This window comes from Mus caroli, unplaced genomic scaffold, assembly GCF_978045245.1.
Source record: "Mus caroli unplaced genomic scaffold, Mus_caroli_1 scaffold_8, whole genome shotgun sequence".
Lineage (NCBI taxonomy): Eukaryota > Metazoa > Chordata > Mammalia > Rodentia > Muridae > Mus > Mus caroli.
Genome location: NW_028227263.1, coordinates 38008792 through 38080880, shown reverse-complemented (window position 1 = coordinate 38080880; position 72089 = coordinate 38008792). Strand labels below are relative to the sequence as shown.

Below are 72089 nucleotides of genomic sequence, written 5' to 3'. Positions count from 1 at the left end.
TTGGAGACAGGCATAGCTTTCCTACTTTCAAGCCCTCAGAGTCAGTTCTCCTGGCTTCTGCAGGTGGCAGTAGGGGAGGGAATCTCCTTTGTACTCATATCATCTCACTGCAGAGGACTGGTGGGGACAGCTTGTCCTTATTTTTGCCCTTGGGGCCAGCTCACCCATTGGCCCTTGACTAGGGCCATTACTGTGCTGCCTAGGTGAGGTTCAAGGCCTGCTCTCCCTAGTACTGCAGATCGTGAGGAGCTGGGACAACTCACCTTACCCAGTCTCATGACCCAAGGGCCAGCTCTTCCAGCTACCTCCAGTGGTGAAAGAAGAGGTGGGTAGATGGCATCTCCCCTTCCCCCCAAGCCAAAGCCACCTTATGGCAGAGGAGTGGCAAACCAGTGTTCCTTTCCTCACATCCTTGGGGCCAGAACACCAGCACCCTTACCACCAGGATAAGCTCTATTGTGCTTCTCAGGAAAGGTGAAGGGCCCACTCTCTGGAGTGCAATACTGGTAAATTTTGGGGCCAGATTTCCAGAGCTCTGAAGCCAGTGAGGAATGGGGCCAGTTCTGCACATCCAATTGACATCCATGAGGCCCCTGGCAGCTGCCCAGACCAGAGATGTCTCATAATTTCTTATGGTAAAATAAGCCATGTATATCAACATTGACACCTGTCCTTGTGTAGCAATAGACCCAGATATGGCCCTCAGTGGCAGCTCAGACTGAGATTTCACCATGACACCTGATGGCATGGCTAGCCACTCATAACAGGCTATTCCTCTATACCCTGTATTTATTCCCAACTCTCTTTACAGTGCTCAAATTGTTCCACTTCTTTTTCTCTTACATCTGTCCACCACATACTTCAACACTGTGATGGCTCCCACCACAGGCTGGCCATATGGCTGGTGGGCTCCTGGGTAGCATCCTGTGACAAGTGGGTATTTATGGCCCACCTGTGACAAGCACTGGAAGGCAGGTCTGTGGGTGGCATGGTGATCTGTAGGTCTCTGTGTGGCTTCCTCCTTTCACAGTGTGCTGCCAGGATTTGATTTGATTTGATTTGATTTTTATGTGTCCTAGGCATAAAACTACTTTGGCCACCAAGCCAGGCATTAGGCTAGGATGAACAAAAAACTGCCATCTGCTCTGCCCTTGTGACTAATATAAGAACATTACCAACAAGGTGTCTCTGCCCATTGCCAGGGAACTCCTATGAGAAGACTTCTTTTCTAAAGTTTTATTTTCATTGGATATTTTATTTATTTGCATTTTAAATGTTATCCCATTTACCAGTTTCCCCTCTAGAAAGCATCTATCCCATCATCCTTCCCATTATCTCACCCATTCACTCCCACCTCACATCCTTGGCATTCCCTTACACTGGGGCATCAAGCCTTCACAGGACCAAGGGCCTCTCCTCCCATTGATGTCCAACAAGGCCATCCTTTGCTACATATGCAGCTGGAGCCATGGGTCCCTCCATGTGTATTCTTTGATTGGTGGTTTAGTCACTGAGAGCTCTGAGGGGTCTGGCTAGTTGATATTATTTCTCTCCCTATGGGTTTCAACCCCCTCCAGCTCCTTCAGTCCTTTCTCTAAGTTCTCCATTGGTGACCCCCTGTTCAGTCCAATAGTTGGCTGTGAGAATCTGCCTCTGTATTTGTCAGGCTCTGGAAGAACTGATGCCAAGAAGTTTTTTCTGACAGGAGCCTATGAGAAGTTGTAATGAGCCACCTGGTTCAATATGTCCTTTATGTACAATAACAAACAAACTTTTATCTCAAAGGGACAAATAACAATAGCCTCTGAGGATCTGTCATATTAAGAGGTACTGTTTTTTTTCCCTCTCCCATCATAAGACAAAGTCTTGCTATCATTCTCATCAGGTGTGTATAACTGTTCTTTATTCAAGTGTTGTAGTCAGTGGTCCTAATGTCGAGTTTTCAACTATAAAAACAAATAAGATGGATCAACTTTATAGAGTCTTCTTTGAAATTCTGCCTTCAGAAGGTAAGTGTGACATTCATGGATCTTAAGATGGGTATTTATTAGTTCAAAAGGATTTGAAAGGAGCAGAACTGGTTAAGTGGTTTTAGTTTCTCACTCTATGGAAAGCTTATCTCCATAACAGTCATTGGGCAATGGTCAGGCTGGCTTATCTGGTCCATTCTTCTCATGGTACCTAGGAAATGGTCTGTGGCAAAACCAGTGCATCAGAAAAGTTTATGAAAATGAAATCAGAGAAAAAAACCCTAATAATTGGATTGAGCTCACATTTCTGTTTTCCTTGTTTACAGAGGTGGCTGATGGAGCTAGGGGAAATATACTGACCCGAGTTAAACAAGTGTGTGGGTGAGAGGTCTAGACTTTGAATTCCCAATGGAGAGGAATAGAGAACAAAACCCAATAGGTGTTAGTGCATACATATGGCTTAGTCAAGAACAGAGATTTAAGAGTCTGTGCCTTGTGATTTTCTCATATTTGTTGTGAAAATCTTCTGAAACATTGAATGAAAAAATACTTCTCATCAACATACTGAATGATTAAAATCCACAGATATTTTATCCTCGTTTAAATTTGAAAGTTACTTAATTCTGATGCTAGACCAAAGGCCTCTGGAAATTTTATACATAGTATTTCTTTTAATTAAAAATAAAACATTTCTTAATTTCACAACAGAACTGTGTTGGATGATAAATAATCTCACTGTACAAGTAGAATAAGTAAGAGCCCAAGCAAAAGAGTGTGTCTTGTCCAGCATCGACCTTGTCTAAGTTCAGTCTCTGATGCTGTGGTTGGTCAGAACTACTGGGTTCTTGGGGAATCTGAATGGAAGTAGGACTTCTTCCACTGAATATTGATGAGGCATAGGCTAAAATCATTTATCAATACCCAGCTTTGATCAGGGTTTGACAAAGGAAATTTTGAAAATCTGGAATGCACAATACAAGATGAACTGTGGATGCTTAATTTAAGAAAGGGAAGAAACCAGAGATATGATGACTGCACTCAAATATTTAAGGGCTTTTTATGGAAAATACATGTTTTATACCATTAAAATCATGACATACAATTGGTAGGACTTTAAACAGATATAAAACAGTAGAGCTACCATCAATTACAGTAGGCTACCTGTAACCAGAGTAGCTTGAATATATGTAAAGAAGAGTTATCAATAAAGATATAGAATATATTCTTGAATGGGTTTCAGTTGTTGATTCACTGCATTTCACAAATCCATAGCTAAAGACTGCTGTCTAGCCATCAAAGGAGCTAAATTATTATGCAATATAAAGGAAATATTTAAAAAGGTAAAGAAATTTATAAATATATCCTCATGCTACTTTGCAACTATGCTTACCATTTCTGGTACATGCTTTAAGAAAATTTAAAAACTGTGTTAATACTGTTAGAACAGAACTCTGTCTTTATGAGTGCTGTAACTAAGGGCCATAGATAAAAACCCAACATTATAGTAAAACAACTCTTTATTTTCCTTAATTTATTTATTTTTTTATTCATATTACACCCCAATCACAGCTACCTTTCTTTCTACTTCTCCAAGTCAAACCCTTACAAATCTCTCCCTCATTATCTCCTCCCCCTTCTTCTCAGTGAGGGAAAGCCATGCTTTAGTTCTATACCACTTGGGGACATCTAGTCCCAGCATAACTAAGCAACTCCCCTCATACTGAAGCCCATCTAGGCAGTCCAGAAAGGGGAAGGGGATACAATTACAGTCACAAAATCAGAGAACTTCCTACTCCAATTGTTTGGAACCCATATGAAGACCAAGCTGTACATTTGCTAAAAATGTTTGGTCAGCCTAGTTCCAGCCCATGCATGCTCTTGGTTGGTGGTTAGATCTCTGTCAGCTCCATGGACCCAGGTTAGTTGACTCTGTAGTTATTCTTGTGGTGGTGTCCTTGATCCCTTCAGTTCACTCAATTCTATCCCTCACTCATCCATAAGACTCTCTAAGCTTCACCTGATGTTTGGCTATGGGTCTTTGTATCAATTTCCACCCAAAGCTGGATGAAGAAGATCAGGAGACAGTTATGATAGGTTCCTCTATGAAAGTATAGCAGAGTATCGTTAACAGTGTCAAGGATTTTTTTCTCTTTCATGGAATGGTTCTCAAATTGTCATAGTCATCAGTTAGCTATTTCCTCAGTTTCTGTTAAATCTTTTGCCCTGTGTGTCTTATAGGCAGATACATTTTGGTTTGAAGATTTTGTAGGTGGCTTGGTGTCTCCCACCTTCCACTGGAAGTCCTGCCTTGCTACAGGAGGTGGCCACTTCAGACCCTTTATCTACTGCTGATAAGAACTTCAGCTATGGTTACCCCCATAGATTCCCTGTAACCTCCCCCATTCCAGATCTCTAGCTAATCTCTGAGATATCTCCCCTTGATTTACATTTACACTACCAGCCCTCTCCAACCTCCTCTCCCCCACAAATGATTGGCAAACCCGTACCCCTCATTACCCCCTCTCCCATCCAGTTTCTTCTCTATCTACCTCTGATGACTATTTTATTTCTCTTCTGGGAGAGATTCACACATCCTCCCTTGGGCTCTCCTTTTACCCAGTTTCTTTGGGTGTGTGGATTGTAGCATGGTTACCATGCACTTTATGGCTAATGTCCAATTATAAGTGAATATACACCATACATGTCTTTCTGGGTCTGCTTTACCTCACTCAGGATGATATTCTCAATTCATTTGCCAACAAATTTAATGATTTCCTTGCTTTTAATAGCTGGATAGTAGTCGGGAACTGTCTAGAACTCATCGGCACAGGAGCCAGTTCCTGAACAGAAGAACAATGGCTCAGGCTCTAAGATCAACAATAAATGAATGGGACCTCATGAAACTATAAAGCTGTGGTCTTCCAGAGGAGCCCAACCTGGACTAGCGAGCATTCCACAGCTACCCCAATGCCTGGACTGCAACTGGTGGAAAGCAGAGGGGAACAGACAGCTCTGGCAAGCTTTGGAGAGAGACATTTGTTTTACTTCATTTTGGAAAGCTGGGGCAAGTTACAAGATTTATTTCCAGTGGAAAAAAAAGACAGCATTTTCAACAAAAGGTGCTGGCTTAACTGGCAGCTATCATGTAGAAGAATGTGAATTGATCCATTCTTATCTCCTTGTACAAAGCTCAAGTCTAAGTGGATCAAAGATCTCCACATAAAACCAGAGACACTGAAATTTATAGAGGAGAAAGTGGGGAAAAGCCTCAAAGATATGGGTATAGGGGAAAAATTCCTGAATAGGACAGGAATGGCTTGTGCTATAAGTTAAAGATTTGACAAATGGGACCTCATAAAATTGCAAACCTTCTGTAAGGCAAAAGATACAGTCAATAATACAAAAAGGCCACCAGCAGATTGGGAAAGGGTTTTTACCAATCCCAAATCTGATAGGGGACTAATATCCAATATAAACAAAGAGTGCAAGAAGCTGGACTCCAGAAATTCAAATAACCCCATTGAAAATGGGGTACAGAGCTAAACAAAGAATTCTCAACTGAGGAATACCAAATGGCTGAGAAGCACCTGAAAAATGTTTAACATCTTTAATCATCAGGGAAATGCAAATCAAAACAACCCTGAGATTCCATCTCACACCAATCAGAATGGCTAAGATAAAAAATTCAGGTGACAGCAGATGCTGGTGAAGATGTGGAGAAAGAGGAACACTCCTCCATTGTTGGTGGGATTGCAAGTTTGTACAACCACTCTGGAAATCAGTCTGGCGGTTCCTCAGAAAATTGGACGTAGTACTACCAGAAGATCCAGCAATACCTCTCCTGGGCATATACCCAGAAGATGTTCCAACAGGTAATAAGGATACATGCTCTACTATGTTCATATCAGCCTTATTTATAATAGCCAGAAGCTGGAAAGAACCCAGATGCACCTCAACAGAGGAATGGATACAGAAAATGTGGTACATTTACATAATGGAGTACTACTCAGGTATTAAAAACAATGAATTTATGAAATTCTTGGGCAAATGGATGTATCTGGAGGATCTCACCCTGAGTGAGGTAACCCAATCACAAAAGAATTCTTTTGATATACACTCATTGCTAAATGGATATTAGCCCAGAAACTTAGAATACCCAAGATACAATTTGCAAAACACATGAAAATCAAGAAGAAGGAAGACCAATGTGTGGATATTTCATTCCTCCTCAGAATGGGGAACAAAATACCCATGGAAGGAGTTACAGAGACAAAGTTTTGGAGCTAAGACAAAAGGATGGACCATCCAGAGACTACCCCACCCAGGGATCCATTCCATAATCAGACACCAAATGCATACACTATTGCACATGCCAGCAAGATTTTGCTGAAAGGACCCTGATATAGCTGTCTCCTGTGAGGCTATGCAAGTGCCTGGCAAATACAGAAGTGGATGCTCATAGTCATCTATTGGATGGAACACAGGACCCCCAATGGAGGAGCTAGAGAAAGTACCCAAGCAGCTGAAGGGATCTGCAACCCTATAAGGTGGGACAACAATATGAACTAAGCAGTATCCCCAGAGCTCGTGTCTCTAGCTGCATATGTAGCAGAAGATTGCCTAGTTGGCCATCATTGGGAAGAGAGTCCCCTTGGTCTTGTAAACTTTATATGCCCCAGTACAGGGGAATGCCAGGGTCAAGAAGTGGGAGTGGGTGGGTAGGGGAGCAGGGTGGGGGAAGGGTATAGGGGACTTAAAGGATAGCATTTGAAATGTAAATAAATAAAATATCTAATAAAAAATTGAAAAAGAAGATTTAATTCTTACAATTGTGTGTTGCATCAGTGAATAAAAAGAATATATGTTGAAAAACCATGCCATCCTCTCTTTCAAGGTAGAACAGCATACAAACTTTCTCGTGGATTGGCAAGCCATCACCAAATCGCAAACAGCTCCACCAGAATACAAGGACATTTGTATGAAAATCAATGATTGTTCTGAGATTCACACCAAGGTTGGACAGTTTGTATTGATTCAAGGGGAAGATAATAAAAAGCCCTATGTTGCTAAACTAATTAGATGATTTAAAATGGATCTGAATTTCCTCCCAAGAAATGTGCAATGGTTTGTTTGATTCTTTGAGATTTCTATCTCTAAAAGGCACTTGTTAGGCCAGAGTCCTCCTGCACAGGAGATATTCTGGTATGACTGTTCTGACTGTGAGAACCTTTCTATGGAGACCATCATTGGCCCCGTTCAGGTGGCATTAGCCCCAGAAGAACTGATCCCTGTGAATCAGAAAAGTGAGGAAACATTGTTTGTGGAGCTATCATGAAATAAAAAGGACTTTGCATCATTGCCACCAGAAGTGCTTGGAGCATTAAGGAAACTAGAAGATATTCCCAAGTGCCAAAGACCTTTAAAAGCCAAGATTAAAAACGTAAAACACCCTGCCTGGAACAAAACAAAACAAGTGGTCAAAGGGATTGAATCAAGTCATTCCAGTTCCAAATCTCACCAGACTCCTGCTAATATTGTCACCCCCAGTGTAAAGAAGTCACTGGAACTCGATGGCTTAGGTTTTATCAGGAAGCCTAACATTAGGCGGTCACAGAAGAGCTCTAGTGACTCCTGGGATTATCAATAAACACCTAAAAGAATAGCAGCCTTCTATGAGACCACCTTACCTCCTAAAAAGTCTAAACCTTGTGAAATAAAGCCCTCTTCAGCTTTGGAAACTCTAGAAAAAAATGGACAGGCTCAACCTTTTTGTGCCAAAGGTAGTGTGATTCTGAGAGCCTAGGACTCAGCTATGATGATCACAAATCTTGGTATGGAGAACGCACTTAGCCCTATCAGGATTGGGTTGAGATCTTCAGTGGTGCCTTCTGAGGGTCTGACAGACAGGGTACATTGGGATAAATGCAAAAGAACAAGAAACTCACAAAGAACCCACCCATACTTCTTGTGTCCATAGAAGGAATTCTCTCTTGACTTTGAAGCAAATTAGGCAACAGCTTTGGCTTCTAGATAGTGATAAAATCGACCAAGAAGAGGAAGAGTCTGTATCCTCAGCAGAAGTGTCAGACTCTGATAGTGAGGAGGAAGATGAGTTTGTTCCCTCCCTTCCTACAAGAAATTCCCTGGGGCAGTCCAGGACCCAGAGCATGGCCTCTAAGCCATCATTGCAGAACCCCTCCAAGTCACCAAAGAAAACTCCTAAACCTAGAATACCTCATCCTGGCACTCCTCAGATCAGAGACAGAAACTCGGCTGTCCAGGAGCCAGCTAGTGTGCTGGAAGAGGCAAGGCTGAGGTTACATGTTTCTGCTGTGCCTGACTCTCTTCCCTGTCCAGAGCAGAAATTCCAAGACATCTACAGCTTTGTGGAAAGTAAACTTCTTGATGGGACTGAGGGGAGTATGTACATTTCCGGGGTTCCTGGGACAGGGAAGGCAGCCACTGTGCATGAGGTCATATGCTGTCTGCAGCAGTCAGCACAAACAAATGATGTTCCTCCCTTTCAATACGTTGAGGTTAATGGGATGAAGCTGACCGAACTCCACCAAGTCTATGTGCAGATTTTACAGAAACTGACAGGCCCAAAGGCAACAGCCAATCATGCAGCAGAACTGTTGGCGAAGCAATTCTGCAGCCAAGGGTCCCAGAAGGAAACCACTGCACTGTTTGTGGATGAGCTTGACCTTCTTTGGACTCACAAACAAGATGTAATGTACAACCTCTTTGATTGGCCTACTCATAAAGGAGCCCAGTTGATAGTGTTGACCATTGCCAACACCATGGACCTTCCAGAGAAGATCATGATGAACTGTGTGTCTAGTCAACTGGGCCTCACCAGGATGTCTTTCCAGTCCTATTCTCACAGCCACCCGAAACAGATCTTAGTTTCTCGACTGAGGAATTTAAAGACGTTTGAGGACGATGTCATTCAGCTGATAATCAGGAAGGTACCAGCCCTCTCCGGAGATGCCCGGCACTGCCTAGACATCTGCAGGTGTGCCACAGAGATCTGTGAGCTTTCCCATCTACATGATAACTCTCAGAACCTGGTAACTGTGGCCCACTTAATGGAAGCTATAGATGAAATGTTCTCCTCATCTTATATTACTGCCATCAAAAACTCTTCTGTCCTGGAACAGAGCTTCCTGAGAGCCATTATTTCAGAATTCCATCGGTCAGGACTAGAGGAAGCAACCTTTCAACAGATATACAGCCAGAATGTGGCTCTGTGCAGAATGGAGGGACTACCATATCCAACCATGTCAGAGAGCATGATTGTGTGCTCATCAAGATGGGAGCACGGTAGTGTCCCTGAAGTCATGGTACTGGAGGAGCTGAGAGTTCTACATCTTCATCTGAAGGCTTCTAGGAGAATACTTGTTTCCAGGCAGCTAGGATGAGGGTATGAAAGCTCAGGCCTATAGTGACACACCTTCCCCAACAAGGCCACACCTCCAAATAGTGACACTCCCTGGGCCAAGCATAACAAACCATCGCACTAGTAAATGAAACTATTCATATTTCGCTATCAGGTAGAATCATGATATGCTCTTCAATGAAAGGTGCTAAGCAAGGGTGAAAAGAAAGCAAAGTAAGTTAAATAAAGAAAAGTATGAGGTGCTGTATAGGCATGTTATATATTTTTTAATTTCTCATACTTTAATGCCTTAATTAAAGTAGATAGACCTTGAAAATTAAGAAGAAAAAGCCACCAAGATGACTGAACTGAGCAAAATTGCTTGTCACTAAGTTTGATGACCTGAACACTCTCTCTCTCTCTCTCTCTCTCTCTCTCACACACACACACACACACATACACACACTCCACATACAGACCATTACAAAATTAAAGTGTGAAAACATAAATATAAAGAAAATAATTAAAATAGGGGAAGAATTAACACATATTATCACTCAAATCTCACATCTGCCTCAACAATCAAAGAAGAAATGTCTTAGTTTCTCCTTTGATTAATGACATGAAATCCCTCTATTCAGCTATGGACAGTACAGGTATAGTGATATCAAATCTCTTTAACCCAGGAAAAAAAGGCTCTCTATTCTCCAGGAAAGCACTTTGCACATGACTATGGCACAAGTTTCTTATGGTGTTATTAGAAACAATTAAATTGAGCACTGCCATTTATCCAGCATTTATTAAGTAACAGGTATTGTGTGCCTACCAAAACACCTAAATTACCATCTGACTCCAAATGATTACAACCTTGTACAAACCCATGTGTTTCCCTTTCTAGAGGTATTTTGGTGCTTAAGTTTAAATTGGGGAAGTGAAACAAAAAGCTGTAGACTCAAGGAGACTCAATCTCAACCTTGATTGTAGAATAGCACTTTTCAAAAAATAGAGAACACACACAAAATCTTATAACTAGATCAAAGCAGGATTATGTCGGAGACTCAATCTCAACCTTGATTGTAGAATAGCACTTTTAAAAAAATAGAGAACACACACAAAATCTTATAATATAACTAGATCAAAGCAGGATTATGTCAATGGAAGAGTGAGAAGGTGTGAACATTAAGATTAGTTAATTGGAAGAGCTGGGTTTGTGGTGAGTGTCATTTGTGAAGCATTAGAATGTAATAAAAGTGACTAATGGGGAGAGATTTTCTCAATATATTATATGCATGAGATTGTCAAAATGGGAACTGTTCTGTGATATCTACTAGCTAATGAAAAATATGTAAAGAGAGAATTGGCTAAGAAATGGAAGTTCTAAAATATGGTGTCCAGTGGAATGTTTAGATAATTTTAACATCTATCATTCCAGGAGACTTACTAGGAAGCAAATATTAGGTGTCCTGAAGACAGAGTCCATGTAATCTGTTATGTAGAGAAGTAAAAGATAAAGAAACTACAGATTGAAAATTATAAGGATACAGAACTTTCTGAATGTTAGATCGGGATCAGTCAGAGAGGACGGGGTGGCATGACTCCCACAGTCCAGATGTAGTGAATCCACACTATTCTCTTGTTGAGGTTCCCATGTAAAGTAGAAAAACAAAGGCTAGTGTGCATGAGAGTAAAATCTGTTATTACTTCTATTGCTGTCATAGGAACAGACACTATCAATTCAAGACTGGGTACAGGAGAGAAATTACTTGAATTCCAATAGACCAGCTCTCTACAATATCCTCAATAAATCTTCTAAAAATATTTATTTCTTTTTACTTTTATGTGTATGAGTGTGTTGCATTTAAGGATGTATACCATATGTAAACCAAGTCCCTTTAGAATATAGAAGAGTGTGCTGAATCCCTAGAATTGATAGGTGGTGGTAATGAAGGTCCTGAGGGCTGAAACCAGATCCTTCGCAAGAGTACAATGTGGTCTTAAACACTAAGCCATTGTTTTAGTATATTCAATCTCCTCTTATTTCCATCCTATATTCCCTTGTTATGTATCTCTAGTCTGCCTGGCCTGGTTTTATTTTTTGGTGTGTGTGTGTGTGTGTGTGTGTGTGTGTGTGTGTGTGTGTGTGTGTGTGTGTGTGTATGTTTGTATGTATGTGAGAGTTGGTTCTTTCCTCAACCATGCAGGTTTCTGGGATCAAAGCCAGATTATTAGGGATAGTGATATTGACTTTTCCCAGTAAACCTAAGCTTCTTCATATTATTAACTCTCATGTTGGGAACTTTATGCCTACCTCTTCTGAAAGCTTAGTCTGTAACAGTTGAAGAACTATCAGACAAACTGACAAAACCAAATTATCTGGTAAAATTTTAAGGAGCTTCTGACTACGTGAGACTTTGGAATTTTAGTTATGTAAACTCCAAATTTCTAAACAAAAATATTAACCTCAGTATGAGTCAGCAGAATTGTTCAGAATCAGCTGGAATACCATGAGAAGTTCTTTGGTGTATTTCTCTCTATGAAGTCAAGACCTGCAAAGACCTGTGATGACCAATAATGTATTACATGGCATAGCAATGCAAGAACCTCCTCTCACTGTTTCTGGGGTTCCATTTATGTACCCTCTCAAGTAACTGTTTTCAGAAAAAACATTATGTGCCCTCTCAAAAAGACAGCTTCAAGAAAAACATCATGTGCCCTCTCAAAAGACAGCTTCCAGAAAAATATTCCATGACACAACTGAGTATTTAAAGGAACCAGAAACTTCCACTTCACCTAGAGAAGAACCCACCATCTTGATTGCCCTAAATGGACATGGTAACAAACCTGTTTGCAATAAACTTTCATCAGAACCCATAGATTAGTACATTTCCCAACCATCATCTGCAGGCTTCTTTTTGTAATAGATGATGATTAACATTAACTTATCAGTATGCAGATACTTTGGGAATATGACAATTACTATGCATGCATTAACATCTATATCACACCTCTTTCTTTACAAGCTCAGGAAGCATCATGATAACGTGAGAAGAAAGATTATAAGAGAGAGCTGGTAGATGACCACAAATAAAAAAATGTTTTCAGAACAAAAGAGTATCATCGCAAATATGATATTATGTTAGTTGTGTTGGCATGGACAACCTGAAAACAGACAAAATCCAAGTGTGCAGTGGAAACATAGGCCTGAAGTCCACTGGTAGTTGTGGAGTTATTGGTAATTAATGTATTCTAGAAGTAAAGTCAGTTTCTATAAGGGCACGGACCCTGTCAGGTTAACCATGATTCAATCAAAGCCCAATATCTAAGTATATACAGATAGCACAAGATGGGTTTGACATAAAAATAGTTGGGTGAGTAAGAGAGGGAGTTATAATGAGAAGAGTTGGGATAGAGGGTGAACACACACACACACACACACACACACACACACACACACACACTTCATTGTATATTCTCCAAACACATTAAAATACAAAAGTGAAATGCAATAAAATACAAAAGCTATATATACTGGGAGAAAAGGAAGATAAGGAAAAATGGACTAACAAGAAAGTGAATGACCAAATCTGAGATTGTGTTCCCATTAGTCTTGGGTAATTGCCATTATTATGTTAGGTTTTATAAAACAACAGATTATGCTAAGAAAATATTTTCTTACCAAGCAGTCTTTTCAAAGCACCCTTAATCTCATTATTTCTAAGGCTATAGATAAGGGGGTTCAACATGGGGATAACCACCGTGTAGAACACAGAGACCACTTTCTTCTGATCAGTGGAGTAGTTGGACTTGGGGATCACATAGATGAATGTGACAGTGCCATAGAAGAGAGTGACTGCAGTGAGGTGGGAGGTGCAGGTGGAGAAGGCCCTGTGACTGCCCTCAGTGGAGCGCATCTTCAGGATGGTGATAAGGATGTAGATATAGGAGATGGCTATGACAAACTCTGTGATCACAGTGACTAAACCCAAAAAAAAAAGAGCTAACAAGTACAGAGACACTGACATCAGAACAGGAGAGTTCCACCAAAGGAGCAAAATCACAGAAAAAATGATTGATCCTATTTGGTCCACAGAAGATAAATGAAAAGAAGGAAAGGATGAAGGATAAAGCAGTAAGAAAGCCACCTATATAAGATCCTAAAACCAACTGGATACAGGCTTCTGTAGACATTTTTGTGGAATAAAGCAGTGGGTTGCAGATTGCTACAAAGCGATCATAAGCCATGACAGCCAGAAGAAAGCATTCAACTGTCCCAAAGAAAGCAGCTAAGCCAAACTGAATAGAACATCCAATGTAGGAGATGGTATTTTGCTTTACCAGGAAGTTGGCAAGCATATTGGGTGTGACAGAAGATGAGTAGGCTATGTCTATAGAAGCTAAGTTGCTGAGAAAAAAGTACATGGGGTGATGGAGCTGGGAAGAGACTCTGATGAGAAGGATGGTGCTGAGTTTCCCAGACACAGTCACCAGGTAGATGCACAGGATGATGCTGAAGAGGACGACTCTAAGGACTGGGTCATCTGTTAGTCCCAATAAAATGAACTCTGTCACTGCAGTGTGGTTCACATTCTCCAGGAAAGCCATGGGACAGTGTAGCTGCTACCAGATCAAGACTGTGATGAAGAAAGTACAGAAAGAGATTTATAAGTAGGTCTCTTCCTTTCATTTAATACTAACAACAGGAACATTACTAATATATTATTTGAAATCGCATCAATAATGGATGCTTTACTGAGATTGTCATTGTTTGTACATTTATGTGCGATAATTCCTTCAAAGTTATTTAAGCAGAAATGCTAGAAATGTGCTACAAATAAAAAATGTTTATTTACATTTATTTATAGTAATACATACCCAATTGTCATTAAGGATAAAGTTTAAAATTATGATGGTTGGCCTGGTGAGATGAATTGGCAAGTAAAGATTCTTGTTCGCAAGCCTGACAGCTTACAGCTCCAGTTTGATTCTTGACTCACAATATGGGAAGAAGAACAAACTCCTGAATGGTTTTGTTTTTGTTTTTGTTTTCTGTCCTCAGATATGCTATGTTACCAATACCACCCCCTCACACAAACATATAGAGAAGTAAATAAATATAAAATAATGTGGATCTTAAAAAGCAACAATGTATTTATTATAAGTATAACAAAAGAACAAATTATAAAAGCACAGAATTATGTATTAAAGACTTAAGTAAATGCTATATTTTATTAAATGTTTACATAACCTTTTATATACATTAAAAATGAACTTGTGTGTTTTCCTATTTTAATTTCCATGAAATAACATTGTCCTTTCTATTGTTTTCATTCTGTAGCAGAAAAAGATTTTAAGTGAGACACCCCTCACCCCTACCCCCTCACCCCCCCACACTATATATATGTATATATATACATATACATGTATACATATATATGTATATATATATATATATACATATATATAAAGTAATTAATTTAAAATGGTTATGACACAGACATGCTTTGTTGCTAACACTGACCACAAAGTGTAATGTTTCTCTATCTACAGTTATTCCTTGATCAACTTTTAAAAAGACGATAATTATTTTTGGTTAGAACTTAGAAGAAACAGAAGAGGGATCACTCTAAAATTCCAAATGCAACCTCATATTTTAAGCTCATTAAATATTTTAATACTTCTAAATGGATCATCACTCTTCAAAATTATTTCAGGTTGGTGAACATTAGAAGACATTTAACCAAGCAGTTAAGTCGTTTATCAAGGTTCATCCATCATTGCACAAAGTGATTCTTATCCCTTACTTTTGATATTTATACCCTCATTTATCCACACTGGTGCCTGTGATATTCGAACTTTTAGTCCATAAACAAAGCATGAAAATGCACATGCTATGACCTGACAGTAAGCCACCAAAGCACTTCAAATCTAGTGAACTTGTAAGCCTTTTGGTGAATACTATGTGTGTGTACCTTTGAAGTTCATGTTGGTTTCTGATCCTGCCAATGGATAGATAAATTTAAAAATCTATGAAAACTTAGTTTTATGCTTGATAACTCTGGATAATTTACTAATGAAACACAAGGTGAAAATTTGGTTCGTGGCTTCCCCCTTATGTTTAATAACTCTATGATTCCACCTGACTTGTTCCTCCACTATGGTTCATAAATACAATACATTGCAAACAGTCAAGTATCTCCATTTACCAACAAAGTCAAAATCTTACCTCTTGACATAAGAATTCATTTCACAGTAAGAAGTTCAAAGTTACTATGCTTTTGTAGCTATAATGCTGTCTCCACTGTCACTGTTTGTCATTGAGGATGAGTCTCTTTAGACGCTCTGTATTCCAGTGTTAATTCAAATCATCAGGGACCTTTACTTCATTCCTAGTGCATAATGAGCAGCTCATTTTACACAAACACAATTAATTTTCAAAGGGTCTGTCAATCCCAAGCAATTTCTTGTTTTCTTATTTATGTGAGTATTGGAGCATTTTACTTGGAAATTATGGGATATACATGATGAAAATTAACCTTAGGTAAAAATTTTGCAAGTTAATATTGATAGCATGTTAGTGAATGTTTGAAGACATTAATTGAACTAATGAAAAATGAACTATTTTTGTTCCATTCATGTTAACCAATTTTTCTTTCATTATTTTAGTGGTTCATGTAATATATTCTACTGCACACTCTGGTGAATATAGAGAAGTATGAGATGCAAAGATAAATAATTATTTTAGGCACACACAATTTTTATATGCTAGAGTATATAATGCCATGATTACTTAGAAAACAGTGCATAGAAAGAGGTGTGTATGAATTCCAGAGAATTAACATTCTAACCATGACATCTGGTCTCAGCTTACATGCTATAATGGTGGACAGAAGCCAAAATGATCCTCCCTCTGAAGATTCAGCTCAACTCTCTCCCAACGCTATTTTTGATTAAGGTCTACACTGAATCTTTGATAGCACCCCTATAAAAGAATTTGAACACGGATAATCAGTCATCTTTCATTCAAAGTGTCTCCTGTCCCTGCTGGCAGAGGAAAGGCAGAGGAGACAGGATGATCATTGCAAACTACTTGGTCTACTAGCCTAGAGTTTGGAGCAGTAAATGACAGAAAAGACCCTGTATCAAAAATGGTGACAGATCAGGACTGATAGTGACATTGTCTTCTGACCTTTATATGCATACTATGGCATGTGTGAACCTGGACTAGAATACATGCATATTTCATGCAGGTGCACATCACACACCAATATACATATATAGCAGCCAAGACTCCCTTTTTTCAGCTTGATGTAAATTATAAGATGGTATCATGTAATCTAGGTGAACCTTGAATTTGCTAGACAGCTAAGAAAGACCTTGAACTTCTGTTTTTCCTGTTTTCATCTCCCAAATATATAATTTGCAAATATTTAACACTCAGAATACATGGTATTTGAGATCTAGCATAGGACTATATGCAAGACAGTCAAGGATTCTACCAATTTGGCTACATTCACACACACACAACACACACACACACACACACACACACACACACACACACACACACACAAACACTACAATCTTCTGTTTTACAGATGAGAGTGAGCAGAGGTTGAGCTTAAACTAGTTTTCTAAATGTAAATTATTGGGTCATGTCATAATTTAGGATTATATCTCAAGTTACATTATATGCTAAAATGTATAGTTTGATTGACTATCACCAATGAGGCTTCAGAACCAGATATGAGAAAATCATTCATTAATCCATTCCTTTCAAAAATATTTATTTGTTCTCTAGAAACTAGATGAATACTGTAGATAGGTTAAGGAAAGTAGATATTTTAGGAAATTTACATTTTATTAGATAAATCACTAAAGAAGAAATTAACACATTAAATACCTTGACACTTTATTCAGTTGACTGGGATACCATGCCACCCCAGCACCAAGACTGACAGTTCCATTATGTTATTAAAATCAAGGAATATATACACAGTTTCACCCCTAACCAAAAAACTACTTGCAAATTATTTAATTAGCAAAATGGAGAACAGTTTTCTTCAAGAGAGTGACACTGAGTTTGTTAACCATACTTCAGGGCAGGTTCCATGACCAAAAGTATTTAGCCAACACAAAACAGACTCTCTAATTTTTGTGTGTTGTTGTTGTTATTGTTGTTGATGATTTTTGGTTTCAGAGTGAGGGAGGAAGGCAGGGAGGGAGGGAGGAAGAGAAGGAGGGAGGTTGGAAGAGAGAGAGCATGAAATTCAGTAGTTAGGGATGTGGGTACGATCTGGGGAAAGAACATAATAAAAATATCTTGGATGATTTTTTTATTAATAGTAAGAAACAGATACAGTAAAATATTATTAAAATATAATAGAAGACAAAAATAAAAAGTGAAGATAAAAGTATAAAACAGAGAAGAGGAAAATATTACCAATTTAAATATATGTAAACAAGCTTTTTTTGGAAGTATAAAGGAAGTAAGTAGAATAGGGAAAAAAAGAAAACCAATATTTTTGTTCCTGAGTTTTTGCAGTGTTTTGGATTCAGGATATAGGTGATTTTGTGTATTCTTCTTTTCTGTGGTTTATCCTGGTGTTTCATCTATATTTTCTGTTGTTTGGTGTCTAGCACAGCTATGCTCATGTAAGTAGTTTTTTTCCCTCTGTGTAATAAAAGCCTCTTCTAGCCATATTTAACTGTGTAATCTGTTGTCTAAACAGGTATTTTTACCCTCTGTAGAGTCTCCAGGTTTTACCCATTCAGCTGCATAACATTTTAGCTTGAGGATGCTTTTCAAGTGTGAGAAGAAAGAAAAGGACTGAGATCTGTACAGATAAAAGACCTATTTTTATGTTTTAAAAATCTAAGTTCTCAGAGAAAAACATACATATGTGTTCTTGGGATCCACAGCCGTGTGTGGCAGAGTTTGATCCTACTGCCGATTTCAGGCTCAATTGATAATAGTTAAATCAGACCATCAAGGGTCTGATTTTTTTTTTTTACCATCAAGGGTACATTTTTCTGTTAGAGGTGAGATTCCTGCAACCTACGCTTTTCAGCTTGTCATTGTCTTTTCCATCTTCTTTCCACAACTGTATTCCAGGGCTGTCTCTCACTCCAAACAATGGAATGTTAAATTAACATCTCTGGCTTATGATTGTAGCATATTCTCAAGGCCCCAAGAGTATATTAGTTTTAAGCAATTTGTGGCTTATCAAGATGCTTCCTAGCTTCTATTTTCTCAGTCATAAAGAATGAAAAATGAGATCTTCCTCTACTGGTAATCTATCTTCCAGAGAAATTAGTCTTACTAAAACCAGTAACTGTATTTGAAGTCTTTGTAGGCCACAGGCCTATCTGAAGATGAAACCATCAGTTCTTTTCACCAGGGTTGCCTTACTCATCTGTTAAAGGAGTTCCAGCTTTTCTCCTGCTGCTTATCTAGCTGCTGGAGCTATGTTCTGAATGGTTAATAAATAGCTTTTAGGTATAACACCTACTTTCAAAATTATTTAATTTATTTTTTGTAATTCCCATATTATTTTGTAATGTTCCCTTTCCTTTCTTCCCTCCAAATCTCCCTAAGCAATGTTTGATCTCTTTCAAATTAATTGTTTTTTCTTTACTTGTTTTCATATGTATATAGCTATATCCTGTATAATGTAGGCAGAATTCTACCTGTTCTGTATAATGTTGCTTGTAAGTATGCTTCAGAAATGACCATTTCCTTTTAGACAACCAATTGGTTTGCTTATTCCTGGGAATGATTATTTCTTTCACTCTTAGCATTCTTAGTTGACTGTGTTTCATCAGGTGGAGTTGAGGTCCCAGAATAAATTAACACATTAAATACCTTGACACTTTATTCAGTTGCCTGGGATACCATGCCATCCCAGCACCCAAGCCTAAAGAAAGAGATGCCCATGAACATACAAGAAGCCTACAGAGCTCCAAATAGACTGGACCAGAAAAGAAATTCCTCCAGACACATAATAATCAGAACAACAAATGCACTAAATAAAGATAGAATATTAAAAGCAGTAAGGGAAAAAGGTCAAATAACATATAAAGGCAAGCCTATCAGAATTACACTAGATTTTTCACCAGAGACTATGAAAGCCAGAAGATCCTGGACAGAGGTTATACAGATTCTAAGAGAACACAAATGCCAGCCCAGGTTACTATACCCAGCAAAACTCTCAACTACCATAGATGGAGAAACCAAAGTATTTCATGACAAAACCAAATTCACACAATATCTTTCCACCAGTCCAGCCCTTCAAAGGATAATAAAGGGACAACTTCAACACAAGGAGGGAAATTAACCTCTAGAAAAAGCAACAAAGTACCTTCAACAAACCTAAAATAAGATAGCCTCAAGAACAGAATGCCAACTCTAAAAACAACAACAACAAACAGGAAGCAACAATTACTTTTCCTTAATAACTCTTAAAATCAATGGACTCAATTCTCCAATAAAAAGACATAGACTATCAGACTGGCTATGTAAACAGGACCCAACATTTTGCTGCATACAGGAAAACCACCTCAGGGACAAAGAAAGACACTACCTCAGTAAAAGACTGGAAAACAATTTTCCAAGCCAATGGTCTGAAGAATCAAGCTGGAGTAGCAATTCTAATATCGAATAAAATCGACTTCCAACCCAAAGTTATCAAAAAAGACAAGGAGGGGCACGTCATACTCATCAAAGGTAAAATCTTCCAAGAGGAACTCTCAATTCTTAATATCTATGCTCCAGATGCAAGGCCGTCCACATTCATTAAAGAAACTATAGTAAAGCTCAAAGCACACATTGTATCCCACACAGTAATAATGGGAGACTTCAACACCCCATTCTCATCAATGGACAGATCATGGAAACAGAAACTAAACAGAGACACATTGAAACTAACAGAAGTTATGAAAGAAATGGATTTAACAGATATCTACAGAACATTTTATCATAAATCAAAAGGATATACCTTCTTCTCAGCATCTCATGGTACCTTCTCCAAAATTGACCATATAATTAATTGGTCACAAAACAGGCCTCAACATATACAAAAATATTGAAATTATCCCATGCATCCTATCAGATCACCATGAACTAAGGCTGATATTTGCTAACAACATAAATAATAGAAAGCCAACATTCACATGGAAGATGAATAACACTCTACTCAATGATACCTTGGTCAAGGAAGAAATAAAGAAAGAAATTAAAGACTTTTTAGAGTTTAATGAAAATGAAGCCACAACATACCCAATCTTTTTTTTTTTTTTTTTTCTGACAAGAACTGGATATAGCTCTCTCCTGAGAGGCTCTACCAGTGCCTTGCAAATACAGAAGTGGATGCTCACAGTTATCCATTGGATGGAGCACAGGGTCCCTTATGAAGGAGCTAGAGAAAGTACCCAAGGAGGTGAAGGGATTTGCAGTCCTATAGGAGAAACAACAATATGAAGTAACCAGTAACCCCAGAGCTCCCAGGGACTAAACCACCAATCAAAGAAAACACATATTGGGACTCATGGTTCTAGCTACATATGTAACAGAGGATGGTGTAGTCGGTCATCAATGGGAGGAGAGGCCCTTGGTCTTGTGAAAGTTCTATGCCCCAGTATAGGGGAATGCCAGGGCCAGGAAGAGGGAGTGGGTGGGTTGGGGAACAGGGGGACAGGGGAGGGGATAGGGGATTTACAGAGAGGAAACTAGGAAAGGGGATAACATTTGAAATGTAAATAAAGAAAATATTCAATAAAAAACAATTGTATATCTATATATTGAGAATTATGAGTCCAAAAAAGCAAAATAAGTCAATAAATTCCTGTGTAGCAGTATGAAAAGCCTATGTTGTAAAGATAGTGCAAGGCCGCAGCAAAGCTAAGCACATCCTTTCCCACTGCGGCCCAACAAGGCAGTCCGGGTAGGAGATGGGGATCCAGTTACAGGCAGAGTCAGAGACAGCTCCCTCTTGAACTCTTAGAGAAGCCACATCTCTCATGGAGAGAGAGAGAGAGAGAGAGAGAGAGAGAGAGAGAGACAGAGACAGAGACAGAGACAGAGACAGAGACAGACAGAGAGAGACAGACAGACAGACAGAAAGACAGAGACAGAGAGACAGAGAGAGAGAGAGACAGAGAGAGAGAGAGAATAACAAAGTTGGGTGGAAGGGAGGTGAAGGTGGAGGGAGTCTCCACATGAAGACCAAGCACACATCGCAAATATGTAGGGGGCATAGGTTCAAATCCTGCATGCTGTCTGGTTGCTTGTTCAGTTGTTGGTATTCAGTTTTAATTCACAATGGGCTGATAAGATTTAGGAGGTAATTTCAATTTTCTTTCAACTAGTGGTCTTTAATTTTGATAGTATTCAACTTTTTCCTCAAAGGCTCTCAGATCTACTCCCTCCACCTTCACCTCCCTTCCACCCAACTTTGTTATTCTCTCTCTCTCTCTGTCTCTCTCTCTCTCTCTGTCTCTCTGTCTCTGTCTTTCTGTCTGTCTGTCTGTCTCTCTCTGTCTCTCTCTGTCTCTCTCTCTCTCTCTCTCTCTCTCTCTCTCTCTCTCTCTCTCTCTCTCTCTCTCCATACAATTGGACCTATCAATTTAAAGAATCTGACTCTCTTGCAGCTGGAGAGATGGCTCAGAAGTAAAGAGCACTGACTGCTCTTCTGAAGGTTCTGAGTTCAAATCCCAACAGCCACTACATGGTGGTTCACAAACATCCATAATGAGATCTGATGCCCTATTCTGAAGACAGTTACAGTGTACTTACATATAATAAATAAACAAATCTTTTAAAAGTAAAGAAATAATCTGACTCTCCCACAAGCCCACAAATAGCTCCTCAGCATGAGGTGTGATTCTCTGCCCATCTCCCCCATTCATGCTGGTATTTTGTCTGATTTGAGTTTGCATAAGTGTTATCTGTGGTGTCGCAATTCCCATGAATTCTTATGTATATCTGCCCTGCAGCATGCCTAAAACAGTTTTGTTGGACTTATCCACCGTATCTCCCAATCTTTCTGTACAATCATCCATGAAAATCCCTGAGCCTTGTGAGTGAACATAAGCATGTATAGACACTTTCCATTCATTGGAAATTAGGGTGATCAATCCACAGTTTCTATTTCCCCGTTTAGTGACCAGTTAAACACCTGTGTTAGTTTCCATCTACTGCAACACGCTTATTTGATGAGAGTTGAGAGATGTGGTGATCTATGGGTGTAGCAATTAGACTAGGCTAGCTGGGCAGTAAGTCACAGGGATCCTCTTGTTTCCAGCTTCTGAATGGTGGGATTACAGGTTCATGCCACCACTCCTGACTATTTTACATTAGTCCCAAGGATCAGAGGATTCTTATGATTGCATGGTAAGCATTTTCCCAAATAAGCCTTGTCCCAATTAGAGTTTTAAGTAACTTTTACTCATTTAAGAATTTCATACATTATACTCTATTTACATCATTTTTACTCCTTTCCATATCCTTCCATGTCTCATTTCATCTCACGTTCACAAACTCTTCTTTAGTTATTGCTACACACAAATACATATGTGTACATAATACATACATACATTCATACATACCTGTTTTAGGCAACCATACTCTTAGGGTTTCATATGTTCAGCTTCCTTGTGTTTAAAAAAGTACTATATAGCAGAAGATGTCCTGGCCCTCTGGTTTTTACAATCTTCCCACCCAATTTTCCATTATTTTTCCTGAGCCTTAGGGATATAAGTCGCAATTTAGTTGCATCACAGGGGTTGGACAGCCTGTAGTGACATATCCAGTTTCTTTTGAACACTTTTGGGTCTTGGTAATATTCTCCAGCACCTATTTTTAAGATGGTGTCACCTAATAGGTTATTAAATGTGATACTGTACAAAAGGTTTTTGAAGTGGATGAATGGAATTTGGTGACTATAATTCATCATTATGATCTCTCAAATTATGATTTGAGAGAAAGAATGTGTTTTCTTGCCTCCTGGACAGGGAAGAGTGAGAATAAAAAATATGTTTACTCTGCATTCCTTATAAGTCAACTCAGCTAACAAAACATTAAATATACAAATACTGTTTCTTTGAACTATTTTTATTTAATATACTCTTTAAAATTAGAGGAATATTTGATTTTATTATACTTGCAATTGGAGAAAACTTAAAAATAAAATTTGATAGTTTTTATATGATTTTTTCTAGGGAAATATATGAATTTTCTTAAATGTGTTTCAGGGAATTAGCTCTCTTTCTGGACTGCATGATCTTTAAGCCTGTCTTGAAGGATATGGGACAGTTAATTGTTCTGCTGTGAAATAATTATAACAGTGTCTTGGATAGAGAAGGCTAGGTAGCCTAATAAGATTCTATTGAGAACCCTATAAAAACCTATAAAAAGTTCATTATATTCATGACTTTATGAGAAATATCTTTATCCTTTCAGGAAGAAAGAAGTATTTGAAAAACAGGTTCTTTGTATTTCATTCATACATACATACGTACATACATACATACATATATCCCTATGTATATTAACATATATACAAATATCTATATCAGTATACACACATTTACATATGCATACATATGTACTCAATCAAAAGCAATAACTGACATATATCCTAAGTATTACAGTTGATATATTGACTTAAAACTTAAAACTGCAGTCGATAAATTGAGTTAAAATCCTCAAGCTTTATTCATTTCTCATTGTGTTCTGTCAATGAAATCTGGCCCATCCAGTAGATTAGTGCTTCGAGAGAGAAGCTATAGTCAGGGGAAGCTGGGTGAGCTTTCCAGGAATGTTGAAGAATACATTTAACACAGTCTAGTTTTTAGTGTCTTGTAAAGGTAGTGTATGTACAAAGATTTTACCAGGACTCACCTAAGCAAGCAATTAGATGTACTTCTCTGTTGCCCTGCCAAAGCTTATTTATATACTGTGAGCTTTGGAATCCTTAGACCCTGAAAGAATCCTTATGACACAGTCTCGTATCTGTTGGGTTTTCACTCCATAGACAACAGGGTTCATAGTGGGAGGCAAAAGCAGATAAATATTAGCCACAATGATGTGGCAAGTTGGAGGGGTTGTGTGTCCCCCAAAGCGGTGGGAAAAGAAGGAAAAAAAAGGCTGGGCTATAGGAGAAAACAATGGCACAGATGTGGGCAGTGCAGGTGCTGAAGGCTTTCTGCCTAGCATCTGATGAAGATAAGCTGACCACTGCCCTCAGAATCATGGTATAGGAGATTGTGATGCACAGGATGTCAAAGTCCCCAATCAAGAGAGCAACCATCAGACCATAAATGGCATTCACCTTGACATTGCCACAGGACAACTTGGTTACAGACATGTGGTCACAGTAGGTATGGTTTATTATATTGCCTCACCAGTAGGGTAGGCGCTTGGTGAGAAATGTGAGTGGAATAATTAGCAGAACCCCCCTCAGGAAGGTGGCTAACCCAATCTGGGCAAAGATAGGATTGGTGAGAATGGTGGAGAAACGCAGAGGGTAGCAGATGGCTACATAGCGGTCCAGAGCCATGAGCATGAGCACTCCAGACTCCATCCCCATGAAGGTATGGATGAAGAACATCTGTACAAGACAGTCATCAAATCCAATTTCTTTGAGATGAAACCAGAAGATGCACAGGGCTTTGGGGATTGTACTAGAGCACATGACAAGGTCCGTTAGAGAAAGCATTGCTAAAAAGTAGTACATGGGTCTGTGTAAGGAATCCTCAAAGAAGATGAGATAGAGGAGTCCACAGTTCCCCAACATAGCCACTGCATACATGGAACAGAAAGGGAAGGAGATCCAGATGTGCATGTCTTCCAGGCCTGGGACCCCATTCAGAACAAAGGAAGCTGGGGTCAGTTCTGGGTTATTCTGCGCTGACATGACCATGCTAATCCCAACTTGGAATTGCTTAAAGTTACGTAGGTTTTTTCTAAAGAAAAGACAAAAAAAACCCAAAAAACAAAAAAACAAAACAGGTTGTAATTGTTATTTACAGCTCTTTTCTCCTTTTAAAAACCATACAGTACAATTTTTATGTTCAATCAAACAAAGGAATATTTTATTACATTTGTATTGTTATTTATTGTTAATTCAATGATTCTTTCAGGGAACTGTTACTGGTCAGATCCTGACTGAATTTTTGAAAGATTTTCATCTTTGTAAAATAGTAATGCACTGTATTCTATCAGGATTCTTCCAAATGTGGCCTTTATTAGAATGTTTTTCTCAACAGTTAGTTCACATTTTACTATAGATATGGTCTTAGAAAGTATTTAGCCTGGGCATGTTGACTGTGTGACTAAATACCAGCTCTGGGGAGACTGAGGCAGGAGAGCTCGAGTCCAATTTGGAATATATTGCAAGTCTCATAGATAGATAGATAGATAGATAGATAGATAGATAGATAGATAGATAGATAGATAGATAGATAGATAGATAGATAGATAGATGATTTATCCTCTCAATAATTATTTATAACTTAAGACTTAGACTTTTAAAATTCTTAGACAGTGATTGAAGTTTATCATTAGTTACTGATGCTCCAGTCAAAGGATTCTGAAAATAGTCTAATGATTTATTCTTTAGTAAATCCTAGGAACTCACAAGTCAGTGAAATTGTTTATTAAGTTCCCTTATTCTTCATGATCTCTCTTTATTGTCTTTTAACATACTGAACTCTAATACTTTTTTCCCAAAAATTGAACGCATGTTCATAGGTCAAGAGCAACTAATAATACAAGAGCTTCAGTTTATTTTTTCTACAAAATAAGCAACAACATCCATTGTTTTACTCTTTCTACAAATCCCCTTGATTTTCCTTCCTTGTCCTCTGAGATTTTCCATTGCCTGTGCTAATACCATACTATATATATATATATATGTATATATATATGTATATATATTGTTTACACATATATTATACATATACCATTAATATTACTATGTCTTAGTAAAGGCTATCAAGTCTTTGCCTCCACTATACTAGTTCTCCATTTAATATGTGTTTTCTCAATAACGTGTTGTCACCTATATTTGTTTTCTCATTTATACTTTCTACTCTTTCAGGTTTATGTTTTTATAATCATAAAAACAGAACTCATTTTAATTAGTTTTTTTTTTTTTTTTGAATGGGGAGCCATATAAATAAAAGTTATATTTTGGTAAAGCCTTTCAGGCTGCCCACATGAGTTATCAGGCAGTTCCTGGTGAACCTCACCCGCGTTCCCTCCTCAGTCCCTAACCAAGGAACTGACTGAACCCATCCTGACTTTCTTCTCTATCTCTGCCATCCAATTGCAGGAGCTCAGCCTCCAGGAGCATTGACCATGCTGAGCTCCAGGCCGCAGCACCAATGAGGACCCAATAGATTCATCCTGTCAATAAGGCTGTGCACTGAGCCCTTTTCACCATGCCAATCTTTCCGCCCTGCCACCCCGCTGTGTGGCACCCCCCCCCTTGCCCCCGGACTTACCTGAGATCAGAGCTGCCAGAGGTGGACCGCTGAGGCAACGGTGGCTGGAGGTTGACAACTGTGTACTTGCAGGTTCCCTGTGGCCAATCCCGGAGGCCCAGATGAGATAGTTCTGCGCGTCCCACTTCTTGCATCCTCTCAGTGACACTGAATCCTGCCCCCTACCTGCATCCAGGCGCCTGGGATCCCCCAAAGTTCGAGGTCTTCTCACCTAACCCCAGAACACGCTGGAGCTGTTGGAGGTGAGAGCAAACTACTCACACCAGCAATGCGGGTCCCTCAGCAAGAGCACAAGCACAGGAGTGACCTGCTCCAACACCATGGCCATGGGACGGCTCAGATAGGTCCAGCGCCACCTGCACTGCTGCAGGCACCTTGACTACCAGCCACTGCACATGTATCCGGGTGTCTTTGCTGCCCTCGTGCGGCTGGAATAGGTCCCACACACTGGGCACGGCTCATTTCCAAACTCTAAGTGGTACTTATTAAACCCTGAGGACTAGGCTTGGCAGTGTGACCACTAAGGAGCTTTCTCCACATTCACAAGACAAGGAGGCCTCTACCTCTCCAGCCCCCATGGCTGAAGGTCCTACCGGAGGAAGACCGGGGGCCTCTTAGACAAGTTTTGTTTGCAAAATGGTACAGTAATTGTGTCCTTATTCCCTCAAGTCCACTAGAGGATTGAGTATAGATGCCTTGGGAGAAGCTGCCTTCTAGTGTAGAGTCTGTGGTGTTTTAAATAAAATTGTGTGTAAAGAATCTTGAAAAATATCGCATTGCCACAGAGAAAGGACACAATGGGTATTTCCACTGCTTCCTTTGATTTTATAAGAATTGCTTGCGTTTTTGTTTTTTTTTTTTGTTTTTTTTTTTTTTGTTGTTGTTGTTGTTGGTGGTGGTGGTGGTGGTGGTGGTGGTGGTGGTGGTGGTGGTGGTAGTGGTGGTGGTGGTTTTTAAGTTTTGCATCTTTGTAGAAAAAAGTATTTCTAATCTTATCTCCTATTTGTTTCTCATACTAGAAGAAAATTACCAAATTCTAAATTCTCTTTGCTTCCAAACTCCATTTGCAACTTAAATAAGTGTTTGGAATGGAGTCCCACACTTTCTCTGTTTGTTTCTTTTGGAAACACTGACCATCTGCCGGGGAACAATTTGAATCCACACAGGCCTATCCAGCTGGAAGCTCAGAGCTTCATGGAGAGAGGCTACAAACATCTCTGCAACGGTGGCAGAACTAAAATCTAGTGCCCAGGATCCCAAAGAAACATTGAGCACTCTCTATCTCTCTGTCTCTTTGTCTCTTTGTCTCTTTGTCTCTTTGTCTCTCTCTCTCTCTCTCTCTCTCTCTCTCTCTCTCTCTCTCTCTCTCTCTCTCGGTGCTGGATGGTATGTGTGTGTGAGTGTGTGTGAGTGTATATGTTTGTGTATAATGTGTATGTATGGTACATGGTGTGTATGCATGTTGTATGTGTGTGTGTGTGAATGTGTATGTGTGAGGGAGTATGTGTGTTTATGGTGTCTGTGTGTGTTTATATTGTGTGTGTGTGTCTATGGTGTGTCTGTGTATGTTTATGTTGTGTGTGTATGAATATATGATATGTGAGTGTGTGTTTGTGTGTGTGTGTGTACGAATTGTTGATGTTGAGGGTTTGGGAGAGGAATTGGTATTTTCAGAATGGATTCCTTAAAGAGAAGCTGTTTGCCACACGCTTCTAGTAATACTTAGAAGAAAAACGACACACATACACAACACAAAAATCCAAGTGATGGAGTCTGTAGGACTATGCTTACTACACAAGCCTGTGAAGGGCAGGTCAAGACAATAAGCTTTAGGCATGAGCTAGAATAGCCGTAACTTTAATATATCAGAGAACAACAACTGTCTGGCAATTAAATGATAAGAAATTCACCAGAATTCTAAGAGCTAGAGTTGGTTCTACAGTCCTTGGGCAACCTACCAGGAAGTGCTTCCCTTTCTCAAAAAAAAAAAAAAATCCTTCTCCCTGCATTCAAAGCTGGGTCTCTGGGCTGGAGTTGGGTGGGGAGGGACAGAGGGAGGCTTTTAGCTATTGTATGGTCTTTGCCCAACAGGCACTCAAACCCTCAATCCATAGGGCCCAGAGTTAAGGCTGCTTGCAGTTGGATTGTTTCCTTTACTGAGCAGACTCCAAAGCAAAGAAGGAAATCTGCATGGGCTTTCTACCTGGCCTTGTGAAAGAAACTCTGACTAGGTACCAGAGCAGCCCAGCTGGCTCCCATTTCCCTCACTCCCCAACAGCATTATAATTACTTCAAAGACAAATGATTTCCCGTAGAACTATTGTCAACCAAGTTCATGTAAATTCCATTAATTTATTAGAAATTTTGTCAACTCACATTGGTCTTTGTCACTTGTCATTGCCAAGGATGGGGAATCAGACGTGCCATGCACTTCTGACAGGAGTTTAGACATAAACAGCTCTTTCTGTGTATCTTTTATATAATTTAAGGGGCAGTTTTAATCCTTTAATTTCTGTGAGATTATATCATTACACCCATAGCACTGTCACAGTGGTTTGTAGATTGTAATCTAATCCTTCCAATTCCAAAGACATGTATGTGAACACTTTATGTATCCTCCTAAATTACAGGTCATCCTCCCTAATAATTGCAGAGATTATTAGAGTACAGAATCAGGATACCAAATCTCAAAATGCACATTAAGTGATCTAATTTAGACTTCAGCTTGCTCAATGACAATAAATATGTTTTCACTGTTGAGTGTTGCTACATCAATGAGATATGTAGTAGAAAAAGCAAACCTTCTTTCTTCTTAAATTCCTTTGATCCAAAGGTAAATTTCAGGAAAACATTAGAACTAAATATGAAAAACAAAACATGTATCTTCTTTTTTATTTGTAGGTAAGGTTTTAAAACCAAGTCACAAAAATGTTATCCACATAATTACAGTCTGAAGTAAATAAAATTTTAGTATTTTAGTGAAAAGGTGATAAAACATGAAAACATCAGGCACAAAGAAGATGATATTCACTGTGTGCATATATAGCAGGGTGTATTAATCATCCCTTCAAGGTTAGCAAGAAAAAGAAAAAGGCAGGGAGGAACAAATGTATCAGCAAACAGGCAAATGGGTGTGGACCTTCTAGTTACAATGAGAATAAATGCAGATTGAATCTCTCATGGTATAGTATACATACCAGCATGTGTAGGTAATGAACCAGCCTAAAACTATCAGACACTGAAAGGAGTAAGGAGCTTGAGCAGCCATGAACTACTGAGAGGAATGTGAGCAGTTCCGAATCTTCCTAACCCTGGGACCCACAGCTCCTTAGGTTATGGTGAACCTCAAAACCATAAAGCTATTTGTTGCTACTTCATAATTGTATTTTTGCTGGTGTTATAAATCTTAATGTAAATATATGCTATGTAGGATATCTTATGTGACCACGAAGGGGTCCCGACCCATAGGTTGAGAACCACTGGTATAAATGGAACCAATTTTTTTTTATCTCATAATAGTGAATACACACAACTGCCAGTTCTCTCTCCAAGAAAATGTGTATGCACATTCACAAGAGTACATCAACTAGAATGCTGATTGCAGCATCATTTGCAAAGTATCTGCAACATAACCTAACCCTGAGAAATAAATTTCTACCAGCATCAATATGGACACATTTTTATACAATCTCATAGTAAAATTCTATACAATGCTGATAAAAAGAACCTGGAAGTTCATACAATGTAAACAAATTTTGTATACTGTGTTTATGTTTAAAGACATCAAGCAGTGTATTTGCTTAGCGACCTCATTATAAAATAGAAAACAGACTCAGTTTCATGTGTTCTATCGGAAATAAGAAGTATTTGGGAGGCTGAGACAGGGAAAAGTTCAAGTTTGAGGCTAACCTGCACGACATAGTGAGGTTGTCTCAAAAAATAGCCACTTTTGATGTCAAAGGGCTGAGCAGAACCTCTTTCCCAGAAAATGTGTAGTACACACTGTAGAGATGTTCTTGTTCTTTGTGTGTGATCAACAGTTCTTTGACCAAATAAATTCTGTTACTTCACAATCCTTGTCTGCTTCTTTATTGTTCTGTTTTCTTTTCTTTTGTAGGGTTTGTTTTGTTATGTTTTGATGATGAACTTAAATCAGTATGGTACACTCTTGGGAGAGTGTAATGAACCTCGTTGTCACACTGGTCTCATAGGTGTAGACAGGAATTTAAAACTCACAGGTTTTTAAATGAGGATTCTTTTCTCCCAGAGAGTTACCACCTACCCTGTCTGTGGTGTGAGATCATGGGCACCACTGAACTTCTGGCTTCTGGACTCAGGCTGTGAGATTGAAAGAGAAAGGCTGAGAATCAGCACCTGTGTGGCATCAGGTGTTCATCAAAGACAGATGGAAAAGGCTGAGGTGGGACTTGCAGAGTCTCTGACTGACAAACTGCCTGGCCTCCATGTCTCTGCCAAAGACTCCATCAGCCTCAGTGTGCCTTCTTGTTATGCGGGCCCCAAGTACTTCTTAAGCCTGTTATGAAGCTGAAAGAAGACAAATTCTGCTATTGGAATGAAAAGGTTGCCTTATTGTAGGAGAGGAAGCACCACTGTGAACAATATACAGAGTTGGTAATCAGTGCAATGAAAAATTCTTACTAAAAACAACTTGATGACTGGTTACACAAGCTTAGTATGGTGTTCTCAATCTGTAGGTCTCAACCTCTCTGGGGATGAACGGCTCTTTCAAAATGGTTGCATATCAGATATCCTGCCTATCAGATAGTCACCTGGCAATTCAACAACAGTGGCAAAGTCACAGTATGAATGTAGCATGGAAAACAATGTTATACTTGGGTGTGTGTGTCACAACATGAAGAAGTGTATTGAATCTTCAGACAGCATTAGAGGAAGGTTGAGAATCACTGTTCTAGGACCATGTAGGAAAGACTTTAAAGTGGAGAAATCCATTTCAAACCCAACAACCATTACATATATACATACATGTTCAGAATATCCATATGGAACCGATTAGATATGATATGGGAAGAGGACAAGTAGGTAGAATCCCACCCAATGTAAGGGCATTTGGGTGGCTGTGTTTAAACCAGACCCCTCATAAGAGGCTCTAATAGGAAGGACACAGGCTTGGCTTTCTTCTTGCACTGTGTGTATTGCTAGAAAGTGGCATTCTGCAGAACTAGACACAGACACCAGGATACTCACACTCATCTCCCATCTGCTTGACACTACACCCTGGTTGGCTTTTCCAAGGCTTCTGAAATGCTGTGTGAGCAATGATCAATACCTTAGACTGATAGTATTTGTGAAATAAAATTTCAATATAATGGACTGGAGACCCTGACTTAGCCCAGGGAACAGTCTTAGTAACTTGAACATTGCTCTAAAATTTAAAACCCAGATCATTAGGGGACTGATAAAGTAGACAGAAAGCAATTTGCGTTCTTCTTATGTCTTGCTTTCAAGCACACTTTGACAACTTAGACAATTCCTGACTGAAAGTAAGAATGGAAAGGGACCTTGCGTGAATGGCAGAGGTAAAGGATTTAGAGGGAATGTGCAAAGCCTAAGTGCATATCATTGACATGCCCAACCATAAAAAGCCAGAAGATCAATTTGAACATAATGGAATAACACTAAAGCAGCCACTCTATCCAGAAAAAAGGAAGGATAACATATAAAATAATAAGGAAGACTGTGGTGAGAATGTCTTTAACTGTTAACAGAAATGGAATAAAAAACCTTGTATCTTGTTTCACTGCTTCTTAAGGAGATACAACAGGACTATGACAGATGTTGCTTTGGATATGTGTTTGTGTGTGTGTGTGTGTGTGTGAGTTTTCCTTTCTTTGAGGGAATGAAAGCCAATGGTCATGTTTTGAAGCCATCACAGGGTGATTGAAGCCAGCTCAAGGTCAGCAGAGAGAATGAACCATTTTGTCTCAAAAGGGTACAGGAAGGGAGGATTTGCCTGGTTTGATCCACCTAGAGTGAATCTTATTATTTCAGTTAATCTAAATGAGCACGATGGAGCTAGCTGGGTGATTGAATCACCTCCACAGTAGTTATGCCATTAGAGGCCATGGCACTATAAAATTATCCATATAAGTAATTAGAGAGTTAGTTGTGGGTAAAACACTTACTTCAAAATGCTTTGTACACTTGGGTATTGATAATACACTGAAGAAGCAGAGTGTAGATCCAAGGTCATTTTTTCCCCCACAGAGAACCAACAGTCTACTTAGTGGACTAGATGACCACATAGACCATATGACCTTGTCTGGAAATGTGTCTGCTACTAGATAAATGATCTCCTTGCAGATCCAACATCAATGAAGACAGAAAGCAAGAGAGAGAGAGAGAGAGAGAGAGAGAGAGAGAGAGAGAGAGAGAGAGAGAGAGAGAGAGAGAGAGAGAGAGGAGGGAAGGAGGGAGGGGGAAGGAAGGAAGGAGGAGAACAAGGGCTAGGCTGTTTACACTGGTTCTGTGGGGTTAGCAAGGTGATGGAAACTCGTGTATGGCATGTATAGTCATCATTTCCTCTATTTGACATGATTTTATAAGTTTATTCTAAGTAAAACCCAAGCTTAAGACACATAAGAAACTGGAACTAAATTCGGGGAAATGCACTCCAAAGAGATGAGATTTCAGAGCTGGTTGGCAGAAAACACATCCAACTTGGGAGAGGCTTGTCTGGGATTGGCTGCTCTGGGAAGACTGTAGGCGTGGTCACACGTCTGGAGTCTAAAAAGCTGAGCATTTGGGAATGGTCCTCACTTGCAGAGATTCTCTGTAGAGAAAGACTTCCTTCTGGTCCCTTAGAAGACTCCAGCAAGTTATTTGAAGAGGTCTTTGGAGACATGATGGTTTCTCCCTCCTTCCCAGAAGGTAAGTCTCACTGTAAGGTCTTTACATCTTGTGTGTCCCCCAGCAACCTGGTCATCTCCAGCTGCCCTAGACCTGCATAAGAATGAATCGAGTGTGCTGGGATAGACTTTTGTTGACAAAGGGGGTGCTCTGCTCTTCTAAGAAGTTGAATCTCATCATAAGGCCTTTTGCAGCTTGCATGTGTGTTGCGGCCTGCCCGCAGTCCACAACATGAACGGTTCAACTGAGAATGGCAGTTCGCTGAAAAGAGAAGAATCTAGACGGGGCGGAAGAAAAGAATGGAGCTAAGACAAATCCTGATCAAAGCTCAATTTTACTAATTCCAGACACTCAGTTATAAAGGAAGGGGGAGGGAACCCAATATCCCGCCAAGTAACTCAGGGTCCAGTAGCAGGACGAACACGTGTGTGCCTCCAGGCAGCAAAGGCAGGTTCCAGCAGTGGGCGTGGCAGGACGAATAAGCCGGTAGCTCCACCCTTGAGCAGGCAGGTTCCAGGCTGGGGGAAGGGAGGCCACATTTCCTCCCATTAGATAACAAAACAAAAATAAAAAAGGGGGTGGCCTGAGGCAGAAAAATTATCTATGTTCAATAATTCTGCCTGAGTTTTTTGGGCTAAAGAAAAAACCTGTTTCCGTGGGATTCCCTAACTTTTCTAATGGTAAACTGTATCTGGCTAAGACTGTCTTTAAAGCACTGATGGAATAGCAGCGCTGGGCTGTAGGCTCTGACTTTATAATGCTAATTAGTGCTGAATAGGTAGCTACCTGTTTGCATTTTAAGTAGGGCGTTGGAACCCTGGCTGAGTTTAACTAAACAATTTTAGAATAACACTGAGCTGATAATTATCCACAATTTTGGGTGAAAGGCAGGGGAACAGGGAGAAGGGGGTAAGACTGGCTGGCTCCTAGTACAAGGCCAGTTGGCTTTTTTATGTTTTTGGGTGGGAGGCAGTGAAGGGCTTGCCCTTACGACAGCAAGGTCTCCAACCTCTCTCCCCCCATTAATTAAGTTTAAATAGGCAATGCTTAACAGAGGTGATCAAATGATTCTTTTCATCCATAGATGAGTGGGCCTTTAACCTTGACTTGGGTGGACATTGACCTGATTCCTCCCGTGAGCATTATAAAAACTCACATCTGTGGCTCTTGGTATCTTTTGGGGAGGGGAGGCAGAGCCTTAAGTATTTTTGGTTTTTAGCTGGAGTCAGATACCAACCTCTTTCAAATCAGGTGTGTCGCACAGGGAACTCAGAAACGGTCAAGCTGGACATTCCCTCCGCAGTAATCTCCTGCACCAAGCGGTACCCATACTGTATTCATATGATTATGAATCAGTAGCGCAGTTCTGAGTTTATGCGCGGTCTCTATATGAGACTTGTCAACCTCAGATTTAGCAAGGCCTAGACAAGAATTATGTCAGTATTAACACCATTAATTTTGGTTAAAATAGGAGCTGAAAGTCTTTCCTCTTCATCTCTGTTATTCCCAGTAGCCTGAGGAACTAAGGACACCTTGCAGTAACAGCAAGGGTGAAAAGCCAGAGGCCAGCTAAGGGACTAAGCCCATCTCTATCAAAATAAGAACTAATCTCTGTAAATATATATGAAATTTCTACTTCCCTAGCTCTCCTGGTAAATCTAAAACTTATCTTAGACTGAAAAGCCACATGCTGGGATGTCCTTGGAAGGGAGATTAGCAGTACCACCTGTTTGCTCTTAGGGGCGGAGAACCGGAGAATGTAGATTGACCTGCTTGAGAAAAGGAAGAATTCTAAACAATGAGAGTGTAGCAATGTAAATTTTCTGTTTGGAGAAGTCAAGGTACTTTATTTAGATGCAAATTGTAAAGCTAAAGTTAATCTCCAGCCTCTTGTAGGGGAATTGGCTCAGAGGAAAACAGTTTTTCTGAGAGCTTCCACTCCCAGCACAAGAGGAATTTTAGTCTTTAGAATGATACTTATGAGAAGAGACAGAATCTGTGTTTACCTGACGAATTAATCTCTCTGGTAGCCACCGTGCTTCATCTTCATCTCGTGAAAAAACACAAACCGAGCCTCTTCCCCAGATTAGAACTGGATCTGGACCCTTCCATTTATTAGTCAGGGCGTCCTTCCATTTTACCAATGCATAAGAATTAGAAGTAACTGGGTGCCAGTGGCGTTCCGCTGCAGACTGACCTTTAATGTCAGTTTGCAAAAAGTTTAGGACAAATAAGGTGAAGGCAAGATGAGCCTTTGGTGACCTTGGGGGATATAGATGCCCCTCTTTTGTTTTAAAAAGCCAATTCTTTAAGGTGCTATGAGCACGTTCAACTATTCCTTGTCCCATGGGGTTGTAAGGAATTCCAGTTTTATGTTTGATACCGAATTCTTTACAGAATGTAATAAAGTTTTTACTAGAATAAGATGGCCCGTTATCTGTCTTAATAAGCTTAGGCAACCCCATGGTATTAAAGGCTTGTAGGCAATGATCGATTACGTTTTTTGAAGCCTCCCCTGTATGCAGGGAAGCAAAGAGAAATCCTGAACAGGTATCAATGCAAACATGTATATATTTTAGTTTTCCAAATTCTGCATAATGGGTTATATCCATTTGCCAAATATGATTAGGCATAAGGCCTCTAGGATTGACTCCTAGATGTGGCACTGGAGATAATGTAATACATTTAGGACATTGTTTTACAATCATTCTTGCTTGCTCCTTAGTGATTTTATGGCGGAGCCTTAGGGTGTGGCTAGAGAGGTGAAACCTTTCATGATCACGTTGGGCCAGAGCAACAGGATTTGAAACTAAAGCTTCTCCTATTAGAGCCCTGTCAATGCGATCATTACCCTCGGCCAGAGGCCCAGGAAGACCAGAGTGAGACCGTATGTGGCCAATATAAAACGGATTTTTCCGGGCAAGAATGATGTTTTGCAATTCTGAAAATAAGGATCCTGATGGCGTATTGAAGTTAAACGTGCCACAGGTTTCTAATAAGGGTACTGATTGAACAACATATAAACTGTCAGTAAAAATATTAAAAGCCTCATGTACAGACTGAAAGACCTTTAGCACTGCTGTTAATTCGGCTAGCTGAGCCGAGAGACCAGGAGTCTCTACGATAACCTGTTGATCATTAATAAGATATCCAGCTCGCCCTTTAGAGGAGCCATCAGTAAAAATCAATAGAGCATTATTTAAAGGCTGTAAAGAAGTCATCTTAGGAAATATCATATCATGTACATTTAAAAATTTTATTAACCTATCTTGAGGGTAGTGGTTGTCTATAATTCCACTAAACCCTATTTGTGCAAGCAACCAATCTGTACTATGCTGTTTCAGCCAAGTGTCTTGACTTACGCTGTAAGGCTGAACAATGATATCTGGCTCTTTTCCGAAATAAGTCAATGCCTGCCTTCTTCCAGTGATAATCATCTGAGCCACTGCTTCGTGATATGGCAAGATATTACGTTTGGGAGAAATCCTTGAATGTATCCACATTATAGGAAATTTTTGCCATAGCAGTCCCGTAGGCACATGAGTCGTATTAAAAATTAACAGGTGCAGCGGCAGGGAGTAATCTATATAGGTAACGAATTGCTCTTCAATAGACTTTTCCACTAGTTGTAAGGCCAGCAATCCTTCTGAGGTTAGGGATCTAGGGGAAGTGGGATCAGAACTCCCTTTAAGAATATCAAATAAAGGTTTCAACTCCCCTGTAGTAAGCTTTAAATAGGGGCGAAGCCAGTTAATATCACCTAACAATTTTTGAAAATCATTTAAGGTCTTTAAGTTATCTCTACGAATAACGATCTTTTGGGGAAAAACAGCTTGATCAGTGAGTCTAAAACCCAAATAATTATAAGGATCCTGAGTTTGTACCTTTTCAGAAGCAATTTGCAATCCCTTATCAGCTAGGGCTTTTTGTAAACCTTTATAACACAAAAGCAATTCTTGGGGGTCCTTTCCCGCCATCAAGACATCATCTGTGAAATGAACGATGTAAATATTTGGCCATTGTTGTCTAACAGGCTGAATTGCTTTCGCCACAAACCTTTGACATAATGTGGGACTATTAGCCATCCCCTGCGGGAGGACTGTCCATTGATATCTTTTCATGGGTTCCTTGAAATTTACAGAAGGAACACTAAAAGCAAATCTCTCACAATCCTTTGGATGCAAAGGGATGGTAAAGAAACAATCTTTCAAATCTATAACAATCTTATAATATCCCTTAGGAATGGCCACTGGGGAGGGGAGCCCCGGTTGTAAGGTTCCCATAAGTACCATGGTCTCATTAACTTTTCTTAAATCTTGTAACAGTCTCCATTTTCCAGATTTCTTCCTGATAATGAAAATGGGTGTATTCCAGGGAGAGTGAGACTCCACCAAATGTCCTGCTTCTAACTGCTCCTGCACTAGCAAAGAAGCGGCCTCTATTTTCTCTTTAGGTAAAGACCACTGATCTACCCACACCGGAATATCATTACACCATTGAATTTTTTCCGCGTGGGATGCAGGCAAGATAGTGGTCGCTATTGAAAATACTTTAAACCTCTCATGTTAGAGTGGGGTTTAAGATCCTCAAAGGTCTTAATTCCCTGTCCTTTTTTTACTAGTTCACGACCAGGCAGGAGTCCCTGCCTGAATGTCTGCTCAGTCACCATCTCCTTAGAACTGCACAGAATAACACCCATCTGTGACAACAGATCTCTTCCCCACAGGGTCACAGGCAAATTTGACATAACATACGGCTGAATCTTTCCTGATTTCCCTTCCTCATCTCTCCAGGTTAGCAATTTAGAACTACATTTTGGGTTACTGGCGTACCCAATTCTTTGAAGGTGAGTCAAGGAAGCAGTCAAGGGCCAGTTTGAGGGCCAGTCCTGCCCTCTTATAATTGTTACGTCGGCCCCGGTATCTATTAATCCTTCAAAGCCTTTTCCATCAAGAGTCAATTTAAGGTTAGGTCTCTGATTTGTGATAGATTTCACCCAATTTACGCCCGAGGAGTCAAAATTATTTTGTCCTTCCTCACTTTCAAAGAATCTATACAGTGACTGGCGTAAAGGGATCAAAGTAAGTTGAGCAATTTTTTGATTAGCAGGTATAGTTATAACACCACGAGGGCAAGCGGCTATGATTTTAAGTTCTCCCTCATAATCATTATTTATAACACCTGGAAAAATCTGCAGGCCTTCTACAATAGAAGTGCTTCGTCCCAAGAGAAAGCCACAGGTTTCTGTGGGCAGTGGTCCGAAGACTCCGGTAGGCAGAGTTTGGACTCCCATTTCTGGGGTTAATACTGCGTGGACAGTGGAACAGAGGTCCAGTCTTGCATTTCCTGGGTTTGACCTGACAAGCTCAAGAACTGATCTTGTTGGCTGGGCAGCAGATTTATGGCCCCATAAGCTGTCCTCTTTGAGTAACTCGGGGCCTGGGGCTGACCCCTTTCCTCGTTTCCCGGCACCGGGCGGCTCAAAACCCTTGGTTTATGCTTACAATCTTTTGCCCAGTGGCGGCCCTTCCCACACTGGGGACATATTCCTGGGGTACGGCCTGTTTGTCTACCCTTGGCGCCCTTGTTCTTAGGACAATTACTTCTAAAATGATCCAAACTTCCACAATTAAAGCATGCATTATTTCCTCGTTTCCTCGAGAACATTGCTTGCGCGTGGGTTCCCTGCGAGAACTCGCAGGAAGGCCCGATGTCTGCGCAAAGACGGACATATCCCGCCAAATCTGTCTGTCCCTTATGCGGTTGAATTGCAGCTCGGCAAGTTGCGTTAGCATTCTCATAAGCCAGCTGCATAACAAAGGGACTACCTGTGTCTGGACTTCCAAGGATTCTACTAGCGGAAATCAACAGCCTGTCCACAAAGTCCTGATATGGTTCATCAGAACCCTGCCGAATGATAGCTAAACTTCCACTAGTATCTCCTTTAACTGGCAACCTTCCCCAAGCACGGCGTGTGGCTGTCGCAACTTGCGCGTACACTGCAACGGGAAAATCAATCTGATTTGTCTGTCCCTCATATGGACCCTCTCCTAAAAGGATGTTGCTATCCCAGTCTGGGTTACCAGCCTGAGCATTAGAAGCAGCAGTTTTCTTTTTTTTTTTTTCCTTTTTCTTTTTTTTTTGATTTTTAATATTTTTATTACATATTTTCCTCAATTACATTTCCAATGCTATCCCAAAAGTCCCCCATAGCGCCCCCCACTTCCCTACCCACCCATTCCCATTCTTTTGGCCCTGGCATTCCCCTATATTGGGGCATATAAAGTTTGCAAGTCCAATGGGCCTCTCTTTCCATTGATGGCCGACTAGGCCATCTTTCGATACATATGCAGCTAGAGACAAGAGCTCCGGGGTTCTGGTTAGTAGTTTTCTTACTGGCGTCTCACCATTCAGAATCCCAAAGCAAAAAATCTCCTCCTGACAGGGTAGCCTTGGACAGAGTCTTCCAATCTGAGGGGGTTAAGTTTGACTCCGCAACTGTGTCCAGTAATGCTTGAGTGAATGGGGCTGAAGGACCATATTGCACAACAGCTGCCTTTAACTCTTTTAACAACTTGAAATCCAAGGTCTGGTAATGTCTGGTCCTAGCATCTTGCTGATCAACTACCTCGACCACAGGAAAGGCCAGCGTATTAGACGAATTCTGTCCTTTCCCATGAGCCTGACTCACAACTCTTTCTAGCGGCACCTGGTTAACTACAGAAGAGTTACTCTTCTCCGCTTCTGAGATCTTTTTTAGTTTCCAAAGCTCATTAGTCAGCCTCTGAAGCTTAATCTCAAATTCTAACTCGCTTAGCCGTGTGTCCCTATGCGTAGCACCTCCCGAAGTGGTGACTATAGGTGAAACGGGAGATTCGCAAGAGGACCAATTCTCATTAAGGTAATGGGCAATTCCTCTATCTGAGTGATTTTTGTTAAAATTCAGTCCATCATCAGAGTTTCCACATTTATCAATTTTTGAGTTAAGAAGATCTTTTTCTGAGGAGGCCTTCTCTGATAGGCACTCCTCCTGAGATACCACAAGTTCCGCCTGAGGGCGATTTAGCCCTGGAAAAGTTGCATCTTTTATAGCATCATTTACAAGGGCCCAGAGACCTAGGGTAAAATTATCTGTCTGAGCGATATTCAGGGCCTCACCAACTTTCTCCCAGGTTCCACAATCTATCGTTTCTTCTTCTTTGAACCATGGACAACAGCTATCTATCTTATCTAAAAAATTTCTTACTAATTGTACTTCAAGCCTTACTCCTTTGGCCCGAAGCAACTCCTGAAAGCTAAAAACAACCGCCTGATCCATGACTTTGAACCCTTCCTTCTTCCACCTAAGCAGCTTTCTAAAAAGCTGCGGCACACCGCCTGTCTCCGTATCTAGTTCCGATTAACGAACTACTGACCCCAAGCAGAAACAGTGTTGGGTCAGCACTGAATCAAACTTGATTCGTATCCTACCGCATCCTCAGCAACACTTTACAAAACTGAAATTTTTTAGGCTAGCGCTAGCATGTGTACCTGTCCGTTGCTCTGATGCTCCTCCGATACGAAGATCCTTTCCTTTCTTGTGGAGCTCCACACAGCAGTCGTTTCTCTTAGCATCCCTCTGCCATTCTTCAGGTCCCAGTTCTGGCGCCAACTGTTGCGGCCTGCCCGCAGTCCACAACACGAACGGTTCAACTGAGAATGGCAGTTCGCTGAAAAGAGAGGAATCTAGACGGGGCGGAAGAAAAGAATGGAGCTAAGACAAATCCTGATCAAAGCTCAATTTTACTAATTCCAGACACTCAGTTATAAAGGAAGGGGGAGGGAACCCAATATCCCGCCAAGTAACTCAGGGTCCAGTAGCAGGACGAACACGTGTGTGCCTCCAGGCAGCAAAGGCAGGTTCCAGCAGTAGGCGTGGCAGGACGAATAAGCCGGTAGCTCCACCCTTGAGCAGGCAGGTTCCAGGCTGGGGGAAGGGAGGCCACACATGTGTAGTGCCAGAAAAGAGTAGTTATCCCCCCAAACCAGACAGGAACTGATGAGATGCAGTCACTGTGAGGCCTTTTTATTCTGGCTAGCTAGGGCACCACTGTGAGCCACTGTCCAGCAGGAATGCTTTGGGGATGATGAGCCCCGAATATCTATCAGAGTAAGGGTTTACAGTAAGCAGCAAGCAGAGGGGTGTGGGTGAGTGTGCAAGTATCTAATCTGCTAGTTTTTGTGGCCTATAATATAATGGTGGGTGCTCGGAGTCACAAGCTAAATGTCTACTTCCTTCTGATCTGGTGGGAGAGGGCGGGCTTTGAACCTTGGGGTGCAGATCTGGTGGAATAATCACCTGGAGACACTGGTCTTGTTGGGGGTGTAACCTAGAGACTGGATTTAGGTTCTTGTTTGGTTTGGGGTGGGGTGTATGTGAGTGGTTTATTTTTGGAGGGGGGTAACTGGGAAAGTAATTCTAGGTACTGTCCTGTTACTTTTGCTGGGGTAAAGTTAGGTCAGGTTTTCTAGAATGGAGTCTGAAGGTAAAGGATTTGGCCACTGGCATGCCCTAAATTCTTTTCGTGTTCTTGTCCCATAGCAGATCCAGCCCTGTCATCTCTTGGTGCCCCAGAGCTGTGTCAGGATGAAGCTCAGGTGGTGGAGCAGCTGGCTGCCAATGGCAAGCACAATCTGAGTTGGAAGAGGGCCCAAGGACCAGGATGCGGGCTCCTTGAAAACCATGCATGAATCCTGCCTTCGAGGGCCCAGCCAGTCAGAAGAGGAATCCCCCTTTGAGGGCAGCTCCCCAATTCATGACATATTTGGAGACTGGTGGAGGTCTCAGATCAAGTGTCTCCACTGCCAGGGCACCTCAGATACCTACGATCCCTTCCTGTACGTCGCCCTGGATATCAACTCGTCTCAGAGTGTGAAGCAAGCCTTGCAGGATATCAAGAAGGCAGAAGAGCTGCGTGGGGAGAACGCTTACTTCTGTGGTAGGTGTAGACAGAAGATGCCAGCTTCCAAGAGCCTGTATGTTCATAGTGCCCCAAAGGTACTCCTGCTAGTATTAAAGTGCTTTTCGGGCTTCATGGGTAATAAGTTGGACAGAAAAGTAAGCTACCCGGAGTTCCTTGACCTGAAGCCATACCTGTCCCAGACTACTGGAGGACCTTTGCCTTATACCCTCTATGAAGTCCTGGTCCATGATGGTGCGACTTGTCACAGTGGACATTACTTCTGTTCTGTCAAAGCCGGCTATGGGAAGTTGTACAAGATGGATGATACTAAGGTCACCAGGCATGATGTGACTTCTGTCCTGAATGAGAATGCCTATGTGCTCTTCTATGTGCAGCAGGCCAACCTCAAACAGGTCAGTATTGACATGCGAGAGGGCAGAATAAATGATGTTCTTGACCCCGAATACCAGCTGAAGAAATCCTGGAGAAAAAAGCATAAGAAGAAATGCCACTGCACAGATGATGCGGGAGAGCCCTGGGAAATCAGGGAGAAGAGAGCAACCAAAGAAACCTCCTTAGGGGAGGGGAAAGTTCTTCAGGAACAGGGCCACCAGAAAGCTAGGCAGAAACAGGAGAATACCAAACTCACGTCTCGGGAACAGAACCACCAGAAAGCTGGGAAGAACCTCAGGAATACCGAAGGTGAACTTGATCTGCCCGCTGATGCAACTGTGATTCACCAGCCCAGATCCATTGCAAACTGGGGCAGGGATGCTCCAGACAAGGAGAATCAACCCTGGCACAATCCCTCCCTCCCTCCCTCTCTCCCAAGAAACAAAGCAAAAAGAAAAGAAAGAATAAGAAACATACATACAAATAAAAATTTAGAACACCATAGTAGACTAATACAATAACAACAACAACAACAGATACCAAAACAAATTAAAATTTAAAAAGTGCACAAAAATACCATTGAGTTTATTTTATGTTGGCTAATCACTTCTGGGCAGGAAGCCTGCTCTGAATTGTAGTTTATATACTCAGAGAGACTCCATTGGAGAAAACTTATTTTCCATTTGTCAGTAGGTATTCATTGCTGATAGCTTCTTGTCAGAGGTAGGAGCCAGAGTCTACTTCTTCATCTCAGTACTGGGACTTTGTCTGGCTCGTACCTATTGGGTCATGTGTGTGCTGCCACTGTCTCTGTGAGTTCACAGGAACATAAGTCTTATTATGTCTCAAAGATACTGTTTACTTAGAGTCATCAGCTACCTATGCTTCTTAAACCTTTCCTCCGTTTCTGCTTAGGTTCCTGAGCCTTGAGGGAATGGATTTAGTTAAATTATCCTAGTTAAGATTGATTGCTCCAAAGTCTAGTCCTGTATGCACATTGGCCAGTTGTAGGTTTCCGTGATAATTTGCAACTACTGCAAGAAAAAGCTTCTCTGATATGGTTTCAGAGAGACACTGATATATGGGTATGTAAATAGGAGTAAATTTAATTTGTATGTCCTTTTAGCAAAATAATAATAGTAGGTTTTTTTCTAGGGTCCATAACCTATCTAGTCCCAAGTCCATGACTATTTTAGCAATAACTGGTATGTGCTGTGTTTAAAATAATGGGTCTTTCATCCAATCAAAAAATGGTTAATTGCTCCCATAATATTTGTGCTACCATTGTACCAGTATATTCAGGCCTCAGAGTTTGTAGTTGCTTTATAGTATTACCTTGCTCCTCTAATATCATGCAGAGTAAGTTTTAAGAACCATGAACCTTAGTCAATAGGGATGAAGCTTTTGTTTAGGAACCAGATTTGATGACATAAGTAAGTGTTATCTTTGGCAATAGGGCCTTACCAACACAGGTCCTTCTTAACAAAGTCACATGGGAGCAGTTTCTAGTAAGATAGCCATCTTACTAAAAAACCCAATGTTTCCTTCTGAGATTTATAGTTTTTTTTTTTTTTTGTTTTGTTTTGGTTTTGGTTAATATCAGAGTGAATTTTTTTTTCATTCTGTTCTCATTCACATCCTTTCACATCAAATCCTTGTATTTGTCTTCTCCTTTGGTCAATCTGACTTATTGCTAATGTCATTCACTTTGAACAACAGCAGCAGCAGCAACAACAACAACAATCCCTTGAGGCTCTATAGACTTTTTCAACTGAATTTTTGTTATTTTTAAAAATTGATTTCTATTATTAAAGCTTTATATTTAAGAACAAATAGAGATAATTCAGGTTTCCATGCACAAAGAAAAGATCACATGTGCTGGTATAGTCATACAGAAAAATTCAATTTTGTTATAAACAGTAGTGTATTTCTCATACTGAGTAGTTTATGGATAAAATTTCAAAACAATTTTACAAAAAGAAATGCATACCATCTTGCTTCATTTGTATGAAAATTTATAATTAGGCACAGTGACAAATACACAGACATGATGGAGCTTCATGTAGGTTAGGATAGAATCATAATTAAAGGAAATTCTAAGGGTACATTGGAACCTTTTAATAAATATCTGTATTATGGTGTACGTAGCTACTAATTATTCACTTAAAGAACTCCCCTTTTAGTTTTCATGAATTTTTACAAAGAAAATAAAAATGGGAATTATAGATATCAATTTGTTGGCAGAAGTAATTAGTGAGAAAGTTTTCATGGCCACAAAACTTTAGAGTAAAATATCCTGAACTATGAAATATAGAAGGCATTCTAAGAATTTACCAAGATGACTGTCTTAGTTACAACTCCTATTGTTGTGATAAATACCAATACCATAAGGTAACTCAAGGAGAAAAGGGTTTATCTCATCCAACAACTTGTAGTTTATCATCTGGGGAAGTCAGGACAGAAACTGGCAGAAACTTAGAGACAAGAACTGATACAGAGGTCATGGAAGAATTCTGATTAGTAGCTTGTTTCTTCAAAGTCTGATCAATCTGCTCTCTCATATACTTCAGGACCACCTGCCTAAGGGTTGAACCACCCATAATGGGCTAGGCTCTCCCACATCAGTCACTAATTAAGAAAATGTGCTGTAGTCTTGCCAACAGGCCAGTCTTGTAGGGACATTTTCTAAATTAGTGAAAACACTGACCATTAAAGGACAAACAATATGATAGGTTATTTGGAAGGCAAGAATTGGTGTTGGAGACAAGATTAAGTCAGTAAGAGTATGTGATATCTGTCATTACAAAACAATCAAAACTTGTTTGGTGTTTGCAAGTGTAAAGTAGTTTTTAACAGCATTTCTTGAAATGGCAAAGAATTTTCTTTTTGTAGCATTTATTGTATCTGTCTCCCATTTTATTCTGTGCATAGCCTTCAACTATTATATTTATCTTCCTGAAAGTGCATTATGCTTCTCTAATAAAAACTCTTGGAATGCAATTGATATAATATTTGTATCAATAATATTCATGACAACATATTTTAATGATAACAACTGTTTGTGGAAACAAAGATTAATAAATTGAATAAAAGGCCACAGTACATCGAAATCTCTGAAGGCATCCTATTAAAGCAAGGACAAGATCACATTTAAGGAAAGCCACACAAGTCCTGCGATGCAGAAGACATTAATTGCCACAATGATTCTGCTTAATTTGATCTTTTCATTTTCCCTTTTATTACTGTATAATTTTATAGTAAATCATATGTTTCATACATATTTGTCACTTACTTTTACCACATTTGCATTCCAGTTACATTCTCCTTTTCTTTTCTCTTCTTTCCCTTTCTCTCCTCTCCTCTCCTCTCCTCTCCTCTCCTCTCCTCTCCTCTCCTCTCCTCTCCTCTCCTCTCCTCTCCTCTCCTCTCCCTCCCCTCCCCTCCCCTCCCATCCCCTGCCCTGCCCTCCCCTGCCCTTCCCTGCCCTTCCCTGCCCTTTCCTTCCTTTCTTTTTCTTTTCCTTTCTTCTCTTTTTGTGAGTTTTTTGTTTTGTTTTTCAAAGTTTATGTTATTTTACTAATTTCAGCTACTATAGATTTGTAGCTTTGCCCAAAATTATGTCATTTCACTTTCATCCGTATTATTGTAACTTTTCCCCATGATGTCTTAAAATATATTATCTGCAATTTACAAACACTCTACTTTTTATACTGGAAGCTGCACAGTGTACAGTAATTACTATTGCTTAACATTACAGACCTAAGAAAAAAATCCATTTTCCTAATCAAATCAAGAAAGTCTTCTCAGGCAACTCATAAACAATTAAATGTTCCTCTTGCTTAATGCTACTACAAATAGTTGCTAATATTTTATAAAAATAGTTTGCTTACATTTTAAACTGGTTTTAAAAGCATGAAAAATAAAATAGCCCCTTCCATAAGTTACTGAGTTCTAACAGAAGACTGGAGGTATTTTATTTATTTTAACAGATATCCAAATAATTTTGACCTTCAGTAAAATTTTATCATGTCAACAAAAAAATGGATAGCTATATAACTGACAACACTATTATACAAATGGATTCAGTATACTTACAAGTGTCTTGGCAGTTGAAGACTGGGTCATTCCAGGAACATTATAACCAAAAGACATTTTCAAACTTGCTGCTTGAACTTGAGGAAGAAGCTGATAAAAGGGGGAACTTGAAGGCTTCTAGAATCTCAAAAACCAACCAAATAAATTTCTTCCTAAATCCAGATGAAGAACCCGGCTCTACTAATTCCTTGATTACAACTCAGTGAAAGTCATATTTTACTTATGACAACCAAAATTATAAGATTCAAATTCATATTGGTTAAAATCATTAGTTTGCAGAAAGGAAAGATCAAGTATATTCTGCTTCCTTAGTTATTTAGTGTAGGAATCCATTCTTTCCTAGAGCCCTCAGAAATTGAGACTATATATTCTGACTCACAGTTTTGCTTAATGCATGTTTATAATTGTGTAGTTGTCTTAGTTAGGGTTTTACTGCTATGAACAAACACCATGACCAGGGAAACTCTTATAACAACATTCAATAACATTCAACGACAACATTCAATTGGGGCTGGCTTATAGGTTCATAGGTTCAATCCATTATCATCAAGGCAGGAACATGGCAGCATCCAGACTGGAGGAGCTGAGAGTTCAACATCTTCATCTAAAGGCTGCTAGTAGAAGACTGGCTTCTAGGCAGTTAGGATGAGGGTCTAATAGCCCACACCCACAGTGACACACCTACTTCAACTAGACCATCCATACCTTCTAATAATGCCACTTCCTGAGCCGAGCGTATACAAACCATCACAGAAAACAATCAAACTCTGGGTGAAATATATCACTTGGTGTTAAGACCTAAACTTCCTCAAGCTGGGTCACTTTCCATCATATCACCAAGCAGATTTGTGCTAGAATGGAGTGTAACTCAATTCTTATGTTGGTATTCCGATTAATATTTGTGAGTAGAAGTCAGGAGAAAACTTTATCATTTATATCGAGTAAAACATTCAACCTATAACCTCTATAAAATACTGCCTTCCCAGACAAACTCATTTCTCCTTTGCGAAATAAAGGGAACACTCATTCATTGCTGGTGGGAGTGCAAACTCTTAAGGAAGATTAGAATCTATCTACCTCAAAATCCAGAAGTATCACTTTTGAACATTGTCTTAGTCAGTGTTCTGTTGCTATGAAGACACACCATGACCACCACAATTCTTATAGAAAAAAAGCATTTTCTTGGAGCATGTTTATAGTTTCAGAGATTTACTCCATTATCATCATGGTGGAGCACATGATAGACATAGTCTTAGAAAAATACCTCTGACTTCTATATTCAGATCTTCAGGTAGAAAGAAGACAGTGATACTAGGCCTACCTGGAGCTATTGAACCCCAAATCTTATCCCCAGTGAAAACTTAACAGGGCCATATCTACTAGAAAAAAGCCATACCTTCAAATTCCTCTCAAATAATGCCACTACCTGATGACAAAACATTCAAATATATTAGCCTATGGGGGCCATTCTTTTTCAAACCGCCATATGGATAGACCCAAAGGATGCTCAGAGACACCTGCCAGCCATGTTCATTGCTGCTCAGTTGCCAGATATTTCATCACATTGTGAATTCCAAGATTGTGATCTGTAAAATACTTCAATAGTGTGACTCAGTAGCACACACCTTTAACCCCAAAAGCGTCCTGTTTAGTGTAAACAAGTACTTCTTGTGTGGCTCAGCCCTAAAACACACCTTTAATTCCAGAGCTAAATAAAATTAATCCTAAATCAAGAGATATAGTAAATTACTAACTGAGAGAGAGTGAGCTTAAGTAAATAGAAAGGAGATTCTTGGAATAGAAGGAATTTTAATATAGGAGCTGAAGAGGTTTGCAACTCCATAGAAAGAACAATATCAACCAACCAGGTTCCTCCCCCAAAGCTCCTAGGGACTAAACCACCAACCACAGAGTACACATGGGGGGACCTATGGCTCCAGCTGCATATGTAGCAGAGGATGGCTTTATCTGGCATCAATGGAAGGGGAACCTCTTGATCCTGTGGAAGATCGATGGATGACCTAGTGTAGGGAAAGGCTAGGGTGCTGAGGTGGCAGGGAGTGGGCAGTAGGGGTAAGCACCCTCTTCGAGGCAGGAGGTAGATAAGGGGTTAGGGGGTTTGTGGAGGGGAAAGTGGAAAGAGTTATAACATTTGAAATGTAAATATGTAAAATAACCAATAAAAATATATGAAAAAAATACGGTGTAGAGAAGGAAAAAGATCCTTTTCCTTCTTGAACAGCAGTAGAGCTTTTTCCTTCCAGGTCATCAATGGAAGAGAAAGATCAGCTAGGTGCTTTTTCTGCCTTTCTTAGCTAGCAGGTTTTCATGACAGCACCTGGTCTTGAGTCTTTATTTGGTAAATTGAACAACTGGGAATTTTTAAAAAATACATGCTGCTCTATTCATAATAGCCATAAATTGGAAATAACCTGCCTTAGTTAGGGTTTCTATTATTGTAAATAGATGCTATGATCATTGCAACTCTTCTAAGGAAATATTTAATTGGGGATGGTTGGCATTTCAGAGATTTAGTCCATCACCATCATTCAGGGAAGTGCAGAAGTATGCAGGCAGACATGGTGCTGGAGAGATAGCTGAGAATTCTACACTTGGATCAGGAGGCAACAGGAAGATAGTGAGACATTTGGTCTGTCTTGAGTGTTTGAGAACTCAAAAACAGTCCCAGTGATAGACTTCCTCCAACAATGCCACACCTATTCCAACAAAACCACATCTACTGATAGTGAGATTCTCTGTGAACCTATGTGGGACATTTTAATTCAAATCACCATATAACCAATATATCCCTCAAGAAAAGAATGGATAAAAACATTGTAGTATATTCACACAATGCATACTTCCTCAGCAGAAAAAAACATAACAACATAAAATTTGTAAGGAATTGGATCTAGAAAATATAATCTTTCTTAAAATTTTAATAATTTTTTATTTTTATTAGATATTTTCTATATTTATATTTCAAATGCTATCCACTTTCCTAGTTTCCTCTCCAAAAATCCCCTATACCGCACACCGACGCCCAGCCTGCTCCCCAACACACCCACTCCTGCTTCCTGGCCCTGGCATTACCCTGTACTGGGGTATATAATCTTTGCAAGACCAGGGGCCTCTCCTTCCATTGATGGCCCACTAGGCAATCCTCTGCTACAGATGCAACTAGAGACACAAGCACTAGGGGGTACTGGTTAGTTCATATTGTTGTTCCTCCTATGTGGGGAATTGCAGGCTGGTCGCCAGTAGAGCTGAGGTCTGAACCCCGATGGTCATAATTCACCTTCATGACACAGTAGGTGTTCCCTCATGCTCCTGGAACTCTGGCCCCAGCCTAAGTTTCTACCTCCCACAGCCCCTACAAGAGAAGCATGATCAGTAGTCATGTAAGCAATGGCCCAAGCTTCTGACCTTCAGGCTAAACTCCTCCCCCGTTACCTAGCAACAGTGAAGACCATATAAAGGGCTGTTCAGCCCCCACCTCACTCTCTCACTCTTATGCTCTCACTCCTCACTCTCACCCTCTCTCTCCCCTCTCTTTATCTGCTCTCCTCTCTCCTTTCTCTTTGTTCTTTCCTCTCCTCTCCTCCTCTCTTTTTCTCTCTCTCTCTAGGCTTCTCTCTGTCTCTCTCTCTGTCTCTCTCTGTCTCTCTGTCTCTCTCTCTCTCTCTCTCTCTCTCTCTCTCTCTCTCTCTCCCTCTCTCTCTCTCTCTCTCTCTCTCTCCCACTTCTCTCTTTATCCTGCATATCTATATTAAAGCTCTTAAACTGTAGAGAGTCTCTGCTCAATCAAGATCCTCTGCTCACTCTGGTTAGTGTTGGGAACCTCTTCCCTTACCCCTCTCTCCTATAACCCCGGGGCAACAGAGCTGCCCCTTGTCCACCCCCCCCCCACTGAGTGGGGTCAGAGGCTTAGATACCCACGAACTCTGGCCGGACATTGGGCCCCCTTTCCCTTCCCCTTCTTCCCCAGGGCCTCCCCTGAGCCCCCTTTTTTGTTCCCAACACTCCTATAGGGTTGCAAACACCTTTAGCTCCTTGGGTACTTTGTCTAGCTCCTTCATTGGAGTCTCTGTGTTCCATCCAATAGATGACTGTGAGTATCCACTTCTGTATTTGCTAGGCAATGGCATAGCCTCACAAGAGATAGATATATCAGGGTCCTGTCAGCAAAATCTGGCTGGCATATGCAATAGTGTCTGGGTTTGGAGGTTTTTATGGGATGGATCCCTAGGTGGGGCAGTCTTTGGATGGTCTTTCCTTCTGTGTGAGCTCTGAACTTTGTCTCTTTAACTCCTTACATGGGTATTTTGTTCCCTATTCTATATAAAGGAGAAATGAAGTATCCACACTTTGGTCTTCCTTCTTCTTGAGTTTCATGTGTTTTGCAAATTGTATCTTGGGTATTCTAAGTTTCTGGGCTAATATCCACTTATCAGTGAGTACATATCATGTGTGTCCTTTTGTGGTTGGGTTACCTCACTCAGGATGATATCCTCCCAAGAATTTCACAAATTCATTGTTTTTAATAGCTGTATAGTACTCCATTGTGTAAATGTACCACATTTTCTGTATCCATTCCTCTGTTAAGGGACATCTGGGTTCTTTCCAGCTTCTGGCTATTATAAATAAGGCTGATATGAACATAGTAGAGCATGTGTTCTTATTACCAGTTGGAGCATCTTCTGGGTATATGCCCAGGAGAGTTATTGCTGGATCTTCTGGTAGTACTATGTCCAGTTTTCTGAGGAACCGCCAGAATGATTTCCAGAGTGGTTGTACCAGCTTGCAATCCCACCAGCAATTCCTTTCTCCACATCTTGGCCAGCATCTGCTGTCATCTGAATTTTTGATCTTAGCCATTCTTACTTGTGTAAGGTGGAATCTCAGGGTTGTTTTGATTTGCATTTCCCTGATGATTAAGAATGTCGAACATTTTTTTCAGGTACTTCTCAGCCATTTGGTATTCCTCAGTTGAGAATTCTTTGTTTAGTTCTGTATCCCATTTTTTTTTTTTGAAATTTAACAAAGTTTATTTTCTTTTTTTTTCACTTTTATTAGGTATTTTCCTCATTTACATTTCCAATGCTATCCCAAAAGTCCCCCCTACCCTTCCCTCCACTCCCTACCCATCCACTCCCACTTTTTGGCCCTGGCAGTCCCCTGTACTGGGGCATATAAAGTTTGCATGTCCAATGGGCCTCTCTTTCCAGTGATAGCCGACTAGGCCATCTTTTGATACATATGCAGCCAGAGTCAAGAGCTCCAGGGTACTTGTTAGTTCATAATGTTGTTCCACCTCAAATGATATGTACTCACTGAGAAGTGGATATTAGCCCAGAAACTTAGAATACCCAAGATATAAGTTACAATTTGCAAAACACATGAAACTCAAGAAGAACGAAGACCAAAGTGTGGACACTTTGCCCCTTCTTAGAATTGGGAACAAAACACCCATGGAAGGAGTTACAGAGAGACAGCTTGGAGCTGAGACAAAAGGATGTATCCCATTATTTAATAGGGTTATTTGATTTTCTGGAGTCCAGGTTTTTTAGTTCATTGTATATACTGGATATTAGTCCCCTATCTGATTTAGGATTGGTAAAGATCCTTTCCCAATCTGTTGGTGGCCTTTTATTCTTATTGACAGTGTCTTTTGCCTTACAGAAACTTTGTAATTTTATGAGGTTCCATTTGTCAATTCTAGATCTTACAGCACAAGCCATTGCTGTTCTGTACAGAAATATTTTTGTTTTTAAAGTGTATAGTAGTTTTATTAATTAATTGTGTTATTTACATCCCAAATGTCACCCCCTTCCAAAGTTCTTCTGACATTCCCTCTCCCCTTCACCTCTGAGACTGTGCCCCACCCCAACCCCCACCCAATGTTCTTGTTCCCTGGAGCATCATGTCTCTACACAATTAGTCATATCCTCTACCACTGATGCCAGGCAAGGCAGCTTTCTGCTTCAGAATTGCCAGGGCCCCCAGACCAGCCCATGTATGGTCTTTAATTGGTGACTTACTCTCTGAGAGCTCCCAGCAGTCTAGGTTAGTTGACAGTATTGGTCTTCTAATGGTGCTGCCATTCACTTCAGCTCCTTTGATTCTTCCCTAACTCTTCCATATGAATCTCAACCTCAGTCTTGTGCTTGTGTGTGAATATCTGCATCTATTTCTGTCAGCTTCTGGTAGAGCCTCTCAGAGGACAGCCATGCTAGGCTCCTGTCTTCAAGTACAACATAGCAGCAGTTAATAGTGTCAGGGTTTGGTGCTTGCCTATGGGATGAATCCAGTTAAGTGGGTCACCGGTTTACCATTCCTTTGGTTTCTGTATCTCATTTATACAAAAACAATTTTGGATAGAAAATTTTGAAGGTAGGTTGATGTTCCCCTCCTTCTACTGGGGGTCCTGTCTAACTACTACTGGAAGTGGTCTCTTCATGTTTCATGTCCCATTGTTGGACATTTCCACAAAGGTCACCCACATTGACTACTGGGAGTTTCTCACATCCCATGTCTGTGGAATTTTCTAGGGATTCACTCTGTCCACCACCTCTATGCCTGATTCATATGTACATTCATTCTCCTGACTCTCTGTGCTTTCCTCCTGTCCCCATACCTGATCCTCCCCTCACTTATCCTCCTTCTCCCCTATCCCACACAGGTCTTTCTCTCCCTCTGCCTTCCATGATTGTTTTTTTTTTCCCCTTGCTAAGTGAGAATGAAGCATTTTCACTTGGGCATTCTTTTTTTTTTTTTTAACTTCTTATGGTCTGGGGTTTACTGTAAATATTCTGTACTTTGGGTCTAATAACCACTTATTGGTGAGTGCATACTATGCATGTCCTTTTGGGTGTGGGTTACATCACTCAGGATGATATTTTCTAGTTCCATCCATTGACTACAAAATTCCTGATGCCCTTGTTTTATAATAGCTGATCAGTATCCCATTCTGTAAATGAATGCCATATTCTTTATCCATTCTTCAGTAGAAAGATATCTGGATTGCTTCCACTTTCTGGCTGTTATGAATAAAGTTGCTCTGAGCATAGTGGAGCATGTTTCCTTGTGGTATGGTGGAACATCTTTTGGTTATATGCCCAAGAGTGAAGAGGTGTTGTATATTTCAAAAGCTTTTCCAGCATCTAATAAGATGATTGTGTGATTTTTTTCTTCGAGTTTGTTTACATAGTGGGTGAGGTTGATGAATTTTCATATCCTGAAACATCCTTGCATCCCTGGGATGAAGCCTACTTGGTTGTGATGAATTAAGTTTTTGATGTGTTGAATTCAATTTGCAAAAATTTTATTGAATTTTTTACATCAATATTCATAAGCAAAATTGGTCTGAAGTTCTCTTTCTTTTATTAGATCATTGTATGCTTTAGATATCAGAGTAACTGTGGCTTTATAGAGTGAGTTAGGTAGTCTTCCTGAGTTTCTATTATGTGGAATCATTTTAAGGAGTATTGGTATTAGCTCCTTTTTGGAGATCTGGTAGAGATCTGCACTAAAGCCATCTGGTCCTGGGAAGTTTTAATGACTGCTTCTATTTCCTTCAGGGTTATGAGACTGTTTAGTGTACCTGATTTAAGGGATTTACTTTTTCCATTTTTAAGTGTTTAATGCTCCCCTACCCACCCACTCCCACTTCTTGGCCCTGGTATTCCCCTGTACTGGGGCATATAGAGTTTGCAAGACCAAGGGGCCTCTCTTACCAATGATGGCTGACTAGGCCATCTTCGGCTACATATGCAGCTGGAGACATGAGCTCTGGGGGTACTGGTTAGTTCATATTGTTGTTCTACCTATAGGGTTGAGACCCCTTTAGCTCCTTGAGTACTTTCTCTAGCTCCTTCATTGGGGGCCCTGTGTTCCATCCAATAGCTGACTGTGAGCATCCACTTCTGTGTTTGCCAGGCACCGGCATAGCCTCACAAAATATAGGAAAACACAGGGAAACAGCTAGAAGCCTTTAAAGAGGAAACACAAAAAAGCCTTAGAGAGTTACAGGAAAACACTACCAAACAGGTGATGGAATTGAACAAAACCAGGATCTAAAACCAGTAGAAACAATAAAGAAAACCCAAAGGGAGACAACTCTGGAGATAGAAACCCTAGGAAAGAATTCAGGAACCATAGATACAAGCATCAGCAACAAAATACAAGAAATGGAAGAGAGAATCTCAGGTGCAGAAGATTCCATAGGGAAAATGGACATAACAATCAAAGAAAATGCAAAATTAAAAAAGATCCTAACTCAAAACATCCAGGAAATCCAGGACACAATGAGAAGACCAAACCTACAGATAATAGGTACAGATGAGAATGAAGATTTTCAACTTAAAGGGCTAGCAAATATCTTCAACAAAATTATAGAAGAAAAATTTCCATACCTAAAGATAGAGATGCCCATGAACATACAAGAAGCCTACAGACTCCAAATAGACTGGACCAGAATAGAAATTCCTGTATTTCTTTAAGAGAATTATTTATGTCCTCCTTAAAAGCCTCTATCTTCATGAGATGAGGTTTTAGATCAGAATCTTCAGGTGTGCTAGTATATCAGGCATACTATGATAGGAGAACTGCATTCTAGATTATAATGTTGCCAAGTTATGTTTGCTTCCATTAATGTTGTTGTGCTTGCCATTGCCATCTGTTTATCTATAGTGTTAAGTGGTCTGGATGATTCATATTGGAGCAGGCCTCCTCAGAGACAGGTTTTGCTGCATGTTCTGTGCTAGACTGTTGAGGCCAGCCAGCGGCTCACATGTCCGGGTTTGAGCCTGGAAGGCATCTTGGAATCTGGAAGAAAAGAGGGAACCTAGGCTGTGTGAGAAAGGATGGAGCTAAGTCAAGAGATTCTGATCAAAGCTCAATTTTAATATTCAGAAACACAGGGTTATAAGGAAGGGGGAGGGGCCCATTCCCGCCAAATCATCTTCGGAGTCCAGCTGCAGGTGACCACGTGTTTACTCTGGCTAGGCGGCAGGAGCAGCAGTGGGAGTGGCAGAACGATAGGGTCGCAGGCTCCACCCCTGATGATCTCCTGATGATTACAGTCAAGCCTGTTCAGCCTGATTTCAGGATGGGGAGAGGAGGGGAGGTTACACTAGACTAGGTCTCATGGTGGGGCAGATAGTGCTGTGTCTTTAGAGCAGGCCTCCTGTGTCCCTTGTTAGAGCAGTCCTTTCAGGAGTCAGGCAGAGCTTTGGGATGAGAAAGTAGTCAAGCTGATCTTCCAGTAGTGGAAGTGGAAGTACTTACAGGAAGGGGAATGGGTCTCCAGCAGGACAGGATATAGCCCATGTCTGCTTGGTTCTGTTGGGATCCCAGCTGCTGGTAAAGGGTTGGGGGTATCACCTGTCTCACCTGGTTAGGGCAGATCTCCTCCTTGGAGACAGCAGGGCCATGAGATAGGGGAGTGGACACACCTATCTGCCACGAGTACAGGTGGAGGTGCTGAAAAATGATCTTGAGCGAAGTATCTTAGGACCAAAAATACAAGTTTGTTATGTATTTCCTTTAATGTGCTTACTAACTGTTAAGTTATTGACAAACAAGCTACAATCCTTACAACCACAGAGTGCAGAGTATTGAACTGGAGGAAACAGGTAGCTATTGTTAGGAAAGAGAGATCAAATAGATATGTATGAAAGCAGGGTCTATAATGGAAGGATTAAGTGGAGTGAAATGGGTAGAGGGGTGTTATGAGAGGGAACACTGGAAGAGAAATATAAAATTAAGAGGCATTTAAGGGGCAGTATTATAATCCTAATATAGGAGAAACTTCTTGTGGTGGACTAAATATGCTTGGCTCATAGAAGTGGCACTATTAGGAGGTATGGCCTTTTTTTTTTTTTTCAGTAGGTATGGTTTTGTTGAAGGAAGAGTATCACTGTGGGGGTGTACCTTGAAACTTTGCCCAATACAGAAAAGTCCTTCATCCTGTTCCAGGCCCCATATAAAGCTAACAGCTTTCCTAATCACTTGTTATATGGACGTCAGTAACACACCCAAGAGATAAATATGCTCACTCCAGGACCCAAATAGGCCCACCAAATGTTATGCTTCTTTCTTTGTGGTGGGAGGGTCCGGGTGCAATAACATATAACATAAGTTTCACTTTTATGGAATGTCTCTGCATGCCTCACAACACTGGACTCCTAAAAGTCCTTCAATTTTAGTTGGATTTATTTATCATATTCTGATACACATATGTTACCAATGAGTCCAAATAGGTTGCCACTTCCTGCTTACTTGGTGCAATCAGAATAATGTCATCAATATAGTGTGGAGGGCACTAATGTGATATTTTGTGGGAGAGAAAAATGATTATATTTCCTTCTAACTAAGTTATGACACAGGGCAGGAGAGCTAATATATTCTTGAGGCAAAAGTGAATATATACTGCTGGCCTTGCTAAATGAAAGCAAATTGCTTCTGTTGGTTCTTATGGAAAGGAGACAGAGCCATGCAGATCTGACTTCAAGGTCAATCTGTAGAACAATTTCTAGGACAGCAAAGCTTAGGCTGTGGAAGAATTGAAAATCAGAAAGTTGGTGAAAATGTAATAGAACAAGGGGGCCATGTTCCAGCTCCAGCAAACAGCAGAACTCAGCACCAGTAGCCATGTGTCAAGAATACAAAGGACTACTAGAGCATTTTATGCTGGTTTTCTGGAGCTAAGAAGTTAGTAGTGATTAAGAAGAGTCCAGCATTGCTAAGGTGAAATCTTCTGAGAAGTGTTTTCTGAGAGTACAAAGAAGCTGTGTTCCAGAGATAGCTAATGTTGTACCTTCTGCTGAAGCTGAACTTGTTAACATGTAAGAATCACTCAGGTGGTACGGGTTTTGAAGTCATGAAGGGGTCATGAAGAATAACAGAGAGACCAGGAAAGGCCATTAGTGAAGGTGCAGCCTCAATTGCAGTTAATGGTTCATGATTGAAGGAGTCTTGTAAAGAATTTGAGGCTTGGCACCATAAAAGGAGCCTATGAGACCCTATTCACGAATTCTCCTTGCAGTGGAAGGCTCCAGTAAATTGGATATGCCACTATCATGGGTTGACCTACAAGAACAACAGTGGAATGGAGTCATCAAGAACCTAGAGTGCTACAGGAGGCAGAGCTGGAGAACTGACACAAGGCCTTTGGAGGAGCCCAGAGGATCCTAGACATTGTAACAAGAAAGTCTAATTTTGTAACTTACCTTGGAGACCCCAAGATGTTAGAAATGTCAGAGCCACGTGATACCTGCTGAGGAAATCTGCTGACAGGGAGTGGAATCCACCCAAGATTAAGAATTGTACTGCAGTCACCAAATCTGAAAGAAGCTGGACATCTGACATAGAGATGAAGAGTTTGGAGTTTTCCCAGCTGTTTTTTGGTTTTGCTTTGGTCCAATATTTCTCTACAATATTTTGGAATGGTAGTGTATATTCTGTGATATTGAAAATATATGATCTGCTTTTGATTTTGATTTTGTTGGGAATTACATTTAAGCGATTAAATAATCACAGAAGAGACTTTGGACCTTGGACTTTTAACATTGTTGAGACTGTTCTATACTATGGGGACTAGTGAAGTTGGACTAAATGTAGTTTTCATTATGCTATGGCTAGATATGGCCCTATAGATTCATGTTCTTGAATAAGCCTACAAGTGCCAGGGAGTAGAATGTTGTGGTTTGAATATGCTTTGCCCAAGGAGAGGTACTATTAGGAGGGGTGGCCTGGTATGGTTGTAGGAAGTTTGTCACTGTGGGGGTGGGGTTTGAGAGCCTTCTCTCAGCTTTCTGAAAGTCTGTCTTCTTCTGTTTGCATTGGAACAATGTAGAACTCTCAGCTTCTCCAACACCATGCCAATCTGGATGCTGCCATGCTTCCTATCATAATGATAATAGTCTAAACCTCAGAACAAGTAAGCCTTCCCCAATTAAATGTTCTTTTCAAGAGTTTCTTTAATGGCCATTTCTCTTAACTGTGGAAACCCCAACTAAAACAGATATAGAGCTAAACAGAGAATCCTCAACAGAGGAAACTCTTATGACCAAGAAGCACCTAAAGAAATGTGCAACATCTTTAATCTCCAGGAAAATGCAAATCAAAATGACTCTGATATTCCACCTTATACTTGTCAGAATGGCTAAGATCACAAATTCAAGAGACAGCTCATGCTGATGAAGATGTGGAGCACAAGGTACACTTTTGCCTTTCTGGTGGGAGTACAACCTTATACATCCACTTTGGAAATCAATTTGGCAGTTTCTCAGGAAACTTGTAAAAGATCTACCTAAAGACCCACATATTTCACTCCTGAGCATTTACCCAAAAGATGCTTCCCATATCACAAGAAAATTTGTTCAACTATGTTCATAGCAGCTTTATTTGTAATAGTCAGAAACTGAAAACTACCTAGAATACTACTGAGCTATTAAAAGGAAGGACACTGCGAACTTTCCAGGCTAATTGACAAAATTAGAACCTATCATCCTGAGTAGGGCAACCTGTCCCAGAAAGACACACATGGTATGTACTCACTTATAAGTGGATACTATCCATAAAGTACAGAATAAACATGTTATAATCCACAGACTTAAAGAAGTTAAACAACAAGTAGGGCCTAGGGAAGATACTTGAATCTCACTGAGAAGGAGAAATAAGATAAACATCAGGGGTAGATGTGGAGAGTAAAATGAACTAGAGAATAGATGGGGAGGGAAACAGAAAGGATCAAGTATGGGGAGAACAGATAGATACATCTGGGAGAGACAACTGGAATTTATGGTGGTGGAAGAAATCTCTGGGATGAGCAAGAAATCTAGGATATTAGAAACTGAAGGTGACCCTAATAATAGGAATATGGAATTTGAAATGGCAACCTCCTATAACTAGGCAAGATTTCCAATGGAGGAATGAAGACACTAACACAGCCACAAAACCTTAGACCCACAATTTTTTTCTATCTAAACATTGCATATGGATAAAGTTGGGGCAGAAATTGAGGGAATGGCCACCAATGACTAGCCCAACTTGATACCCATGCTGGTGTGACTATAAATTTTTTTATCCACTTTGGAAATTAATTTGGCAGTTTCTCAGAAAATTGGGAACAGATCTACCTAAAGACCCAAATATACCACTCCTGGGCTACACACAGTGGTTCCCCTTGTTCCAAATTCACACGCCATACTCTTGGCATTATTGACTATATTCAATTATACTTGCAGACAGAAACCTAGCATAACTATCATCTGAGAAGTTGATGTCTAGCATCTGATGGAAACAGTGGCAGAGACACACAGCTAAGCATTAAGCTGAATTTAGGGAACATTGTGGAAGAAAGGAAGGAAGGATCAAAGGAATCAGAGGTGTCACCATAAGGAAATCTACTGAATCAGCCACCTTTGGCCCATAAGAGCTCACAGAGACTGAGCCACCCACCAGAAGCATGCATGGGATGGAACTTGTCCCTCAACCCATATGTTACAAACATGTAGCTTGTTCTTCATGTGGGTTCCCTAACAGCAGGAGTAAATGCTATCTTGTACTATACCCATGCCTCTAACTGAGCTGCATTATATAGCCTTAACAGGAGAATATGAGCCTAGTCCTACTGGAATTTGTAAGGCCCGAGGGGTTGATGTACATGGGAGGCTTCCCTATCTTTGAGGAGAAAGGAAGTTGGGTAGGTGAAAGGAAGGGCCTGGAAGGTATGAAGGAAGAAGCAGCTTTAATCTGTGATTGGGATGTAAAGTAAATAATTTAATTAATTAAAAATAGAGTGATTACACCAATCTCTAGTTCACTGTACAATTGTCAGTTGTAGATCTCTGAATTAATTCCCACAAACTGCAAAAATATATTGCTTCTCTGATGTGGGTTGAAAGTGTTGCCTATGGTATAGTACTATATATGGTATAGTACTATAGTGCCAGTGTTGACTTTGGTCTAGTTCCCTGACCATAGCTTGACTAATAGAGTGTGGTTTTCTCAACTTCACATTGCTCCCTAAGTTTTTTTTTTTTCTTTTTACATTAACGCCAGTAGTAAAAATGTCTCAATCTAGCTTCACTAACAACTTTATTTCTCCAAAAGTTTTCTAACAGGGATAGTCATTGTTGACAATTTACATCTTTAAGTTCTTCTCTAGGGTGATAGAATCATAATCTGCTCCAGCAGAAATGCTTGAAAGAGATCAAGCATTAACATTGTGAGATACTGCACAGTGAGGGACTGGAAGCCCCCTTAAAGGTTTCATATAACTCTTAGATTAAGAGGGATGTGAGGGCAGCAAGCAGAGCAGAACTCCATAATAGCATAAAGTCCTCAGGACACATAGTCCTCATGATCATGCCACATTGAGACCCACCCATCTAGCTGTAGTAACCTGTGGGCTGCATTTCATGGGTTCTTAAGCCATTTGTTGCTCCTCCTGTGTGGCACTCATCAGAGCATGTTAACCCAGGAGCCACAATCTTAAGGTAAACTGACTTTCTCTTTCCACAAAGTCATTGATGGCCCATAATTTCTCTTCTAGAAGCAGAAATTAATTACCTCCTTTGTATTCCATGCTGCAGCATCTTGATTATATACAGGTCTTATACATGCAACAAGAGCTGCTTTGAGTCCTGACTTTGCCTGTCCTATCATTTATAGAGGACACAGTTTCACTCTAGTCCTGGCCCAGACATTGGTTTCTAATGTGACTTATCAGCTGGATATTTAATTTTGTTTTTGTTTTTAGTATATTTTTAAATTCAAATAAAATTACTTTATTTTGCCTCCTTTCTTTTCTCCAACTATCCTTTCCTACCTGTTCTTCTCTCAACCCCTCCCCATGTTCGTCTTCACTCTCAAATTGATATCACTCTTTCTTTGATTATAATTCTTACATTTGTGTATGTATGTATGTGTGTGTGTATGTATGTATGTATATGCACAAATCTCTCTCTCTCTCTCTCTCTCTCTCTCTCTCTCTCTCTCTCTCTTTCTCTCTATCTCATACAACTTTGTGGGTTGTTTTGATTTTTGTGTGTATGTGATTTCAGGGTGGTTTGGGGGTAAAAGTCCTCAACAGAAAAACCAGGACACTGCCGGGCAGTGGTAGTACATGCCTTTAATCTCAGCACTTGGGAGGTAGAGGCAGGTGGATATCTGAGTTCAAGACCAGTCTGGTGTACAGAGTGAGTTCCAGGACAGCCAGGGGTACACAGAGAAATCCTGTCTCAAAAACAACAACAACAACAAACAAACAAAAATAACAAACAAAAACCCAAAAAACAAAAAACAAGCCAGTACACTGAATCTGATAGATGAGAAAGTGGGGAACAACTTCAAACTCATTGGCACATAAGAGGACCTCCTTTATTTTAATTAGATATTTTCTTTATTTACATTTCAAATGCTATCCCAAAAGTTCCCTATACCCTCCCCCCACCCTGCTCCCCTACCCACCCACTCCTTCTTGGCCCTGGCATTGCCCTGTACTGGGGCATATAAAGTTTGCAATACCAAGGGGCCTCTCTTCCCAATGATGGCTGACTAGGCCATCTTCTGCTACATATGCAGCTAGAGACCGAGCTCTGGGGGGTACTGGTTAGTTCATATTGTTGTTGCAGACCCCTTCAGCTCCTTGGGTGCTTTCTCTAGCTTCTCCATTGGGGGCCCTGTGTTCCATCTTATAGATGACTGTGAGCATCCACTTCTGTATTTGCCAGGCACTAGCATAGCCTCATATGAGACAGCTATATCAGGGTCCCTTCAACAAAATCTTGCTGGCCTATGCAATAGTGTCTGGGTTTGGTGGCTGATTATGGGATGGATCCCTAGGTGGGGTAGCCTCCTGAACATAACAGGATTAGTGCTAGCACAGGCACTGAGATCAAATGTTACTGGATGAGACTTCATGAAACTGAGACACTTCTGTAAGGCAAAAGACACTGTCATTTAAGAAAGAATGGCAACCTACAGAATGGGAAATGATTTGTTTTTACCAACTTTGTATTTGATAGAGACTAATACATAAAAATCTACAAAGAACTCAAGAAACTAAATATCAAAAAATACATAATGTAATTAAAAATGAGGTACAGTCATAAACAGGGAACGCTCATTGGAGAAAATGCAAATGACTGAAAATCATTTTTTAAAAAATGTCCAACATCTTTAGCCACCAGGGAAATACAAGACAAAATTACTTTAAGTTTTGATCTTACCCATGTCAGAATGGATAAGATCAATAATACAAATGATAGCTCATGCTGACAAAGATGTGGAATAAGGGAATACTCATCTGGTGCTGGTTGGTGTGGAAATCTGTATTGCTACTGTGGAAATCAATATGCGGGTTCCTCGGGGGGGGGGGGGGGGGGGAATCAGTCTAACTCAAGATGAAGCTATACCATTCTAGGGCATATACCCAAATTATGCTCCAGCCTACCACAGAAACACTTGTTCAAGCATGTTGATTGTTAATCTATTCATAATAGAAATTTGAAACAACTTAGATGCTCCTCAATCAAAGAATAGATAAGGAAACTGTGGGGCATTTACACAGTGTAACATTACTCAGTTGTTAAAAATAACATCATCAAATTTGGAGGCAAATAGAAGTAGAAAATCTGACTAAGGTAACTCAGACTCAGAGAAAAAAATGTATTCACCTATATGTGAATATTAACAATTAAAATTATAACCTTGTCATAATCCATGAACCTAGAGACATTAGGTATACAAGAAGGGACTAGGATGGACATATGGATCTCCCTGGCAGGGGAGAATAGAATAGATTTTATGGGTGGACTGAGAGTAGGGTAGACTAGATGTGGAAGATCAGGTGAAAAGTGTGAGAAGAAGAGATTTAGGCAGAGAGTGCAGGAGAGATGCCTAGAATTGAGCAATATTTGAGAAGCGGTGTGGAAACATAGTGAAGTAGAAACTCCCTAAATATATATAAAGGTGATCATAATGAAGTCTTCAAATAATGAGGGCTGTGGAGTCTAAACTAGTCAGTCTTCTCTTGTCACCAAAGGAAGCTTCTAGTACCAGGCCTGGATTACATCCAGCTGAACTATTGGCCAAAGAGGCTGAGAGCAAGTGCTCCAAATGACTCATGCTTTTGCCAAATCTCAATTTGTGGAGAGCACAATCTCTGCTTATCATAGATCAGCTATCATCAGAGAAGCTTCCTCCTGTAGTAGATGGGAACAAATGCAGGTCTGACATTATGCAGAGAATGGAGAAAGTGAAAGGAAAACTGCCAAAGAAGCTGAACTGAATGGAATGTGTCTTCAACTCACCCAAGGTAGCCAGTCCATTGTAGCTGCTGAAGGCCATGGTGCAGCACAGTCTCCCAAATCCCAAAAGGTAGATCAAGAATACCAGACACTCAAAAGTCACCACCTGATGTCTTCAGGAATGTTTAGGATAGGAAAACTTGGCAAATGTCACAAATTAAATACTGTTGGAAGAAGGGAACCAGCAATAGAGAGAGGGTACTGAACATGTGAGAACAGGGTTAGAGAGCTTGAAGACCCATTCAAGTTATGATCTAAGACACACTACCAATATATGGGGAGGGAAGTCACTTGGAGTTGGTACACAACACACCCAAATACAACATTATCAGCACAAAGGAGATTTATTACCCTGAAAGGGCAACAGGGGTGCTGCCTCTGTATCAAAGACAGGCAGCAAACGGCAGATTTTTTTTTTTTTTTGGAATGTTCTGATTGGACAGGTTACCCAGTGAAGCCAAATAATGAATTGTGATTGTTGAACCTTGGTTTTTAGTCTCAGGATTGAATCAGTAGCTAAATAAGAGAAATATGGCCAGCATGGGGGCATAGCTTTAGGATTGTAATGTAGGAGTTTAGCAAGGAAGAGAAAGTGGGATGAGCAAAACCTGCCTGTAGTGATTGGGTCTGCTAGAGAGCCCTTCATCAACCACTCACTCCCAGGCCTCTTGTTCAGGAGTAGTTGAGCAACACAGTGAACTCTGTAGGTTTTCTGTGTGCTTTAATTTGTTTACAGCCTGGTTGTTTGATCTCTCTCTCTCTCTCTCTCTCTCTCTCTCTCTCTCTCTCTCTCTCTCTCTCTCTCTCTCTCTCTCATTTATTTTTGGGGGGGGGCTTTATTTTTTGTGCTTAGTCAGTTTTTATTGGATATTTTATGTATTTACATTTCAAATGTTATCCTCTTTCCCGAATTTTCCCCCAGAAACCCCTATCCCATCCCCTCTCCTTTTGCTTCTTTGAGGTTGTGCCCTTATCCACAAACCCACCCAGTCCCGCCTCCCTGTCCCCCCCTCGGCATTCCACTACACTAGGGCATTGAGCCTTCACGGAACCAAGGGCCTCTTCTCCCATTGATGCCCAACAAGGCCATCCTCTGCTACATAAACAACTGGAGCCATGGGTCCATCCTTGGTTGGTGGTTTAGACACTAGGAGCTCTGGTTGGTTGATACTGTTCTTCCTATGGGGTTGCAAACACTTTCAGCTCCTTCAGTCCTATCTCTAATTAGGAACCCCATGATCAGTTCAATGGTTGGCTTTGAGCATCTACCTATGCATATGTCAGGCTCTGGCAGAGCCTCTCAGGAGATAGCTATATCAGGCTCCTGTCAGCATGTACTTCTTGGCATCCAAAATAGTGACTGCATATGGGATGGATCCCCAGCTGAGACAGTCTCTGGATGGCCTTTCCTCAGCCTCTCCTCCATATTTTATCTCTGTATTTGCTCCCATGAGTATTTTGTTTTTGTTACCCTTTCTAAGAAGGAACAAAGCATCCACACTTTGGTTTTCCTTCTTCTTGAGCTTCATGTGGTATATGAATTGTATCTTGGATATTCAGAGCTTTTGGGCTAATATCCACTTATGAGTGAGTACATAGTATGTGTGTTCTTCTGTGATTGAGTTACCTCACTCAGGGTATTTTCTAGTTCCATCTGTTTGCTTAAGAATTTTTTGAATTCATAATCATTTTTTTTTTGTTGTTTTTGTTTTTTGAGACAAGGTTTCTCTGTATTGCCCTGGCTGTCCTGGAATTCACTTTGTAGACCAGGCTGGCCTCAAACTCAGAAATCTGCCTGCCTCTGCCTCCCGAGTGCTGGGATTAAAGGTGTGTGCCACCACACCCGGTGAATTTATCATTTTTAATAGCTGAGGAGTACTCAATTGTGTAAATGAACTACATTTTCTGTATTCATTCCTCTCTTGAAGGACATCTGGTTTCTTTCCAGCTTCTAGCTGTTATAAAGAATACTGCTACAAACATAGTGGATCATATGTCCTTGTTATGTTTTGGAACATCTTTTGGGAATATGTCCAGGAGTGCTATAGCTGGGTCCTCAGGTAGTACTATGTCCAGTTTCCTGAGGAACTACCAGACTGATTCCCAGAGTGGTTGTACCAGTTTACAACCCCACCAACAATGGAAGAGTGTTCCTCTTTCTCCAAGTCTTTGCCAGCATCTGCTGTCACCTGAGTTTTTTATCTTAGTCTTACTGACTGGTGTGAGGTGGAATCTCAGGGTTATTTTGATTTTCATTTCCTTGATGACTAAGGATGTTGAACATTTCTTTACTGTTTCTCAACTGTTTGAGTTTCCTCAGTTGAGAATTCTTTGTTTAGCTCTGTACCCCACTTTTATAGGGTTATTTGGTTCTCTGGAGTATAATTTCTTTAGTTCTTTGCATACATTGGATATTAGCCCTGTATCAGATGTAGGATTGGTAAAGATCTTTTCCAAATCTGTTGATTGCCATTTTGTCCTATTGACAGTGTCTTTGCCTTACAGAAGCTTTAAAATTTTACCTCTTGTTTTTGTTGTCATTGAAGACCAGCCTTAACCTTTGATGATCTGATAGAATGCATGGTATTATTTCAGTCTCCTTGTATTTATTGAGGCTTGTTTTGTGTTTGATTATATGGTTAATTTTGGATAAGTTTACATGAGGTTCTGATAAAGAGATATATTCTTTTGTTTTGGTTTGAAATGTCTGTAGATATCTCTTAAATCTATTTGGTACATAACTTCTGTTAGTTTTATTGTGTCTCTATTTAGTTTCTATTTCAATGACCTGTCCACTGGTAAGAGTGTGTAGAGGGGTGCATTCTCCAACTTTAATTGTGTCAGGTTCATTGTATGTATTGAGCTTTAGTAAAGTTTCTTTTATGAATGTGGGTGTTCTTTATTTAGAAGCATAGGGATTCAGAATTGAGATTGCCTCTTGGTGGATTTATACTTGTTGAATATGAAGTGAACTTCCAAATCTCATATGATAACTTTTTGTTGAAAGTCTCTTTTATTGGATATTAGATTGTCTTGTTTCTTGGGACCATTTGCTTGGAAGACTTTTTCCAGCCTTTTACACTGAGGCCTTTGCTATTGAGTTGTGATTCTAGAATGCAGCCAGATGTTGGCTCATGTTTACATACCCAGTCTGTTAGCTTGTGCCATTTTATTGCAGAATATAGTCCATTGGTGTTGAGAGATATTACAGACAGATGACATTTTGTTCCTCTCATTGTTTCCAGAAGTGATATTATGTGTGTATTATTCTCTTCTTTTGAGTTTGTTGTAAAATGTTTAATTTCTTGTGTTTGCATGTGTGCAGTTACCCTCGTTTTGTTTGAGATTTCCTTCCAGTATTCTCTGTAGGGATCAATTAGTAGAAAGATATTGTTAAAATTTGGTTTTGTCATGGAATAACTTGGTTTCTCCATCTATTATGTTTGAGTGTTTTGCTGCTTATAGTATCCTGGTTTGGAACTTGTGTTCTCTTAGGACCTGTATGACAGGATCTTCAAGCTTTTAGACTCTTTGTTGAGAAGTTTGGTGCAATTCCAATAGCTCTGCCTTTATATGTTACTTTGCCTTTTCCCCTTACTGTTTTTAATATTCTTTCTTTTTTTCTGTGCATTTAGTGTTTTGATTATTATCTGAAGAAAGTACCTTTGTTTCTGGTCTGATCTATTTGGTGTTCTTATATATTTATGGCTAACTCCTTCTTTTGGTTAGGGAAGTTTACTTTTTAATTTTATGATGATGATTTCTGGCCATTTAAACTGGGGACCTTCACATTCTTTTATTTCTCTTATTCTTAGGTTTGGTCTTTTCATTGTGTCCTGAAATTCTGGGATGTTCTGTGTTAGGAGCTTTTTTGGCAAGTTGTGTTTTCTTTGACTTTTGTGTCAGTATTTACTATGGTATCTTTTAAGCCTGAGATTCTCTCTTCTATCTCTTATATTCTGATGCTGATGTTTGCATCTTTAGCTCCTGGTCTGTTTCTTAAGTTGTCAATCTCTAAGATTGCCTCCATTTGTGTTTTCCTTATTGTTTCTATTTCCACATTTACTTCTTGGACTGTTTTGGTCAATTTCTTCACCTGCTTGATTTTTTTTCTTATTTGTTTAAGGGATTCATTTATTTCCTCTTTAAGAACTTCTAACTGACTCTGCACAGGTGAGAGTGTGTACTACAGAAGCTAACAGCTTCTGGGACAGGCAGGAGCCACAGAGCTTCTGAAGCAGCCCCCTTTTGGGGCTCCAGACATCCGGGCACCTTCCCTGCCAGAGGATACATGTCTGCCTGGCCTGGGAGAACTTTGCCTGAACATTTACGGGAGACATCTTGGCTCCCAGACTCCACCAAGACTAGTCTGCACAGGTGAGAGTGTGGACTACAGAAGCTAACAGCTTCTGGGACAGTTCCTGTTTTGGGCCTTCATCTTCTGCCAGGAGCCAAATCTGAACGCCAGGTATCTGTGCACCTTCCCTGAAAGAGGAGAGCCTGCCTGCAAAGAGTGCTCTGACAACTGAAACTCAGGAGAGAGCTAGTCTCCCCAGTATGCTGGTAGAGAATAAAGAATCACGAGAGGAACAAGCTCTACCAGAGACAACTATAAAAACTGACTCCAGAGTTTACCAGATGGTGAAAGGCAGATGAAAGAATCTTACTAACAAACAAAACAAAACAAAACAAAACAAAAAAAAAACCAATCACCATCATCAGAACCCAGTACTCCCACCTCAACCAGTCCAGTGCACCCCAACACACCTGAAAACCTAGACCCGGATTTAAAGGCAAATATCATGATGATGGTAGAAGACATCAAGAAGGTCTTTAATAACTCATTTAAAGAAATACAGGAGAACACTGCTAAAGAGTTGCAAGTCCTTATAGAAAAACAGGAAAACACATCCAAACAGATGATGGAAATGAACAAAACCATACTAGATTTGAAAAGGGAAGTAGACACAATAAAGAAAACCCAAAGTGAGGCAACTCTGGACATATAAACCCCAGGAAAGAAATCTGGAACCATAGATGCAAGCATCAGCAACAGAATACAAGAGATGGAAGAGAGAATCTCAGGTGCAGAAGATTCCATAGAGAACATCGGCACAACAATCAAAGAAAATGGAAAATGCAAAAAGATCCTAACTCAAAACATCCAGGAAATCCAGGACACAATGAGAAGACCAAACCTACAGATAATAGAAGTAGATGAGAAGACTTTCAACTCAAAGGGCCAGCAATATCTTCAACAAAATTATAGATGAAAACTTCCCAAACCTAAAGAAAGAGATGCCCATGAACATACAAGAAGCCTACAGAACTCCAAATAGACTGGACCAGAAAAGAAATTCTTCGTGACACATAATAATCAGAACAATAAATGCACTAAATAAAGATAGAATATTAAAAGCAGTAAGGGAAAAAGGTCAAGTAACATATAAAGGCAAGCCTATCAGAATTACACCAGATTTTTCACCAGAGACTATGAAAGCCAGAAGATCCCGGACAGATGTTATACAGACACTAAGAGAACACAAATGCCAGCCCAGGCTACTATACCCAGCCAAAATTTCAACTACTGTAGATGGAGATCCCAAAGTATTCCAGGCCTGAACCAAATTCACACATTATCTTTCCACGAATCCAGCCCTTCAAAGGATAATAACAAACAAACAAACAAACCAAACAAACAAACAACACACACAAAAACAATAGAAGGACGGAAACCATGTCCTAGAGAAATCAAGAAAGTATCCTTCAACTAACCTAAAAGAAGACAGCCACAAGAACAGAATGCCAATGTTAACAACAAAAATAATAGGAAGCAACAATTACTTTTGCTTAATATCTTTTAATATCAATCGACTCAACTCCCCAATAAAAACACATAGAATAGCAGACTAGCTACACAAACAGGACCCAACATTTTCCTCTTACAGGAAACACATCTCAGGGAAAAAGACAGACACTATCTCAGAATGAAAGGCTGGAAAACAAATTTGCAAGCAAATGGTCTGTAGAAACAAGCTGGACTAGTCATTCTTATATCTAATAAAATCGACTTCCAACCCAAAGTCTTCAAAAAAGACAAGGAGAGGCACTTCATACTCATCAAAGGTAAAATCTTCCAAGAGGAATTCTCAATTCTGAATATCTGTGCTCTAAATACAAGGGCAGTCACATTCATTAAAGAAACTTTAGTAAAGCTCAAAGTACACATTGCACCTCACACAATAATAGTGGGAGACTTCAACACACCATTTTCACCAATGGACAGATCATGGAAACACAAATAAACAGGGACACAGTGAAACTAACAGAAGTTATGAAACAAATGGATCTAACAGATATCTACTGAACATTTTATCCTAAAACAAAAGGATATACCTTCTTCTCAGCACCTCATGGTACCTTCTCCAAAATTGACCACATAATTAATTGGTCACAAAACAAGCCTCAACAGATACAAAAATATTAAAATTGTCCCATGCATCATATCAGATCACCATGGATTAAGGCTGATCTTCAATAATAAAATAAATAATAAAAGCCAAAATTCACGTGGAAACTGAACAACACTCTTCTCAATGATACCTTGGTAAAGGAAGGAATAAAGAAAGAAATTAAGGACCTTTTGGAGTTTAATGAAAATGAAGCCACAACATACCCAAATTTATGGGACACAATGAAAGCATTTCTACGAGGAAAACTCATAGCTCTGAGTGCCTCCAAAAAGAAACTAGAGAGAGCACATACTAGCAGCTTGACAACACCTAAAAGCTCTAGAACAAAAGGAAGCAAAATCACCCAAGAGGAGTAGATGGCAGGAAATAATCAAACTGAGGGGCAAAATCAACCAAGTGGAAACAAGAAGAACTATTCAAAGAATCAACCAAATGAGGAGCTGGTTCTTTGAGAAAATCAACAAAATAGATAAACCCTTAGCCAGACTCACTAGAGGGCACAGGGAAAGCATCCTAATTAACAAAATCAGAAATCAAAAGGGAGACATAACAACAGAGACTGAAGAAATCCAAAATACCATCAGATCCTTCTACAAAAGGCTAAACTCAACAAAACTGGAGAACTTGTATGAAATGGACAAGTTTCTAGACAGAAACCAGGTACAAAAGTTAAATTAAGATCAGGTTAATTGTCTAAACAGTCCTATATCCCCCTAAAGAAATAAAGCTGTCATTAATAGTCTCCCAACCAAAAAAAAAAAGCCCAGGACCATATGGGTTTAGGGCACAGTTCTATCAGACCTTCAAAGAAGATCTAATCCCAGTTCTTCACAAACTATTCCACAATATAGAAGCAGAAGGTACTCTACCCAATGTATTCTATGAAGCCACAATTACTCTGATACCTAAACCACAGAAAGACCCAACAAAGATAGAGAACTTCAGACCTATTTCCCTTATGAATATCGATGCAAAAATTGTTAATAAAGTTCTAGCTAACCGAATCTAAGAACATATCAAAACAATCATCCATTCTGACCAAGTAGGTTTCATCCCAGGGATGCAGGGATGGTTATATATATGGAAATCCATCAACGTAATCCAGTATATAAACAGACTCAAAGACAAAA

The 72089-nt window shown here is 40.1% G+C and overlaps 4 pseudogenes; 2 read left to right on the top strand and 2 right to left on the bottom strand.

Annotated features, from left to right (window-relative positions):
• Positions 1 to 4000: 4000 nt before the first annotated feature.
• LOC147002894 (origin recognition complex subunit 1 pseudogene) lies at positions 4001 to 9391 on the top strand (annotated as a pseudogene).
• A 3613-nt stretch (positions 9392 to 13004) lies between these two features.
• Positions 13005 to 13950, bottom strand: LOC147002893 (olfactory receptor 5P69-like; annotated as a pseudogene).
• Positions 13951 to 24292: 10342 nt separating this feature from the next.
• LOC147002892 (olfactory receptor 52N4-like) lies at positions 24293 to 25265 on the bottom strand (annotated as a pseudogene).
• A 16599-nt stretch (positions 25266 to 41864) lies between these two features.
• On the top strand, positions 41865 to 43594 carry LOC110288834 (ubiquitin carboxyl-terminal hydrolase 17-like protein E pseudogene; annotated as a pseudogene).
• Positions 43595 to 72089: the final 28495 nt, after the last annotated feature.